The 72,089-nt window shown below is 42.3% G+C and overlaps 2 pseudogenes across 1 annotated transcript; both read left to right on the forward strand.

Moving 5' to 3' along the window:
* Positions 1–12,176: 12,176 nt before the first annotated feature.
* LOC147423953 (uncharacterized) lies at positions 12,177–55,551 on the forward strand (annotated as a pseudogene). Its single transcript, XR_015186633.1, has 14 exons — positions 12,177–12,392; positions 13,466–13,583; positions 14,469–14,516; positions 49,002–49,074; positions 49,164–49,238; positions 49,456–49,566; positions 49,654–49,693; positions 49,797–49,887; positions 52,632–52,734; positions 53,237–53,332; positions 53,467–53,532; positions 54,106–54,199; positions 54,786–54,868; positions 54,951–55,551. The product of XR_015186633.1 is annotated as an uncharacterized LOC147423953 (transcript).
* LOC147423954 (uncharacterized) lies at positions 14,523–26,370 on the forward strand (annotated as a pseudogene).
* Positions 55,552–72,089: the final 16,538 nt, after the last annotated feature.

Consider the following 72,089-nt stretch of genomic DNA (forward strand, 5'->3'; position numbering starts at 1 on the left):
ACGAGAGGTTCAAAAACCAAAAGGGTCGTGATTGCTCAAGGCGGAGCAAGTCACGCATAAAGTCAGTTCTTGAATGTTGGAACTGCAGCAAGAAGGGCCACGTCAAGATGAATTGCTGGTCTAAGAAGAAGGAGTCAGAGTCTCAAGACAACAAGCCAATATCAAAGGCCAATGTGGCAGGTAAAGTAGAGTAAGATGCTCTAATTCTCTCATTAGACAATGTGTCTAATTCCTGGATAGTAGATTTCGAGGCTTCATTCCATGCGACACCACACGAGCAACATTTCCAAGATTACACCAAAGGTAATTTTGGGTATGTATACTTGCGAGATGATGAAGCATGTGAAATTTTCGGCAAAGGTACAGTTTGTGTCAAAACTGCTAATGGAAATGAATGGAAGCTTAAAGATGTTAGGCATGTTCCTTCTCTTCGCAGAAGATTGATCTCTACAAGACAATTGGACGATGAAGGTCACAACATTGCATTCGGAAACAAATGGTGGGGGGATCTTTGGTGGCTGCCAAAGGAGAAAAGGTTGGTACACTTTACTTGTGTACTATTAGCTCTCAACCTTCAGCTTGTGCAGCAACTACAGAAGTCGACAGTGCGGTGTGGCACTACCGGCTTGGGGATATGAGTGCCAAAGGAATGCAAATCCTTCAAAGAAAGAAGCTTCTACCAGGTTTGAAAGAAGTGGACTTAGAGTTCTGCGAAGATTGTGTTTATGGTAAACAAAAGCGGGTAAAATTTCAAAAATTAGGAAATGAAAGAAAAAATAAAAAACTTGCGTTGGTTCATTCTAATGTTTGGGGTCCTGCAAGTACACCATCACTTGGTGGCTCATTGTACTATGCAACATTCATAGACGATGCGAGTAGAAAAACATGGGCTTATGTCATGAGAATAAGTCCGATGTATTTTCCATATTTCAAAGGTGGAAAGCCTTTGTGGAGAATGAAGCAGGTACCAAAGTTAAGTGCTCAGATCCGACAATGGACGCGAATATTGCGGGCAAGCTTTTGAAAGCTTTTGTGCTAGCAATGGTATTTGGAGGCAAAGGACAATCCCAAGAACACTTCAACAAAATGGGATTTCGGAAAGGATGAACAGGACAATCATGGAGCGAGCATGAAGCATGGGGCTACATGCAGGCCCACCACTTGAGCTTTGGGCAGAAGCTATAAGTACGTCTATGTACTTAATCAACCGATCACCCTCAACGGCATTGGATGGGGGAGTCCCAGAGGAGGGTGTGGACGAGTAAACCGGTGAACTATTCGTTTCTCAAAGTGTTTGGGTGTGAGGCTTTCATGCATGTAGATAGAAGTCTAAGCTCAAAGCTAGATGCAAAGTCCAAAAAGTGTTTCTTCATCAGCTATGGAGAAGGTGACTTTGAGTACTACCTATGGAATCCTAAAGATGGTAAAACCTTTAGGAGTAGAGATGTAACTTTTGATAAATAAAATATGTACAAAGATTACTTGGAAAGAAAACAAATAAAAGAAATAGGTGATGAGTACATGGAGCTTGAGGATGGTGAAGACTCAAGGAGTACAAACGGTGACAATGTACAACAAATTCAACCAAATGAAAAACCGCAACCTAGTCCCCCAAGATCCATAAGAGCAAGTAGACCTCCAGAGAGGTTTGTTCCTTCCTTCAACCATCTCTTGATCTCAGATTCTGGAGAGCCAGAATCATACGAAGAAGCTATGCATCACGAATCCAAAGAAGAATGGATGAAGAGCATGGAAGTGGAGATGGACTCACTACATCGCAACCAAACATGGGAGTTGGTTGAGTTGCGTAAAGGTAAGCGGGCACTTCAAAACAAATGGATGTACAAGCTGAAGGAAGAAGAAGGTGGTAAGAACTAGGCTTGTGGTAAAAGGGTTTTCTCAAAAGAAAGGCATTGACTTCAATGAAATATTTTCTCATGTTGTAAAAATGAACTCAATTAGGCTTGTCTTAAGCCTTGTGGCTGCTCATGATTTAAATCTCTAGCAAATGGATGTAAATACGACATTCCCTCATGGTGTCTTAGAGGAGGAAATTTACATGCTTCAACCAAAAGGGTATCAAGTAAGGGGTAAGGAGAAAATGGTTTGCAGATTAGAGAAGAGCTTGTATGGTTTAAAGAAAGAATCAAGACAATGGTACTTGAAGTTCGATCGATGAATGCTGGATCATGGATTCAGAAGATGCAACTCAGATCATTGCGTCTATACGAGGAGTTTGGGAGATGGGAAGTTCATCATCCTAATGTTGTATGTTGATGACATGCTGATTACAAGTGCTAGGACATCAAAGACCTAAAAGAGGAGATGTTTAAATCTTTTTCAATAAAAGATTTAGGTGCTGCAAAGAGGATACTTGGTATGAAGATATCAAAAGTTAGGACGAAGAAGACAATAAAGCTATCTCAAGAGGATTACATCAAGAAGGTACTAGAAAGGTTTGCAATGCAAAATGCAAAAACGGTTTCTACACCTTTGGCTGGTCACTTTAAACTAACCAAGGATATGTGTCCAACGACACAAGAGGAGATTGCCTAGATGTCTAAAGTTCCATATGCTGCAGCGGTAGGTTCTCTTATGTATGCTATGGTATGGACAAGGCTAGACATTGCACATGCAGTGGGAGTTGCAAGCAGGTTCATGGACAACCCAGGTAAAGAGCACTGGCAAGCTATGAAGTGGATACTTAGGTATCTAAAAGGGACAACAACAAATGCTTTATCTTTTGGAGGAACTGATATTTTTCTTCAAAGGGTATGTTGATGCAGATATGGCATGGGACAAAGATACTCGAAGGAGCACTATTGGCTATGTCTTCATGGTTGGAGGCACAACAATAAGCTGGGCTTCAAAGCTGTAGAAAGTGGTCTCACTTTCTACCACGGAAGCAGAGTATGTAGCAATGACAAAGGCAAACAAAGAAATTATGTGGCTTCACAGATTCTTAGAAGAGCTTGGATTCAAACAAGACAATTGTGTCTTGTACAGTGATAGCCAAAGCACTATCCACTTTGCATAGAACTTAGTTTTCATTCAAGGACAAAGCACATTGAGGTGAGATATCACTTCATACGCACTCTTTTGGAAGAGGGACAACTAAAGCTAGGAAAGGTGCATACAAGTGAAAATTCTGCAAACATGTTTATAAAGGTGGTCAACAAGGAGAAGTTGAGCTTTTGCTTATCTTCAATCAGCATTCAAGGATAAGAAGTTAAGATGGAAAGCAGTCACAGGTTTGGTTTGGAGATTAGTCTCCAAGTGGGAGATTGTTAAGTATGGAGCCTGATTTACCCCTTATAATTTTTTGTATTAAAAACGCATATTTGTAAGGCCCCCATTATGAGGAGAAGCCATCGTGCGTGAAGAAAAATCATGTGCCGGAAAACAAAATCACCCACCGGAAACCAAAATTTTCACAACCAGTCTCGAGCAAAGCTCAAGATTGGCTTCGCCAGAATATTATGACCGGACGATGGCCGAAGAGTGGTCAAAAAACAGCCAGTCGTTTGGCCGGTTGGTCAGTAGTCAATGGCCAGTAGCCGCTGGTCGGAAGTCAATGGCCAGTGGCCGAATTCAATGGCCGGTGGTCAATTTCAAAGGAGGACTTGTCTTCTCAAGGGCGGCCACGCATGGACAGATTGGAGGGTCCGATTTGGACTTATCTACACAAGGGAGGCTACACATGGCTGCCTCTCATGAGAGGGGGCATCCCTTTTGGCCTATAAAAGAAGGCCATTTCTACACACATTTCATAGTGTGAAGTTGATGCAACAAGGTGGGTGTGAAGTGGTGAGAGTGAAGCAAGGCGAGAGCTCTATTAAGGGTATAATCCCTTTGTAACCTACTTCTTGTTTGAAGTACTAAAGCCATTGAGTGGCTGCTTTCCCGTGGATGTAGCCCACATTGGGTGAACCACCTATATTGTGTGCTCTCTCTCTCTCTCTCTCTCTCTCTCTCTATAATCTCGTGTGTGAAAATCTATCTCTCTCCATTAAGTAAGCTACTCAAATATCTACTTAGCTACGTCTTATTTCCTAACAACTACACACATCCAAAGGGAGCAAGAGATCAAGAAGACCCAAGAAGAATTGGCCAAAGCTAAAGCGAATCTAACCAACCAAGGAGAGAGACATGGTCAAGAACTACAAAGTAAAGATCGGGCAATTAATGCATTGCAATCAAAGGCCATTATACATGCCCAATAAACCACACAACAAGCGGTAGAGTTTGAAAGCATAGATTTACCCCCTTGGACCTATCAAGCACATTAATAGGGGGAGGGAAACATGATTTTGATGAGGAGACAAAGCAAATTAATAGGGGGAGGGCAACATGAGTTTGAAGAGGAGACAAAGCAAATTGATGCCTGACATGAACTAAAGAAGTGGATTGAAGATATGCCAAATGGCTCCACACAAGGAGTACATGCTATATAAGTTCAAGGCGCTCAAATCAATGACTCTACTTAAGTGGTCAAAAACTTGATCCCACTCCCACTAATGAAACAGGAGGCCATGCTATGGAAAAAGAATCTTCTACCATCATTGAAGCCAAATGCCAAGGGTGACTACAAAGACGTGCTAGTTATGTGAAATCAAGTGCTTTTGATATTGAAAAGTCAACCCTTGTGGAGGAAGAAATGGTTTGAGAAGCGACCGCAAGATGAAAAATATACAAGAATGCACCGCAACATCTCAAGGTTGACCTTATATATTTCCCAATTCCTTGACGATGATCCTAGGATAGCTCCTACACATGGAAAAATTGAAGACCTTTAATGTTGAATTACCCAGTGTTGTCAAAGTTGACCAACAATTACAGGTTAAGTAAATCATACATGGTCCACACAATGAATGCAATGATTGCTTAGATGAGGGGTGTGTTGGACCTCACTTGCAAGATGTTGACCAAGATAGCAAAGATGATAATAACCTGCATACAATTTTGAGAAGATATTGATGTAGCAGAGCATCCTCGGTAAGTATTTTTGGAAGGAACTAAAGGTATTGCATGGAACTAACTAAAGTCCCCAGTTGTAACATACTCATGGGAATGTATGCCAGAATCATGTTCCTCTCCTCGCACTATATGCAAACTCTTGAGGAGGCATTCATGAATATTTTTTTGAGATGGACTCTACCCATCTTCAATTTCCTCACAAAAGATCTGCAAGTGTGCCATATGGCATAACAAAGTGCCATCCTCAACAACCCTTTCAAAGATCTCTCAATACATGCAGATATAGCAGCTCATGCTGCCAAGTTATCATCATGACAAAGATCGTGGAAAAGAGGCAGCTTGCATATTGAAGACCTGACGACAAAGCTTGCATGAGAACATTTAAAGGCTAGAAAGGGGAGAATGTTTGGCGGACAGAATTAATGAGGACCCTCCTAGCCGGCCACACCACCTCCATGCCCAAAATTATGTCTTCGAAAAGCCTTATATAAAAGAGATCATGATTTTTGAGTCATATTCAGTATAATTTGCGATGTATTCTTTTATCTTGAGCCCAAAAAAGTCTTGTAAGCTAGCCACTTGCCATAAGAAAAGCCCTAGGTATAAAGCTCAAAGTCTTCAGTCTGAAAAGAGACCATTGTAACATTATCCAAGGTTTTCGAAGAGCTTTGTACATACAATTGTGAGCGACAACTCAAAAACACATTGTAATCGATTTTTCTCTTTCTCTAGTAAACATAATTCATTCCAAGAATTGCATTGTGTTCCTTGTCTCTTGCTTTTTCTTTTAAGTATAATCATGCTCATCTTTGCTATGGTTCACAACTACCTGTTTGTGAGCTAAATCTGTAGTTTTGAGTGCAAAAATGGTTGTTTTTTACGTTTTGACCATAGAACAATGTTCCTAGACCATAGGGCGACCTATCTGGACTATTCTGTTGTAGTTTTTAGGTCCTCGACCATGATGGATTGGGATTTTGGCACCTTGTCGGATGACTTCTAGACTTTGTAAGATAGTGTCCCTAGGACTATTATAGCTCCTTTGAAAGTTTTGTTGCATTTCGAGTTCATTTGGTCAACAAATAGCGTGATGACCTAGGGTGTTGAGACATGACATACATAGATTTCCCAAATTAAAGAGTCATATTTTGCTAGTGCCGATTATAACTTAGTTCACAAGGTTTACTTTTTGAGGTTGACACCCTCAAAGAGTCTTTGTGCCCTATCCGAGTCACTTCCCTAAGAATTGACATTATGTTAGTGTTAGACAGCTATGCTGCAAATGTCCAATCACGGTGTCGAGGGAAATGGGGTTTGAAAGGCAAGCCGAGTAAGCGTCGGGCTGCTAGCGTTGGGAAAAGAAAGAGGGAGAAGCAGCACAACACCGCACACCTCACAACACTAGATTGCCAAGGCGATACTGTTAACAACACCATTGATTGAAATAACTATAGATTAAGGATTTTAAGCTCCCTTACAAAGAATTAAGTCAGATTAATTTAGCTTGCATTGTATTTGAGCGCCTGATGATGAAAAAGAGCGCTCGGTGGTGATGATTGTCAAGCTCTTAATGATCTTGACCTTGATGATGATGGCGAAGCTCTCCTCTATTTCTCTTCACCATCGCATACCCTCCTCAGTTGCCAAGAGAGCTCTCTTCTTCTCCTCTCTTGCTCGACAAATACTCAACTCCACAACAACCCTGAATGCCAAAAAGTTTTGTCCCCTTAAGGGCGTGCGAGCCTCCTTTTTCTATTTCGGTCGGCTCCTCCTATTTTTAGCTCTAGTTTTCATGTATGATCACTCCCTTCTATTCTCGACTGGCTTGGAACTCGAGACCTCATGTGAGCCCCCACTAGAGGGTTGTCATGGGGCCATGACAACCCCTCGTGGGAAGCTTCTCTTCAATAAAACCGGCTGGCTTTTTAAGACTGCGTGGGAACAGCCCCGTAGGCTTCAATTGCAACATCAGCATCGCAAACGGCATTAGTACCATGCGCAGATGTCCGTCAAAACCAACCAACATCACTGCCTAACGGCAACACACCAACACCCATAGCGCCAAGCATCGAACCCGCCATGGCCACGGGGGAGAGGACTCCCTCTCTCTCTCTCTCCCTTGCTTATGCTCATGGAGGGGCACTTCTACATTTATACCCCCTTGAATGGGCGCCCGCATGTGGGTTTTCCCATTGACACGTGGCGGCCTCACGGCGCTTGGCTTCTCATGCCTCCCCAATATTTTGTCAAAAAGCCCTAAAACCCTATTTTGCCTTCAACTTTCACAGTATCGCCATTTGATGCCCACTGACACGATTTATGAGCCGCAACTTCCCACAAAATTTTACCTCCCGAATTTGACCTGCACAATCCTTGCTACACTTCAATATTGCCGAGCCCTCCAACCAGAACGACAAAATTTGGGAAAATCCACATGGCATCATTCGATAAGCAATCGCCGTCGGCTTTGACCTTCAATATCTCGCTGACCCGAACTCCGATTGATGAGCAGTAAATTCTTATGGCCTTCACACACCGTATAGTTTCCATGCAAACCCTGGCAAGGCTGCAAAAACCTCAGATGGCACGTCGACTGAGGTGACCAACTTGGCACAGAATTCCAGTTAGACTTCAATTGGTAATATCTTGTTAAGTATGGAGCCTGATTTACCCTTGTAATTTTATGTGGTAAAAGCGCACATTTGTAAGGCCCCCATTATGAGGAGAAGCCATCGTGCGTGAAGGAAAATCACTCACCGGAAACCAAAATTTTCACGGACAAGAATCAAGGGCAACTTTAGGGGCCTCGGGGGCGGAGGCCCCTGAGACTTTTTTTCCCCATCGCCGGAATATTCATTTTCGCCGGAATATTATGGCCGGACGGCGCCGAAAGTGGTCGGAAAACAACCGGTCGGTTGGCCGGTGGCCGGTGGTCGGAAGTGAATGGCCGGTGGCCAAATTCAAAAGCGGACTTGTCTTCTCAAGGGCGGCCACACATGGGCGGATTGGAGGGTCCGATTTGGACTTATTCGCACAAGGGCGGCTACACATGGCTTCCTCTCATAAGAGAGGGCAGCCCTTTTGGCCTATAAAAGGAGGCCATTTCTACACACATTTCATAGTGTGAAGTTGATGCAACAAGGTGAGTGTGAGGTGGTGAGAGTGAAGCAAGGCGGGAGCTCTATTAAGGGTTTAATCCCTTTGTGAACTACTTCTTCTTTTGAAGTGCTAAAGCCATTGAGTGGCTGCTTTCCGTGGACGTAGCCCACATTGGGTGAACCACGTATATCGTGTGTACTCTCTCTCTCTCTCTCTCTCTCTCTCTCTCTCTCTCTCTCTACTCTATAATCTCTTGTGTGTGAAATCTATCTCTCTCCATTAAGTAATCTACTCAAAAATCTATTTAGCTACGTCTTATTTCCTAACATATCTTGGCAACCAAAACTCGAATTGCTGGTCTAAAAAGATCGATGCGCTCCAAAAGATTATCACTTCAAGCCCATGTACTCATTTCAACTCTGGTCGTTCATTTGCACTTGTTCTCACGTCAAATATACCCATTTTAGCTTTAAAAACATAGTTTTTGGTCCTTTAAAGCCGCATGTGGTATCCATTTAGTATTAGACCTTGCATGTTATCAAGACTTGATCACTGCTCAATAACCATATAGCCATCAAATAGGCTTAACTTGTAACCCTTTACTCTTTTTCCCATCATGGAAGCGAAGCGGCATGACAATGGTGACCCACTGACAGACAACACGAGTATAAAAACATAAAATCCTTCACTCCCTTTGACATGTATATGTTTCAAGTACCCCATTGCTCAAGAAACCATTGTGAGTATATGGGTAGAGGTTTTTTACCCATGTCCTTTTACCAGGTAGAGGTTAGTTGGTTTCCATTCAAAGTCACTCAACAAACCGTTAAATTCAATAAGAAAGCGTGTCTTTGCCATTAGGATATAGGAATGAGTTATGCAATTCCTAGAAAAATATAAAAAGACCTTATATCCAAGACTAAAACAAGAGTTGTCTCATGAGAGTGAGAATCATACGAGAAGAACCCCATAGCCATGGAGCACACAAAACTTCTCTTCTTGAGATCATGGTGGATGGGAAAAATTGATAGCCTAAGAAGAATTGCTTAGAATACTAAAAAAAAAGAGCAAAGGATCATATTCCTTTGCTCCGCTCCAAGTGATTGTAATAAAGCCTCTAGCTACCGAGAAGGTCTTGCCCTTGTAAAGGAATTCTCCTAACACATCTTTGGGTTGGAGGCATTACTTTTGACAAAAAAATACTTTCAACTAGAGGTCCAATGTTGAAAAGTTGCAAGTTGTAAAGGAATTCTCCCAACACATCTTTGGGTTACGAGCATTACTTTTGACAAACATAGTTGGGGGTAGAGATCAAATCCTTTCAAATAGAGGTCCAATGTTGAAAAGTTGCGAGTGTATCTACCCTTCTCAACCCTTGAAATTGCAATGGGAATTAAATCTTCAAAATACTCGAATGTGTGTCAAGTTCTTTCAAACATTTGAAATGATGACTATCGCTTCCTACTTAAAGTAGGAGAGGGATTATGCAACAGTTAGGCTTCCTACTTAAAGTAGGAGAGGGATTATGCAACAGTTAGGCTTTCTTGTTGTTTATCGACACAAAATTCATCAAAGTACTGCATGAAATAGGTGCTATGAATGATATTCATAATCAATGACATCCATTCATTATGCTCAACTTAGCCTACAAAGTCTTTGCTAAAATAGTTATCAACATGATAATTGCCCACGTTATGAAATGGATAAGCTTGGAGCAAAAAGGCTTCGTTATAATTAGAAACAATTATCCCAATGTGGGAGGGACTTGACTATACAAAAGAAACTAATCAGGACTTAAATCATCCTAAAACCAAATCGGATAGTAAAATTTATCTTTGCCTTGTTTGGAAATGCCAAGGTCGGGGTTTCCATCATGGATTCTCTCTGCTACATACCCCCTTTTAAAAGAGAATGCTCTCTCCCTCCCTCCATTCTATGCTCAACAAAAAGTGGAATAGTAACGTAGACGGAAGGGAACATATGTTCAAATCTTCCAAGGCATGGAATATGCACATGCCTCTTATCCAACTTGACGTGATTCCCACAAAGCCCAATTATACTTGAAGGCCAACATTATCTAGAGGTCTATATTGGACACTTGGGCGCTTTTACTCAATCAAGAGAAAAGGGCTACTGGAATAGTTAGGAAAACATTGCAATGACAATAATACTCGTCGTGAGTCACCACATATTGCAAATGAAAAAAATAAAATTGACATAGTTGTGGAGTGGAGATCTCAACCTTGGGACATACATTTAGTTCTAAGCAAGATAGCTTACTTTCCCGCCATAGAACTAACTCACCCCCTTCTTGTCTCACAAGGAATGTCCTAACCCTGATGCTTTCTTTTGGAAAGGTGGATTCTCTTTGCTTCACCCCCCATCTCCATCCATTCTTGGCTCAACAAAAAGTGGAGTATTCACATAGAACAAAGAGAATGGATTAAAATCTTCCAAATTTGTAGCACGCTGATTAAATCTAAAATTTGTGTGCTCATGTGATTAGTGTAACACCTCGGATCTCTCTCTCTCTCTCTCTCTCTCTCTCTCTCTCTCTCTCTCTCTCTCTCTCTCTCTCTCTCTCTCCACCCTTTTCACCTTTTTTGCAAGATTTGCTGAACTCTAACTTGTCAAGAATTGATTGAAAGAAGAAGGCTTTATGACTCTATATCACATTCCTTAGTTATCATGTCATTTTTGTTGATACAAGGGCAGAGTGGGCCATGCACCCATTTTGTATGGATATGGTAGTGAAACTGGTATATATGGGCACAACATGACTAACTACCAATGCTAAAAAAAACTTCATAACAACGCGGTAGACCTATATATGAAAAATAGTAGAGATACATTAACTAGATTTGAAGGTTTTTATACTAAATTACACCAAATTTCTCTAAATTTTGTTGGTTTTTTCACCTTCAAATAAAAAAAATAAAAGTTAATCTCAAAATTTGTTGGTGGAATTATACTAAACCTAGGTGTTTCTTGTTTCTCTGCTAGTGGGTCTCCCCAATCTAAAAAAAAAGGAAAACTGTTTCCATTACTTCACGATGAACATTCAAAGGTGAAGTGGAAAAGAAATTGGAAGGCCTTGTGTGGGATGGGAAGGTTAAAAATGAATGGAAACTAGAAGGTCAAGCCTTTCTAGTGACTAAATATAAAACAAAACATGGATCTCTCTCTCTCTCTCTCTCTCTCTCTCTCTCTCTCTCTCTCTCATATGCTTGCTCGCTCCATTCGTTTCCAAGCGTAGGTGCTGAAGGGATGGGTTGTACACAACATACCACGTAGCAAATGAGGACAAGTCGTTGAGAGAGGGTTGGGTGCCCTGCCACCAATGACTAACATGGGGTCAATGGGCAGGGCAACAACTTGCCAGTTCAGGGTGGCATAGGTGGGGCTAGTCTGTACACATAGGGCGGCACACGACGAAATTAGGACATTGAGATGCAGGTGGTGGCTACAGTGCCACTAGATGAGTTGTACGAGGTAGAGTCCCTGGGAGTTCAGGGACATAGGGTGGAAGGTTGAGCATTAGGCTGTAGAGGGATAGCATGCAAAAGAGAGATGAGGGCAACTGCCAGTGAACCCTAGAGGAGCGAAAGTTGGCCCATAATTGCAAGGAAAGCTTTACTATAAGGAAATTTATGGGTTTTAATTTTTTTTTGAAGCCATTAGGAATACCATTGGAAACTTAATGCTAGTAGTAATACTTACAACTTGAACAATATTTGCATTCACTTGTCCCCCATCTTGTGACACTTAAGGCTTTGTTCAGATTGCACAGAGGCATCGCAAGCAATCAAAGAGTTTTCCACACCAAGATGTTCACACTGTGTGTGGAGCACTTCATGTGTAATCTGAGAGCAGTCATACATCCAATCAGGTGCGTCTTCCTAGCTAGATCCTACAACTTTGCTAAGTGAGATTTAGAGATTGATGCTTCTCCACAAACTGGCGCTTTAAAAGTGCTTCACTCAAAGCCTCATTGTCTTTGTCTCGGGGCGTTGAGGCCGCCTGCTACTTCGGGGTTTCGGAAGAAGCGCACAAACTCTAATCTTTCACCATGTAGGTTGCACGTCCCTGCACTTTTGCATTTTCCGTGCAGTCTAAACGCCCTCTTGACTGTGCATATCTAGTTTGACGCGTCTTGTGTTCAAATCTCATCCTCTTCCACCACAAATTTACCGTTTGCACTAAAGCCCTGTCCCGGTGAGAAGATGCGTTTGTTCTCCTTCCGGTTCCTGCACAAGAGCAAGTGAAGCTTGGCGGCTATGGCGTCTTCTCCACTCTCAAACGGCCTGGAGACGAAGGTAAACGCTTCTACTTCCACCTCTCTCTTGTTCCGTGTCTTGTCTTTTTGGGTCTGGTTGTTGTCTGCTGCTGGTTCACTTTCGAGTCTTTGCATTATATTGCGAGTGAGTGTTCGGGTGCTTCTCTGCTTTTGTGTGTCCGCTGTGTCTCACCTTAGAAAGCTGAAGTCCACGTATTCCTGTTTTTCATCTCACTCGCTCTTGCAGTCTTTCATGGCCTTGGAGTCTTGCTTGCTTCCTTGTGCTCGCAACATGAACAAAGTAGTGCTTTTTGGTCATTTGACCCATGACCTCAAGCATATAAGGTGTCGCTGAAATGATACCAGTGGTCTCTTGAGCTGTGTAATTCTGTAGTTCCTATGAAACGTTCAATTTTTGGGTGTTCTCACTTGTTGCACAGTATCTGTCAACAATCTTTTCAAAATTACTTGGTACTCTGTCCTGCTTAAGCTCCTCTTAAGGCTTGCAATTGCTTATGGGCGTGTTTAAATGTTTTCAGCCTTGATGGCCCATGTTTCATAGGAGGATAAAATGGAGCGGCTTATTTTTCCATTTCTGACCCTTAGATTCGCTGGCATGGTTGTAAAGGAAGGCAGTTCTTGTGTCCAGTTTAAGTTTTTGTTTTCTATGTGGGAGGTAGCCAAGTATAGCGTCGATTGAAATAAAGATAGCTACTTGTCGTTGATTTATATACGGTCTTTGATTCGTACATGTTTGAGTATGCAAAGAAGTATAGCAATTTGTCTGACACTTTCTTTTTTCTGCTGCTGCATTGGTACATATATAACTATGCGGACTTGCTGGATACTGTGTGTGATGATAATACAATATGTGTTCGCCATCTTTCAATTATGATGGTCATTCTACATCGGTAATTAACATCGTGGTATTGCATATATATTCTCCTTACTGTGCTGTTTGCTCTTGTTACATGGGTTTACTATTTTTTTTTTTACCATTACTGGTTATCAAACTACTAATATTATGATTATTAAAGTCTTTTATTCTGGAGATGCTTTGTCCAAGCGAACTAGATATGAGATGCCTCAATTGTTTACTTCTTTTCCACAAAGGCCCGGTGAAAAGGATTGCGTGTTTTACATGAGAACGAGAACTTGTAGCTTTGGAGCAAATTGCAAGTTTGATCATCCTGCATGGGTTCCGGCTGGTGGCATTCCAGATAGGAAGGAGGTGCATACTTTGTTTTGTTCGATGCTGGTCTTTTTCGTAAAGCTGATTGTACACATGTTATTACTATAAAAGCTTATAGTCACACTTTTACTAAAATTTTGAACATTAAGTAGTTTCTTATTATATTACGATAAAATCAAAATATGCTAGACCTTGTCTTGCAGGTACGAACCACAGCTGGTTAAGCTTTATGTTAATACAAAAGTCTGTTTAGATGGCTTTGTTCTCGCACAAATTTTCTAGGCTCTTATTCTTATGTTTCTATCACTTACATAAAACAAACTTTGTTTCTTTCTTCAAGAAACGGCGACGTTTCATTCCTGTTTTCTTTGACATAGTGTGTGCATTGTTTGGATAGGCTTAAAGAGAGAATTGAAAGAGATAGCAGCAAAATATTCCCATGCATCTATGTGCATCCATGTTTGACATGATTGTATGTCAGTTTAGATTTAATATTGTCTGTATTCCTTGCCTTTGGAGGTGTGAGGCGAACCACATTTGCCTTTTGCTCTTATCTAATGTTTGCTTTTTTTTAATAATTGGAATGGGTCTTGTTCTCGAGCAATTGCTTATGCTCTTGACGGATAAACACAATTATAGGCGTGTTTGTATGAGGTGAAGACCTGAAATCACTAGGTTCCAATCTGTGGCCATTGTCACTTTGGCTACAATGATAATAACGCACATTAGTTTACAAGATAGAGCTTATGCTCTTTCTTTGTGCATGATTTTCTTCCACATTCGCTTGGAGGATATGGGTAAATCTTTCATAGATTAGAAGGGCACAAATCAAAAAGCTGAGATTAGATACTCAGCTTTTTGATTTGTGACCACAATGCAAGTTCCGATAAAGAACAACTCATATAAATCTTTATTTATTTCTAGGCATTGATGACGCCAAGGAATGCTGCAACTATTGTCAAGCTACGCTCAGTAAGATTAAGATTTGGCGTTTAAGTTTTGTACATTGTGTAAAAAATAGTGTAATGTTTCATTTTAGGTTTTTACATTATAGAATCTCTCTTCATTGTGCACCCCTTTTAGTATTTAAGAGGTTGTGCTTTTGTGTTGTCTCAACAACAAGGATTTAATTTTTGCATTCTTAGCATGTCCTTCATTTGAATGAGTTTGAAGTAAAAGTAGATGAACTTACTTCGTGTAAGCTGTCATTTCTTTGCTTGCCTTCTATTTCAACCTTCATCTTAAGTTGATTCTTTAGGATGCAATTAATTGAACTGCCTACTTGATTGTTTTTCCCTCTCAGTTACAATATTACACGTTTTAGCCTTCGCCTTAGTTCATAAATTTTGACTTTTCACCTCATTAAGATATATATCGTTGTGGTGAAAATAATAAAGGGGAGACTTTGATGTATCCAAGGGCAATGATGTTATTGGCCAACATATCGAGGAAGTATTTGGTTAACCTACTTGGAGTGCTTGCATGCATTTTCTTCCTTTTTGTATGTGGTTAGTCATGGTGTGAATGATTGGCATGGAAGGTCGTCATATCATCGGCTTTTTGCGGGAGGCAGTGGAGGCAAGGGTATGACAAACATTTTATAGGGTTGAGATCCTCTTTTGAGCCTATGAGAGGATATTCTGAGAGGATGTTAAATAAGGTCAAAGCGAATGAAGAGTTGCTCAATGTAAGCATATAAGCTGAAAGAAATTTTGGGAGAGTATGGAAATAGTGCCCTTTTTAAAATGGCCAAAGAAAATAATCATATTTTTTAAAGATTATTACATCTTTTCTTAGCGTTTTTGTTTCTTGTATGTTACTATTTGAGTTTGTGTCTCTTGAAAAACCGTCATTTTTAAAGGAGTCAAGAGAGCCAAGTATGTTGATTTGGTCTTTCATTGTCTTTCTTGCCTTTAGAGTCATTACAATCTGTAATTTTCAAAGGGTATGGACTGTGTAGAAACTATCCTTTGTAGGTCTTGAGAGGAGAAACTCGTGTTCTTGCTTGATCAAGAAATATTTTAGAGAAAACATAGCCTTGTTTGATGAAATTACTTTAAAGGCAACTAGAATAAGCTTGGGTAAGCTCAAGAATATGATAAGTAAGAGATGAAGCCTTTTCTAGAAAATATTCCCTTCGTTGATCTCCTTGTCTTTCCAGATGCCTGGTTGAACTCAAGAAAACAAATAAACAAGATATGAAGCCTTTTTTGGAAATCTACACTTTTCTTGCTTGCCTTCAATACGACAAGCAAACATGATTAAGATGTTGTCGTTTTGGATTATTGTTGAACCATGCCATGAGACACAATATGTTGAGGAGAAACAATTGGAATGTACACTTTCATGACTAGAAATAAGAGCCTATAAAATTGAGTCTTTGGAGCACTCACCATGATAATTTGATCAGAGTGACATTGTGCAGTGAAAGTTCAAATAGAATATATATAACCACGATTAGCACCACTTGACAAAGAATGCTTATCAATCACTCTAGTTGCTCGATCAATAAAATAGACTCCTAAATCTGTTGAGGTAGCTTAAAAGATAGAAGTTGTTTAAAGTTGTGGGCACATGAAGCACATCATGTGAGATTGTAGCCATAGTTGCCAAGAAATTCATTTCTTACACAAACAATCACGAGGAAACGTTTGTATTTCTTTGAAGACCAATAGTTTACTTGTGTGGTTCCCACCTATTAGAAGTTTTAAGCTTGAAGCCATGTTCTCTAGCGCGTTATACACCTAGGTCATGTCTTACACATGTTGTGCAATGTGCATGTTCGTTCAATGTCCATGCAGGTATGCTAAACACTTTATCTTGAATTTTTTTACGAAGCCTTTTTGATGGTGTTTCAAACATTGGCCAAATCGTTTTGAACCCTTTGAAACCCATCTAAAAACTTCGTGTTTTGAAGCTCCATGGCTAATTGATGGTATCTACAAGAGATGTTACCTACAATAATCACAATTATGCACAAAGAACTACTTTACGATTATAAAATGACACTTTAATGACGAGCTATTACTATGCATCCAAGGGTGTTCGGAAATTTCGTATGCTAGTTATGTTTATTGGATCACATTTGCACATGATTTTTGCAGGGTTCTAAAGGTTTTAACAGGGTCCTACCGCCCTAAAACAGTCCCCTTATTATAAATCGACCCCTTCACTTCGATTTTGGCGTGAGAGAAACAACCTCCTATTATGACGCCACTAAAGCTTCCTCTCTCTCAATTCGGTTGATCCTATCTGCCTCTTTTTTTGGCGATCCAAAATCAGCCTCTATTTTTGTGAGGACATGCAAAGGAAAGCCCTCTATTATCGTGGGTTGACCTCACCTACAAAAGCAATTCCTCTCTCTTCTGGCATTAGTTTTTGGAGCGCCTTTGCGGAGAAGGGGCCTTCACCGAGATTCTCTGCGTTGCAGTAGCAAGTTTATGCGAGTAAATGTTATCGAGAGGTGGTTTTTGCTTCAGACGCAACAAATAGTGTTCTCTTGTGAGTTTCATAGAGCATGCTAACATTTTTTTGGGAGGCCTTGTTGGTGATTTCTCTAATCTCATCTCATCTATTCGCCTATCTCATCTATCATTCAGGCAACTTTGGCTATGGCAAGAAGTCTTTAAGAGTTTGATGATCTATGTGCATTCAAAAGTTTGCAGTCTTGTTGAACATTGCAAGAGCAATTGTAAACCCAAATGGCATCACCAAAAATTTATACCATTGAAAGGACGGCTTGAATGTGGTCTTATGTACATCTCTAGGAGCAATTTCAATTTGATGGTAAATGTTGCAAAGTGATGTCGTGGTAGATGATATTTGATTTGCCAAAAGAAAAGTAGTGTACGAATAGTCCCTTAAAGTTTGCTTGATTTTCTACCGTGCGGTGATGTTGCAGGACAATATGGAATCCGATTGCATTTTTGCATGTCTTGGAAAGCACATGACTTGCAAAGGCTCTTAAGGTGCCATGTTTTAAAAGGAAAGCTTCTTGTTGACTCCCCATCAATTGTATTATGTGGTATAAAAAGTATCGAAAGGGGCGCTTGACCTAGGAGCCAATTCCATTCCATGTCTCCTTTCGTTCTCTTAAGTTCAAGTATTTGTTGTTTAGTTCAATTCGGTGACTATTACAGTGATTTTGCCACATTGACAGTGGGTTGCTTGTTGCTGTGGTATCCGAGCTTCGACGATTGTTCTTCACAAAACAATCCGGTCTAGAATTGTAGCAGTCGATTGTGGAAGCAACACTTTTTCATCTTTGGGATGGAGATGAAGTAGCGAAGTAGTATGACGACGACAGAGAGATTGTGGCAACCTATGCTTTTTTAAAGAAATTGCTTTTTGATTCAATTCCTTCGAAGAAGCTACTTTTTGAAAGAGGGAGGTTACTTTTTGACAAAGTTTCATAAACTGACGAAGCGGAAAGAGGATGCTGACAAGAAAGTAGTTTGAGATTTGGTAAGTTCTACTACCAGGGTTCGTGAAAGATAGAAAATTAGTGAAAGATAAGAAGCAGAGGACAAGACCAAAGAAAACAAAGGCATGAATTGATTTGGTATCTAGGAAGATGCGATATAAGGATTTGTTAGAATCTTTTCGAAGGTCTACTACCAGGGTTTATGAAAGACAGATAATTAGTGGTTATGCTTTTGATAGTTTGCAAAAATGTTTGACCAAGGGGAAAGATAAGAAGCAGAGGACAAGAGCAAAGAAAGCAAAGGCATGAATTGATTTGGTGTTTCGGAAGATGCGATATAAGGGATTGGCAGAATCTTTTCAAAGGTTAATGTGTTTCAAGAGCTTCTTGAATAGTATGAGAGAGGAATGGGTGGAATTTTTTGATTTTGTGCCAATATAGAAGTTGTAATTCGCAATGACTTTTTGAATTAGTATAGAACAGAAATTGGACATAGTAACTCCATTGATGTGTGATAGATTTGGAGAAGGGTGACGTGGTAGATAACTCTCGAAAGAGAGAGACCTTGTCTTGGAATCTTTTGATGTGAGGAGCTTTTGTGTGTAGAACCCTTAGGTGTTCAACATTTGAGTTTGGTGCAGAGCCTAGTGCATCAGGGGAGACACTCCACTCGCCATAATAGATCAACAGGATTGGAAAGGGAAATATATGGCTATGTCATTTTTGTTCAACCATAGATTATAGAAATTGAAGGATGACAATATTTTGTTTGGAAACTTATATCTATATGCGAGGAACTGATTGATTGATGTATTCTTGAAAATGTGTGTATTTGAGTGTGTAAGATGAAATGATTGTAGCATTTTGTCTCTAATCATTGATAGGGGTGATATTGATGATTGTTTGAAGAATTTTGTGCATCTAGACATCTGCTAGAAATTAATGAGATAGATGTGATGGAAACTTCTCTATATGCGAGTAATTGATTGATTGATCTACTCTTGCAAATGTGTATTTGTTTGGGTATTTGAGATGAAATGGCCGTAGCATTTTGTCTCTGATTAGCAATAGGGATGAAACTGAAGATTGTTTTGATGAATTTGACAAGATTGCACGTCCCTTTCCCGCTCCCGTGCCCCTCACCCCTCGTAGCCCCCTTTTCCACCCCCTTTCCCCCTCCACCTCCTTACCCCAGGTCTTGGACTGCTTTTTGGCCTATTGTGGAAAGTAGTTGACTTGCATAGCTTTTTGAGCGCCTGCTAAAAAGAGCTTTTTGAGTGCCATGCTATTAGCAAGAAAGCTTTCGGGGCTTAGCAAGAAAGCTTTCGAGGCTTTCTTTTGCAACAATTGCTTTTGGGTTTTAGTGCCTTTATAAAGAAGCCTTGGGGGTCTACTCTGGAGATCAGTGCATGGTGGTATAGTTGCCTCTATGATTATGAATATGAAAAGGTGCACTTGCGCCTGCTAAAAAGAGCTTTTTGAGTGCCATGCTATTAGCAAGAAAGCTTTCGGGGCTTAGCAAGAAAGCTTTCGAGGCTTTCTTTTGCAACAATTGCTTTTGGGTTTTAGTGCCTTTATAAAGAAGCCTTGGGGGTCTACTCTGGAGATCAGTGCATGGTGGTATAGTTGCCTCTATGATTATGAATATGAAAAGGTGCACTTGACTCAGAGGCTAATGCTTCTGAGAGTGGAACTCCACCACTCCGTGTCCCCTTCTATAGTGTGATGTTCTCTCATTCAAGTTCAAGTATTTGTTGTTTTGATTCAATTCGGTGATTGTTTGAGTGATTTTAATATTTATCACCTTGCCAATGGCTTGTCGATTACAAATCACACTCTTCAGATCAATTCTACCGAAACAAGTAGAGCCTTGCAACTTGTCAAGTATATCATTGAACTTGAATATTGAAAACGAGTTCGTGATAATGTTCTGATAAAGAGCTTTATATTTATAGTCTATGCACATCCTCTAAGATCTGTCTCTCTACACTAGTAGCGGTGAACAAAAGACGAAGAGCTTAGTTGGATCAAGATTTTCCAATGGGTTGTTTATTTGGCTTAGGATTTCTTCTTATTGTGCTCAGGTAACTCTCTTCCGGTTTCTTTGGAGGTGTGAATTCTTTGGAACCAAAGCGATGGCGTGATCACAAGGGTGCTTAGGAGATAACTCTATTGGAGGATCCTTTGAGATGCAATTTCCATGAGACTTGAGAAAATCTAGACTTTCTGACCATAACTCAAATAAATTAGATGAACTCTTAGATGTACTCTTGTCTTTGAGATAAAGTAAAAGTCATTTTAAAAATAGTAGAAGCCAATACAAGAAACACAAACTCTCTTTTATGAAGAGCTTTATAGTCTATGCACATCCTCTACAAGATCAGTCCTTCTTCTACACAAGTAGCACTGATGAACAAAAAGGTGAAGAGCTCGATTGGGTTAAGCTTTTCCTATGGGTCGTTTACTTCGCTCATGATTTCTTCTTATTGTGCTCGACTAGCTCTCTACTGGGATTTGTTTGGAGGTGTAAACTTTTTGGAATCAAATCGATGGTGTGATCATCAGGGTGCTTAGGAGATAACTTTATTGGAGGATCCTTTGAGATGCAACTCCCATGAGACTCGAGAAAATCTAGACCTTCCGACCCTAACTCCAAAAAAATTAGATGAACTCTTAGATGTACTCTTCTCTCTGATATAGAGTGATCAAGCAAAAAGACTTGATTTCAGTATTTTAGAAATGGGTGAAGAGCTCGATTGGATTAAGCTTTTCCTATGGGTCGTTTACTTCGCTCATGATTTCTTCTTATTGTGCTCGGCTAGCTCTCTACCGGGATTTGCTTGGAGGTGTAAACTCTTTGGAACCAAATCGATGGTGTGATCATCAGGGTGCTTAGGAGACAACCTTATTGGAGGATCCTTTGAGATGCAACTTTCATGAGACTCGAGAAAATCTAGACCTTCCGACCCTAACTTAAAAAATTAGATGAACTCTTAGATGTACTCCTCTCTGATATAGAGTGATCAAGCAAAAAGACTTGATTCCAATATTTTAGAAATGGTAGAAGCTGATACAAGAGGCCAGACTCTCTTTACTTCGATAACGTAGAAGCTGAAATCGCAATGTTGGTTGGAGGTTCGTCCACGTGGCGACACTTTTTAGCTTTTTTTTCATCAGATCGCCCCGGACCTATTGCGATCTTCATCTTCTCCATCACTATTTTAAGAATATGACAGGACAAGAGACTTGTGCTCTCCCAGGATGCAGCCATCCCCCTTTCTCCTCTCCCGGATGTGCCAAATCTCACTTGACCTGCGGCAATCTGCATCATCAGCTTCTTATGGCCCCACGCTTCCGTCCGTCTCTGCCTCACCCTCATCAGAAAATACTCAATCGCAACGTAGCTGGGCTTTGCGCCCTACCTTCTTTCTGCAATCCCCGCACCCTGGCCATTCATGGTGCTCTCGGTCTCACTACCTTGTGTGGCTCTCCGACTTTACCTCGCACCTCCACCCGGATCAAATCTGCAAGCTGCCTGGTTGCACCCACCATGTCTTTGTTGATGATAACTCCAGGCCTTCGCAATACTATGGATGGCGCCTCTGCCAGGAGCATGTCATGCTTGTTGCTCTGGAACGACAACGCCAGCAACCACCTCAGCAGGACAGTCCGCCATCCCCGCCGTCTTCTGCTGAGATATATTCTAGTGAAGCATTGCAATCTGGATGTATAGGTCATCACCAAGTACGAATCATATGGATGCGCGGTCCAAAACCGTAGTCCGTCGACACATGAAGATCACTCTAGTATTATCATGTAGTTCTCTAATGTTTCAAGGTACGACAATGCAAAGAAAATGTGGTCATGTGCCCTCCTTGGAATCACTTGTGCCTACTCTACGGGATTATGCATTCAAGACAATGTCACTGAGAAACATTCAAGTGGATGAGAACTTCTTTCTCAAGCATCCATGGGATGTATGTACAGGTAGAGAAAAGCACATTTTCTTATTTTTTAAGTGGACTTGGAAGTTTTCTAGCTTCAGGAAATGTGGGTTCGTCTTTCTCTCATCATATGATGTAGCAAATGATCACACATACTTGTTGGTAGTATGTTGCAAGTACACGAGTAAAGGGAAAAGAGTGATGCTTACCAAGGATGACTATCATTGGAAGCAACAAGGGCCACCGGTGGTGAAAAGGAACAGTGACTATACCTTAAAGTATTTCACGTACAAAGCTAAGCATCATGATGGGTGCACATATTTTATGGAAGAATGCATCGTAGACAGTGTCAAAGGTTACGCGCTCGTAAAACTTCACAAGAGAACCGTCACCCATGATAAACAAGTGAAAGGAAAACTTGCCCACTGATGGAGAACAATCTGTTGCTGAGGTCACCGATGCGTGTTCGCAAAATACTATGTTATTAAACGGCGACGAGGTGGCTATGGACAGTCTCATGTGGAATCTTTCGGCTCTTAAAGAGCTTCGTGTCCTGAGTGTGGACTCTTGGAATGCGTTGATTGCATGATTTGCTCCACAAGGGCAGGGCCAACAAGCTCAATTTTGTTTTCAGCAGTTGCGAAGTGAGGGCCTCTCTCCGGCTCCAATCACGTACGCATGCATGAAGGCATGTAGCTCTACGCAAGAAGCTGATATGGGCACAAAAAGTGCTTGAGGAGCTTCCTTTCCAGAATGTCGCCTCTTGAAATGCATTGATTACGGGATGTGCACAACAAGAACATGGCTATTGAAAGAAGATGTCATGCTTGGGATTGTCTTGGTCGATATGTATGCCAAATGTGGTGTGCTTGAGAGAGCACAGAAAGTGCTAGAGCAGTTTTCTGTCCGGAATGTCGCCCCTTGGAATGCACTGATTGAGGGATGTGCGCAAAAAGAGCAAAGAAAGCTCTAGGTTGGTTTTAGCGGATGCGAAGCAAGTATATCTCTCCAAATTCATTCAAGGCATGTGGCTCTACGCAAGTGCTCGAGGAGGTGAGTGTGGACTCTTGGAATGCATTGATTGCATGATTTGCTCCACGAGGATAGGGCTGAAAAGCTCTATTTTGTTTTTAGCAAATGCGAAGCAAGGGCTTCTCTCCAGATGCAATCATGTACGCATGCATTAAGCCATGTAGCTCTTCGCAAGAAGCTTGTGTGGGCACAAAAATTCACAATTATATTGTTAGTCAGAGGCTGCTGAATGCATATGCTTGCACCTTGAAGGCCAATGACCTTTTGCAACGTTGTTGACATGGGTGAGAGAATTAATGAGCCCATACCTGGTCCGATGCTCTTAGGGAAGCATATAATCATGCTCTAGGCTGCTTTCAACGGACGCAAAGCAAGTGTATCTCTCCAAATTCAGCATCCTATACTTGCGTCTTGAAGGCTATGCTTACATCTTGAAGGCATGTGGCTCTATGCAAGAGCTCAAGGAGCTTCCTTTTGGAGTGTGGACTCTTGGAATGCTTCACATCTGGCCTCTCTCGAGATGCAATCACCTAGGCATGCATCTTGAAGGCATGTGGCTCTACGCAAGAAAAGCCATGCTTGCGATTGTCTTGGTGAATATGTATGCCAAATGTGGTGTGCTTGAGAGAGCACAAAAAGTGCTTAAGGAGCTTTCTGTCCGGAATGTCGCCTCTTGGAATGCACTGATTGCGGGATGTGCGCAACAAGAGCAGGGGCAGAAAGCTCTATGTTGTTTTTAGCAGATGCAAAGAAAGTATCTCTCTCCTAATTCAATCAAGGATATGGCTCTACGCAAGTGCTGGAGGAGCTTCGTGTCCCGAGTGTAGACTCTTACAATGCACTGATTGCATGATTTGCTCCACAAGGGCAGGGCCAGCAAGCTCTATTATATTTTTAGCAGATGCGAAGTGAGGGCCTCTCTCCAGATGCAATCACGTACGCATGCATGAAGGCATGTACTCTACTAAAGAAGCTGTTATGGGCACAAAAAGTGCTTGAGCAGCTTCCTGTCCGAAATGTCGCCTCTTGAACTACATTGATCACGGAATGTGCACAACAAGAACATGGCTGTTGAAAGGAGATGCCATGCATGGGATTGTCTTGATCACTATGTATGCCAAATGTGGTGTGCTTGAGAGAGCACAAAAAGTGCCAGAGCAGTTTTCTGTCCAGAATGTCTGCCCCTTGGAATGCACTGATTGCGGGATGTGCGCAACAAGAGCAGGGCAAGAAAGTTGTAGGTTGTTTTTAGCGGATGCAAAGCAATTATATGTCTCCAAATTCATTAAAGGCATGTGGCTAAGCGCAAGTGCTCGAGGAGCTTCGTGTCCTGAGTGTTGACTCTTAGAATGTGCTGATTGCATGATTTGCTCCACAAGGGCAGGGCCAGCAAGCTCTATTTTGTTTTTAGCAGATGCGAAGCGAGGGCCTCTCTCCAGATGCAGTCACGTACACATGCATGAAGGCATGTAGCTCCACGCAAGAAGCTGATACGGGCAGAAAAAGTCCTTGAGGAGTTTCGTTTCCGGAATGTCGCCTCTTGAAATGGATTGATTACAGGTTGTGCAAAAGCCAAACGTGGTGTGCTTGAGAGAGCACAAAAAGTGCTAGAGAAGTTTTCTTTCCGGGTTGTCGCCCCTTGGAATGCACTGATTGCGGGATGTGTGCAACAAGAGCGGATACAAAGCAAGTATATCTCTCCAAATTTAGTCAAGGCATGTGGCTCTACGCAAGTGTTTGAGGAGATTCATGCTCTGAGTGTGGACTCTTGGAATGCGCTGATCGAATGATTTGCTCCACAAGGGCAGGGCCAATAAGCTCTATTTTGTTTTTAGTAGATGCGAAGAAAGGACCTCTCTCTAGATGCAATCATGTATGCATGCATAAAGGCATGTCCGGAATGTTGCCTCTTGAAATGCATTGATTACGGGATGTACACAACAAGAACATGGTTGTTGAAAGAAGATGCCATGCTTGGGACTGTCTTTGTCGATATGTATGCCAAATGTGGTGTGCTTGAGAGAGCACAAAAAGTGCTAGAGAAGTTTTCTGTCCAGAATGTTTCCCCTTGAAATGCACTGATTACGGGATGTGCGCAACAAGAGCAAGGCAAGAAAGATGCAAAGCAAGTATATCTCTCCAAATTTAGTCACCTACACTTTCGTCTTCAAGGCATGTGCCTTTACGCAAGTGCTCGAGGAGCTTCATGTCGTGAGTGTGGACTCTTGGAATGCGTTGATTGCATGATTTGCTCCACAAGGCCAGGGCAAGCTCTATTTTGTTTTTAGCAGATGCGAAGTAAGGGCCTCTCTCGAGATGCAATCATGTATGCATGCATGAAGCCATGTAGCTCTACACAAGCTTGTATTGGCACAAAAATTCACAATTATATTGTTTCTCACCAACCAAAGTCTCTTGGAGTGCTTTTATATCCAGTTATGTCAAGCAAGGACAGGTGAGGAAGCTCTGAAATTAATTTCAAAGATGCAATATGACATGGGCATATTCTTCATGACCATTTTACCCGAAATGTTGCTTGTTGAATGCATTAAATGATGTGAATGGCATCTCTTTCAATGCATTGGTAGCGTGATACGCACCGCAGAAGCAAGCGCAAAAAGCTCTAGGCTATTTTCATCTTTCTATCTGTAGTGTGGACTCCTTGAATGCACTCACTGTGGGATATTCACAACAAGAGCAAGGCCAATGAGCGATACAGTAAAGAAGTTGTTCTTGGCTTTACCTGGGACTATGTGTACGTCACATATGGTGCTCTTCAGAACGCACGAAAAGAGCTCGAGGAGCTGCTTGTGCGGAACGTCGCCACAAGATCGCAGGAAGGGTCTCTATCCAGATGCAATCAACTACGCCTACACAGGAATCTGAAAGGCATGCGGATCAGTAGATGCAATCATGTACACAGCCATAGATATTAGAATTCATGATATGATCTCTAGTCAACGTTTGTTGGGAGTATGATTTCGTGCTTGGTGGTGGTTTGATCGATATATATACAAAATGTGGTGTTCTCACAATAGCACAAAATCTTCTTGAAGGGTATCCTCCTTGGGATGTCGTCTCTTGCAGCGGGTTAAGTGTAGGAGATGCCCAACATCGTTGATGCAAGGAAGTCCATTGGCGATAGACATTAAATCGCGCGGTGAGTAAACATTATCATTTTCTGATTTTTGACACAGAGAATGCAGTTAATCAACACACTGAAAATTGCACGTTGCCGTGGGAATGGCAGGTTCCCTCGTATTATAAAAATTGGAGAGGGCTGTGCAAACTCCCCCATGCAAGGAGATTTGCATGTTTTCTTTTTTTTTAAACATAAAAATGAAACAACATAGAATTAATAACATTGACATCTTGTATGATCATGAACATTGAGCTTGACAAAACTCTTAACACTCCTTGTGGTTTTTGGCAAGGTACCCCTCTGAAGCACTATGATCGGTAACCAATTTCTGCGGAGGTACACCACTAAACCACGACGAACGGTATCCCAAACACTCTCAGGTAAAAAAATCTAACACTCTTTCATGAAATGTCTCTCTTCTCTCTCTCTCTCTCTCACACACACACACACACACACACACACTCTCTCAGTTTCCAATATTCTGTTCCAATATTTTTAGCTAACGAAGCACTCTAGTTCGAGCCTTACATGAATGACTAGATCCTCACCCTTATTATTCTTCAACTTGAGCATCCTAGCGCGATAATCCACTCACCTTGTGGTGCCAAGGCATCCCAAGAGAACAACACAGCCCTTTAGTGGTATCATATGGAATTTTTGGTTTCCTTGCCTTCTCAAAGGTGTTGCTTCAATTTTGTGCGTTAGTGTTGTTAGATATGTGCCATCATCTCTTGAGGCTTCATCCTGGTCGAGTTTCCATCTGTGGCGATATAAAGCTGGCCTTGGCTTTGGCTTTGTTGAAGAAAAGTAGAGCCTCTTGATCTTGTACTTTGTCCCATGGTGCGGAGCACTCCATTTGCTCCTCATGTGGGACCAGAGAATGAAACCATCCAAAGAAAAGTGTTCGAAAACTTTTGGTTGTAAGCTAGAAGTGTATCGGTTGTCCTCTCATGTGCAGGTGGTTTCAAGTTGTGAGAATCTTTATGTAGCATGTGTCAATTGTATGGCCGAAAATGACTTTTGAACTCCACCAAAGTGTGGTCACTGCCCATGAAGTAGTAAAGTTTGCCATGACTTGTGTGCTTTCCCCTAAGAAAACTGATAGCATTCTTGGCTTTGGAAAGTTTGCGAAGTTACCTCTTGAGAAAGTTGTATCAAATTGTTGAAAATAGCCAAAGCTTTCGCAGGCTCCGAAATGTTACGCTTTGGCCTCTTTCCTTTAAGTCTTTCTGTGCCTCCCAAAGGCGTGAAATAATCATACATATTTGGTTGCATGAGATGGTTGCGCTCAGTTCCAAAGCTCGTTCGAAAGGTTGGAGGCATCCCTTCATTATGTGCATCAATCATCCCTCTTGTAGGATATCCTTAAAGGTTCCCAATGATGCCCCGAATGGCTTCGTACATCCCTTCCATGGGCCTTGGCATTCTCGCTTCATAGGCGCGAAACATCCTTGGCATAGAAGCTTGAAAGCACCTGCACCCATCATGCCATATGGTCCTTACCTATTGACACCAGCGCCATATGACCCATATGCATTGGTACTCGCATTGTAAAGCCTTTTTAACTCATCATCTGTCGTTGCACCTGTTGTTGAATCTCGTTTTGTATTCGCCTATGATTAACAATTGAGTTGGATCCGTTCTTGTTACTGGAAGCCTTTAAGCTTCATCTTGGTCTTTGACTTGAGGTTTATTGATCTCTTCCATTAAGAAATTGAATTCATTGATTGAGCCTTAATGTGTTTTGCTTAACGAGAATCTCCTCAAGAAATCGGATTTTCTCTTACAACTGTTTGTATCCACCGATTGATTTGAACTATTTACAAGTGAGGCCTTTCCTCTTAATTTATAAATTCTTGGTCTTCACAAAAGCAACTTCAAGAATCACTCAAAAAATAGGTTTTTGTAATGGGAAGGGCACCACATGCCAATGTAAAAGAACAAACAAAACAAGCTTTAAGCACTTTAAAACAATGGAAAGAGATGCACGATGCAAGAGATAGGAGTGGCAGAGTTCCACTTGAAGAGAGTATTGGCTTGCGTTAACACTTGACAACTTGGGCAACACCTCTTTGCACCTTCCACGCGGTAGGATGCTAGAGAGTGAGCCCTATGATCATATTAAAGGCTCGAAAAGTAGTTTACTGTGAAAAGCATCAAACTAAAAGCATCTGATCCAAACATCTTAGCTGTTCCAAAGCTGCTAGCGCAAATTCGGTACAATTGCTATGTCAGTAGCCTGCAGTAGCCTGCAACACAAAGTGCGGGCGTCCGTATAGCTGTTGCATTATCAGCCTGTCAACGCGATTTGCGGGTCGTCCGTACAACCTTGCCATGCCATCATCTAGATACGCAAGACTTTTTGGGCCCCATCGGATAGGTGTTCCATAAGTTAGATGAGAACTCTTTAAAAAATTGGGCCTCTCGACAAGTAACTGTAAGTTGGTGAGAACTTCTTCTTTTGTTGCTTCTAGGGTTTAGGCCCCTTGGTCGGAATTTGCAAGTCTGCTAGGGTTGACTCGAGAATTCTAACCTGCCGGGTCTTTTGTGGCTTGACAGGTTGTTGCTTGTGACATCCTCCCTTCTTGAAAGAAGAGTAATTGTCCGTGATTATAGTATATCTGCAAAACAAACTCAAGCTAGCTCAAAAATTTCGAGGGTCATTTCGAGGATTATTCTCGAGGGTTGTTCAGTTTTCTCATTTCATATTAGAGCTTGTGATATTCGGTGTAGCAAAATTAACCATCACACTCAAACCGCGTTGATCTTGAACACTTGTCTTGATGGACTAAAAACCAGGCAACCTCACCTAATTAGGAATATTCGATTTTAGTGACACATCACAATGCAACACAAATGCTCATATATACATGTTACAAGACAACAAACAACGTCGTTGAATACCTTTGAGCACCATTCTGAGAGATGTGGTCTGCGGCATGAAGCTACATAACAACTACCTCCGCTAGGTCCGGGCCATGAGCTTAAAGGACTGAAACAACCAAACGCTCCCCAAACTTCAGTCTGCATCGCTTGGAGGTTTCAAGCATACAACTAAACACTCCCCAGACACCCGGTATGCGTCGTTCAGAGGTTTTCCAACATACAACGAAACGCTTCCTAGACTCAGTCTGTCGTTCTGAGGTTCAAACATTATTAAATATAAATTCTTTTCTTTAGTACTCTACCCGTGAGTAAATTACAAATCATTGAAACGAGTATTAAAACTAGAGTCAAGAAATCCTCAAATGGGAACCAAGACAGGGTTAAAGAAGATATAATACATTTCAAACAATACTTTCTCAAGCAAAGTTCAAAAAGTATCTAATTAGAAAATTCATTTGGGTTTAGTTGAACTATTAAGATAATTGGCTCATCTGTTTGCATCATGGTGATCGTAGAATTTTGGATTTAAAGTGTCGCGTCATTCTTGCCGTACCAAGGCATGTGTAACAGACTTGGACACTCCCAAGTCAAGCATCAATCGCGACAACACCAAATAACCACTTCAAACAATTCATTGACCACAATAGATTTGCATTGGTCCGGCGGAGTTCCGTGCCTAGAGATATTGGCCCCAAAGACTGGTCCCCCTTTCGGTATTTCTTTATGTATTAATCAATAATCAAAGTACAAGAGAGCGGTTAGGGTTTCACTCTCAGACTCTGCGTTCAGATGCTCTGAGAAGTGAGGCCCTCACCACTAATTTAAAGGTTACAAGGGATGCCCAAAAGCAGAGCCCCAAAAGCTTCAAATCAAAAGCAATTGCTCTCTCTCTCTCTCTCTCTCTCTCTCTCTCTCACAGAGAGTCAAAACTTGAAAGCAAAAGCATTCTCTCTCTCTCTCTCTCTCTCTCTCTCTCTCTCTCTCTCTCTCTTTCTCATTGCGTAGAGAAAAAGCAAAATTTGTGTCGCTCATCATTTCTTTTTTTTAAGCCTCCGTGATTTCCGGAAATTAGGGTTTTTGGCAAAAATTAGGGTTTTTGCTGTCCGCCATGTCATCACTTTGTGACATACCCCCCCTCTTGAAAGCATTGTAATCGATCGCGATTACGCCTGCAAAACCGACAAAAGCCATAAACCGTCTTAGCAGACACTGACTATTAGTACCTACGTACTAGGAACACACATCTAGCACATGTACAAAATCGACTCACATCACACGACATCACAGGACATCACCAGACATCACAGGACATCACATGACATTCAACATTCATTCGGATCTTAGACCATGATTTATCGGCAATGTAGCTAGCAATCACATCTAGGTCCAATCGGGACCTCATCGATGTCCGATTGACTAACCTCTATTGCAACCATGTCTATTCGAGATCATTCAGACCAAAATGCTGCAGTCATTTCGGCTATCAGTTCCTGCACTCAAAAGAAGTCAAGAACAAATCAGTATCATTATCAGGAATTCCATTTCATAAAGTCATCCAGCAGAATACTGTCAGCTCTCAGTATCCCTGAAGCTCAAAGAGACATCAGTGACTTTAGTATCAAAATCAAGGGATCTGTTGACAAAGGAGCGGAGTAACTCCCCTCTTCTGCATGATGCATCCCACTGCACCAGATCTTCGGCTAAGCTGAATTTCTGGGTTCCGTTTGGAGTAGAGTATGCTAAACCAAAACATCGAGGTAAAGTTTCACAATCCGAGGAGTATCTGCTAGGTCCTCCTCCTCCATCCACTTCGCATCAAATGCAGGAAAGTTTTTGAACTTAACCAAGAACCGTCTCGGACTTTACCTTTCTTCGTATCCGTATGTGCCAAAATCTGTTTAGAAACAAGGGTCTCCTTGTTTTCTTCCACTGCGGGTTGCTCATCAGGCTCCCCATCATCAGGCACATCACCCTTAACAAGTTTCAAGAGACTCACATGCAATGCATTGTGAATCCTCCAAGTATCTGGCAGTTTCAATCAGAAGGAGACATCATTTATCTTTTCAGTAATCTGGAAAGGTACGTAGTATCGCATACTAAGCTTTGGAAAAAGCCTCCCCTTTCCCTTTTTCTTTCTTAGGCGTGCTTTCTCAAAAGTAAGAGCACCCAATCAAGTCGCAACGATGGCGTTCCTCTGCCTTTTTTCTGTCGTTCTTGAGACTTCTGCAAAGTCTCGCGAACCTTGGCAAAAGGCGTATCCAAATCTCGCGAATATTCATCCCGCTTCAAATATCTAATCTTTCGTGCTCAGGAAAGATGGAACCTTCGCAACACTTTCAACAATCTCAAATGGCGTCTTTTCCTTCAAAGAGTGTATCTTGTTATTGTAGGCAAATTCCACCGAAGGTAAGTTCTTTTCCCATTGAGTCTTCTGATTCGAGATACAAGACTTCAATAAATCTAAAACCAGTGAATTGGCAATCTCAGATTGCTCGTCAGTCTGCAAGTGGAACAATAACGAGAACTGCAACCGCGTGCCAATGTTCTCCCAGATTGCCTTCCAAAACAGACTTATAAATTTGGGGTCTCTGTTAGAGACAATCGTCTTAGACGTGCCATGTAATCGGAAAATCATCGTGATCATTCTGTGTTTTCGGGAGATAAAAAATAAAATCCATTTCAATATTTTCCCAGGGGCAGGTGGGTATGGCTAAAAGCTGTAACAAAATGTGTCTTATGCCTGTCAAACTTGACCTTCTGGCATATTGCGCACAAACTCTTCTACGTCCTTTTTGAGTCTCGACCAAAAGAAGTATCTCTCTACCTCTTCATGGTACCCCTTCATGGTGGTAGCAACGCCGCGGTAACCGGCTAAAGGTGGACAGTGGCATTCAGTCATAACCTTTTCCCGCAACGGCTGTGTAACGCACAACATAGTCTTTCTCATCAAGTAGCCTTCTCGAAGGGAGTATCCAGCTACTGTCTCCCCATCTCGTATCCGTGTGAAAATATTTGCAAAATCTGTATCTGTGGCATACTGATCGACGATATCCTCGAAGCTCCTATGATTTATCGCGGAAATAGCCAGAACCAACGGATTTCGAGACAAAGCATCTGCCACCACATTCTTCTGTCCCTGCACATGGACAATCTGGAAGTGAAACTGTGACAAGATGTTCGCCCACCGCATCTACTTTTCCGAAAGCTGCTTTTGTGGCAAGTAGCGCAAACTCTGATGGTGTGTAAAGACAGTAAAATCCTCTCCGAGAAGGTAATGCCGCCATTGAGTAAGAGCATGGAGAACCACCAAAAGCTCTTTCTCATAAATTTGTGTTGTCATCTCCGGCCTAGAGAACAATCGGCTCTCGTAAGCAATGACATGGCCTTCTTGCATCAAGACCGCACCTTGACTACGACCATAAGCATCACAAAATACTTCAAATGACTAAGGACTCCTTTCTGTATCAAGATATGCAAAGGGGAAGCAACCTCTGCAAACTTTCGTATGAACCGCCTGTAGTACGAACACATTCTTCAAATCGGGCCAATCATAGATAGTGTCTACCTTGGTTGGATCCATTTGCACTCCTGTTACTGTGACAAAGTGTCCCAAATTTTTTTTTGTATCTCTGAAGCATATGATCTCTGTGTTCTGCTTCATTCTTGGAGAAAACAATGATATCATCAAAGAAAGTGCCAACAAATAGTCTTGAAAAATCCTGTCCATCATCCGGTTAAATGTCGCAGGAGCATTGGTTAAGCCAAAAGGCATCACCAAAAACTCAAATAACCCAAAAGTCGTTCGAAAGGATGTCTTGTAGACGTCTCCCGGCGCGATTCGGATCTGATGATATCCACTCTTCAAGTCAATCCTGCTAAAGCACGAGGATCCCTGTAACCTGTCGAGTATATCATCGATCCTAGGAATTGGAAATCTGTTCTTGATGGTGATTTCGTTGAGAGCGCTATAATTGATACACATTCTCCAAGATCCGTCTTTCTTCAAATCCAACAAGAGTGGAGAGCAATACGGTGAAGTACTATGCTGGACAAGACCCTTTCCCAAGAGGTCTTTCACTGGGTTCATAATCTTTTCATTTTGTACTCGGCTCACACGGTACAGTGGCGTGCTTCCAGGTATGAGATCAATGGTTTGATCTTCAGGCCCTCTGAAAAGCAATCGGCATGAGTGTGGAGAAAATCTTGGCGTTCTTTTGATCAGGTCAAAACATATTCAACCTTTATCCATCGTTCAGTTCTCTCCCAAAAGAATGAGTATGAAACTGAAGTTCATCAAGTACAATCTCTAAGCCCTTCATTTATCAAAGTCGCTTCTCGGCCCGGTAGTCAACCATGGCGTAGTTCTTGTGGTACCAAGGGATCCTGAGTAGAACGTCACTCGCGTGCCCTGAACACCCCTGTCATTGCAAACGAAGTTTGCCAATGCTCGGTGTAATGGCAACATCCCATCCGGGTGCCAGTCGAACTACCTCCGCCTGTGGCGTCAGTCTGTCGGACGTAATTCCAAATCGAGCCGCCAATTCCAAGTGAAAAGAAGTTGGCCTTGGCTCCTTCAAAAGAGCTTCCTGATCCTTCACTTTGCCCCAAAAGCGGCAAAGTTTGTACTTTCATTCATTAGATTCGGTGCATGTCCCACGCCATGTGGTACCAGTTCTGCTTTTCTATCTGCCTTTTCTGCCAGGTTCCTCAGTTGCCCTCAAACTCTCAGGCTTGTCGTCGTCTTTATCATTCTGTTCTTTCTGTGCCTTTTTAGGGTGCTTCGCGGAGATATGTCCATGTTCCCCGCATCCAAAGCACTCCCCCTCTCTGATGAAGCGAGCTCTCTTCTCAGGAGTAAGCTTGGGTCGTGCATCCTTTTTCTCTAGGTTGCTCTTTTTATTTCTACTTTCATTCCCAGAAGTCTGTTCGGCTCGTTGTGTCATGGCCTCATCTGTGGGGTAGGTTAGACTGCCAGAGTGAATGGCAAAGCCCCGCTTCGCATGACTCATCAACTTCTGAATAGAAGCTGATTTCTGTTCCAAGCAGTTATCTCAGACCTTTGTAGGTAGACCCAAGGTAAACCGCTCAATCTGCTCTCTGAACGAGATCTAAGAGGCGGGTAGAAAAGAGCTCCAGAATCTTTCACAGTAAGCATTGATTGTATCTTTCTTGGTCATTCGAAGATGGTTCCAAGCAGCTCGTATATCTCGTTCATATTCTTGCGTCAACCAAGAAGAAATAAAAAGCTTCTTAAATTTCAGCCATTTAACTGGCGCAGTCTTGTTTAAAAGAAGCGTGGACCACCAAGTAGGAGCATTCTCCTTAAAAGTAAGAGGCAGCTCTCCGAATCTTGGAGTGCTCTGAATAGCGTCCTCCCGCGAAAGCGATGTCAAACTGTTGTATAAAAGACAAAGCCTTCGAAGCATCTGAGTATCTTGAAAAAGTATCAAACTTGATCGAGTGGCCACCTTCCTTAAACTCTTGGACTTTCTTGCTTTTATCTTCGATAAAGTCATACTGGTTAGCTTTGTAAAAATTCTTCTTGTTCACATAAAAGTTTATGTCATCGGAATCTGAGCTGTCTGTAGCGGAGTCCTCAGTAGAACTGTCAGTCTCTGGGCGAGATGTAGCCTTCTTTGCCTTTTTTCTTGCCCTTTCCGAAGCTTTGTTTCTTGCTTGGCTTTTTACCTTTTCTGTCTTCTTCGCTCGAATCTGAAGAGCTAGAGATCTGTCAGATGAAGAAGAAGAAGAAGAACTGGGTACTCCTTCAAATCGAACACGCTTCTTCCGTTTCTTTGCCTTGTCAAAAGTCAACTGACGACCCAAATATCCCGGGAAGTCAGTGCTTTTCTTCTGCTTTTTGCTGGCTTTTTGGCTTTCTTTTACGCGTCAAAAAGCTGAGCAACCCGTGCATCAACCACCTCTTGTAATTCCTTCTCTGAATACTGTTTGTGATCAGAAAGTTTCTGGAGAGCGGGTTTCAGTGGTGGTGTAGTGGTTTTCTGCCACTATTCATGCACTTCCTGAGAAGAAGTCTCGCTCATATATTTTGCCAATTTCGGATTCTTCGCAAAACTAGCATCATCTTTGTTGCATCGCGGATCAATTGACGACGCTTCATCTCTCTTTGCTCTGCCTGAGTAGGCCGAGGCGGGCCATACTCTCTGTCAGAATCTTCGTTGTAATCCCTGCCCGCATCTCCAGATGTAGAGGGAGTCGACTGATCCTTGCGTGAAGCCATAGGTGCTGCGGAAAAAAATTGGGTATCGGATTTCCCGTAGAAGAGAAATCGGCCGTGCTCTGATACCACTGTAACAGACTTGGACACTCCAAGTCAAGAATCAATCGCGACAACACCAAATAACCACTCCAAACAGATCACAGATCACAATAGATTTGCACTGGCCCGGCGGAGTTCCGTGCCTAGAGATATTGGCTCCAAAGACTGGCGCCCCTTTCGGTATTTCTTTTATGTATTAATCAATCATCAAAGAACAAGAGAGCGGTTAGGGTTTCACTCTCAGACTCTGCGTCCAGATGCTCTTGTATGTTCGGCCCTTGCACGAGGGAGGAGTGATGAGTGAGTCGTTGAATATCTCCCGGCCCGGACCTTATTAGGTTATGCGGGAGGAGTGTTCATCGGCGACTTTATATTTCTATGTCTTGTAACATGCATATATGAGCATTTCTGTTGCATTGTGATGTGCCATCTACTGAATATTCCTAATTGGATGAGATTGCCTAGGTATGTAATTTTAGTGCATCAAGACACCCGTGGAAGATCGGTACGGTCTGGGTGTGATTGCTAATTTTACTACGCCAGAATATCAAGAGTTTCGATCTGGACGGAAGGAGAAGCTAACTCCTTGATCAAAATAGCCGAAAGGAGAAACTAACTCCTTGATCAAAAGAGCAGAAAGGAGAAGCTAACTCCTTAATAAAAAGAGTAAACTGATTGTCCCTCGGAATGTCCCTCGAAATTTTTTGAGCTAACTTAAGTTGTTTTGCAGATATGTTGTAATCGTGGACGATTACTCTCTTTCAAGAAGAGGAGATGTAACAAACTGCTGACGTGTCAAAGCCTAAAGAATGGAGTCAACTTGCAGATGTGGGTCGAGGGGCCTAAACCCTAAGAAGAACAAGTAACAGAAGAAGAAGTCCTACCAACTTATGGGGACCCCGTTCAATGGGGCCCCAAGTGACAAAGGATTAAAATAAAGCAGGACTTGCACACACACACACACACACACACACACACACACACAAACTGATGATGTGGTAGATTTCCGAAAATTGCGTTGACATGATAATGTGGCAGTCTGTACGGATTTTCGTGATTTACGCTGGCAGCTTTTTGGCGTTGCTTTTGGACCAGATGCTTTTAACTTTGAAGGCTTTTTACTGTAAACTGCTCTTGGGGCCTAGGGCCTTTAAATATGAGGTTAGGGCTCATTCTCTGGCATGCTTCCTGGAGAAGGTGCAAAGTCTGGAGTACCGGCTTGTACTGTGTTGATGCAATATAAAGAAATATTGAAAGGGGCGTCAAGGTTTGGAGCTAGTACTCTTTGGGGTGGAATTCCGACACTTCGTGTCGCGTGTCGTCTCTCTATTTCAGTTCAATTGTTATTGAAGTGTTAAAAGTCTGTTCAGTCTGCTCTTTTCTATTGGCACGTCTTGTGACAATTGCTCTCCAGTGTTGTTGGTTTTGCAGAAAGACGGATTTTGGAGAATGTGCATCGATTATAGTGCTCTCAACAAAATCACCATCAAGAACAGATTTCTGATCGATGATATACTCGACAGATTACAAGGATCCTCGTGCTTTAGCAGGATTGATTTGGAGAGTGGATATTATCAGACCCGAATCGCGCCGGGAGGTGTCTACAAGACAGTCTTTCAGACGACTTTTGGGTTATTTGAGTTTTTGGTGATGCCTTTTGGCTTAACCAATGCTCTTGCGACATTTATCCGGATGATGGACAGGATTTTTCGAGAGTATAGACTATTTGTTGGCACTTTCTTTGACAACATCATTGTTTTTCTCCAAGGATGAGGCAGAACATAGAGTACATCTGTCTTTCAGGCATTACGAGATCACAAGTTAGTGATTAATCCGAAGAAAAGTGAATTTTTCCTACGAGAGATACACTTTTTGGGACACATTGTCTCCGCAGCAGGAGTGCAAATGGATCCAGCCAAGATAGAGACTGTCCATGATTGGCCCGATTTGAAGAATGTCCATGAAGTTAGAAGCTCCTTGGGTTTGTGTTCGTACTACAGGCGGTTCATTCGAAAGTTTGCAGAGGTTGCTCTCCCTTTTGCATATCTTGACACAAAAGGAGTTCCTTTCTCGTGGGGACCCACAGAAGTGACTGCCTTTCAGGAATTGAAACAGAATTTGACTACGGGACCAGTTTTTGACTTTGCCGGATTTGCAGAAGTCGTTTGAAGTATATTGTGATACTTGTGGTCGTAGTCTGGATGTGGTCTTATTGCAAGAAGGCCAATGTCATTGCCTATGAGAGCCGATTGTTTTCAAGACTGGAATTAACAATATAGATATGTGAGAAAGAGCTTTTGGCAGCTATCCATGCTCTTATTTAGTGGCGACATTACCTACTCGAAGCCGATTTTACGGTTTTTCACAGATGATGGGAGTTTATGCTACTTCTTGTCATGGAAGCAGCTATCGGAAAACCATATGCGGTGGGCAAACATCTTGTCACAGTTTACTTCGAGATTGTCCATGTGCAAGGACAAAAGACATTGGTGGCAAATACTTTGTCCCGAAAGCCGTTGGTTCTGGCTATTTCCACGATACATCATAGGAACTTTGAGGATATGGTCGGTCAATACGCCATAGAACAGATTTTGCAGATGTATTCAGTTGAATACAGAAAGGGGAGATAGTAGCGGACTATTCCATTCAAGATGGCTACCTAATGAAGAAAACCATGTTGTGCGTTAGACAGCCGTCAAGGGAAAAGGTTCTAACCGAATGCCAGTGTCTGCCTATTACTGGTCAACGTGGCATTGCTACCACCTTGAAAGGGGTAGAGAGATACTTCTTTTGACCGAGACATCAAGAAGGATGTGGACGAGGTTGTGCGCAGTTGCTTGGTATGCCCGAAGGTCAAGTTTGACTGGCATAATGCACAGGGATTGTTACAGCCTTTTACCCATACCCACCCGCCCTAGGAAAGTATTGCAATGGATTTTATCTCCCGAGAACACAGCGTGGGCATGATTATTTATTGCCAAGGTCTTCAGATTACATGGCATGCCTGATACGATTGTCTCCCACAGGCACCCCAGGCACGAGCTGTTTCGGACGGCTATTTCGGAGAACATAGGCACGCGGTTGCAGTTCTCGTCATCGTTCCACTTGCAGACTGACGGGTAATCAGAAATTGCTAATCCAATGGTATTGGATTTGTTGAAGTCTTCTTTGTTGGATCAAAAGACTACTTGGGAAAGGTTTTTACCTTTGGTGGAATATGCCTATAGAAACACGTTTAACTCTTTGATGGGGAAGGTGCCATTTGAGATTCTTGAATTTGCTACGAAGGTTTCACCCTTCCTTAGTAGGAAAGATAAGATTTTTCTTTGAAGCTGACCAGTTCACGAGGGACTTGGTCCGGAAGGCTTTGCAGAAATTTCATGAAAGACAGAAAAAGGCAGCAGATCGCCATCGTCGCGATTTGAAATTGAAGGAGAATGATTTGGTGCCCTTACATTATGGAAGGCACGACCTAGGAAGATAAAAAAGGGAAAGGAGCGGCTTCTTTGAAAGCTTAACATGAAATAGTATGGACCTTTCCAGATTTTCCGAAAAGATACATGATGTCTCCTTAGGACCGAAGCTGCCAGAATACTTGGAGGATTTACAATGTTTTTCATGTGAGTCTCTTGAAGCCTTTCGAAGGCGATGTGCCTGTTGATGAACAACTCGAAATGGACCAAAACGAGCAGATACTCGTTCAAGAACAGACATTGGCACATAAAGAAAGAAAGAAGGTAAAGCAAATTAACGGTTCTTGGATTAATTCAAGACCTACTTCGCATTGGATGTGAAGCGAATGGAGGAGGAAGACCTAGCAGATATTCCTCGGAATGAGAATCTTTAAATTGAAGCTTTTGGTTTAGCATAGTCTATTCCAAATGGAACCTAGAATTCAGCTTGGCCGGAGATCTAGTGCAGTGGGATGCACAAGAGATGAGTTACTCCGCTCCTTTGTTAATAGATGCCTCGATTTTTAAGATTAGAGTCACTGATGTCTCTTTGAGCTTAAGGGATACTAAGAGCTGACAGTATTCTGTTGGATGACTTTATGAAATGGAATTCCTGAATATGAAACTGATTTGTTCTTGACTTGTTCTTAAGTGCAGGAAATGATAGACGAAATGACTGCAGCATTTTGGTCTAATTGATCTCGAATAGACATGGTTGCAATAGGGGTTAATAAATAGGACATCTATGAGGTCCTGACTGGATCTAGATGCGATTGCTAGCTACATTGCCGATAAATCATGCTCTAAGATTCGATTGAATGTTTAATGTCATGTGACGTCTTGTGATGTCGAGTGATGTCCTGTGATGTCGTGTGATGTGACTGCCGATTGGTACATGTGCTAGATGTGTGTTCCTAGTACGTAGGTACTAACAGTCAGTGTCTGCTAAGACGGTTTATGGCCTCTGTCTGTTTTTGCAGGCGTAATCGAGGGCGATTAAAATGCGGGGTATGTCACAAAGTGATGACGTAGCAGTGAAACCCTAACCCTAATCTGCAGAAACCCTAATCCTAATCTGCAGAAACCGTAACCCTAATCTGCAAAAACCCTAACCCTAATCTACAGCCTAATTTGTTGGCTGCTGCGTACGGAAGAGTTGACACATAACTGTGCGGAATTTTCGGGATTCGCGGGATTCTGGCTGGCAGCTATTGGGCGACGTTTTTACGCTTTTTGGCTAGCTGCTTTTTCCCTATGCTTTGGAGAGAGAAAAAGCCACTCTTTGCTTTATTTTAGAGAGAGAGAGAGAGAGAGAGAGAGAGAGAGAGAGAGACAGGAGCATAAGATTGCCACTCCCTTTGGTAATCTCATGCCATCGGGCGCTCACACTTTTTGGGAGCCTGCTCTAGGCCTTCATGGAGAGAGTTGCGGTGTATGCATCTCAGTGGGGCCACGTTACTTGGCCTCAGTTCAGCAGCATGGCACACTTGTCGCTGGCAGATCAGTCTATGTTTCTATTCGGATTTGGGACTCTATCATTGGTTTTATGTCAGTTTATGCACCCACTACTCCTCGGGAGAGGGCTACTTTTTGGTCCTCTTTGGCTGCTGTTCTACCTGTTGTAGACTCTTGGGTTGTTGGAGGCGATTTCAACAACGTCGAGAGCGAGTCTAATTGGCGATCCATCACACCTCCAGTTCTATCATCCATTTCTCCCGATGAGCAGCCAGCTTGGGATCGATTTCTTCTAGCTATTCAAGGTGTTGGCGCCTGGCACTTACCCTCTTTTGGTCATCATCCTGCTACTCTTCATTACTCGTGGGGATTTCAGAGACAACAGGGGAGATTATTAGAGCGACTTGATCGTTTTTACATTGGCCCTTGGGCAGCAGCTCTAGTTGGATTTACTACGATTTTGAGAGGGACCAGCCTGTTAGATCATTTACCCATCTCATTGTTTATCTCCTTCACTAGATCCTCTGCACAGAGACGAGGCTGTCGCGTCCCTGACAGTGTTCTCACCACTGAAGTCTTACAGCAGCAGATTCGTGACTTATGGTCCACAGGTGCTTCTTATAGTGGTCCCCTTGGAGAGTTCCTTGCTCATTGCATTACTCAGTCTAGTATTTACTACCGTGATCAGATTGCTATTATTCATCGTCAGTTGAGAGTACGCGAGTCTGATCTTCACATTCCTCTTGGTTCCACTCAGCGCTTGCTTGAGGAGTGGCCTCATGATGCTTATCTCGCTGCTAGACAGACAGAGCTCACAGAGGAGCTTCGTCGCATACAAGAGGCTAGGTCTGAGTTCACTCATCATGCTTCAGTCTCTCATTGGATAGCTAAAGCTGTTCGAATGAATAAAGACTTCTTTGCTGCGCATAAAGAGCGTCCTCCTGGCACCACCCTTCGGACTTTGTGCGATGCTCAGGGGACACTGCATCTGCATCCTGATGTTATTCTTGATATGTGTGTCGATTATTTTGAGACATTGTTCACTGCTGATGTATGCACTACTGAGGTTTTAGTTGCCCATGAACAAATCTGGCATCACACCCGATACCGTTGTAAAGACACTATGGCAGAGATCTTGTTGGCACCTTTTACACTAGCAGAGCTCCATGATGCTATCGAGAGTCTTGATCCATCCTCCTGTCCAGGAGAGGATGGCCTCACTAGAGCTTTCTTTTTGACTTATTGGGATGTATTGCATATACCACTGCTTCGCGTTTGTCAGGACATCTTTGCATCAGGGTATATGCATCCGGATCTTTGTTCAGGTCTCATATCTCTTATTCCGAAAGGGGGTGACACCACTCAGCTCCGCCAATGGAGACCTATTACCCTACTCCCTTCGGTCTATAAGATATTAGCATTACTGATCAGCCATCGCTTGCGACCGTTCTTACCAGATATTATTCATACTTCTCAGACAGGCTTTGTCATGGATCGATGCATACTGGATAATATCTTCACTTTTTATGAGGCAGTAGAGTGGGCCAGATCATCTTCTGAACCTCTCGCTTTTTTCATCCTTGACTTCGAGAAAGCATATGATCGTGTTGAGTGGGACTTTCTCGAAGGATCATTAGCCAGGATGGGTTTCCCTTCGAGATGGATCTCCGGCATTTCTGCTCTCTGTAGGACTGCAAGCAGTGCGATTACTATTGGTGGCCGTGTCAGTCGCAATTTTGAGCTTTCACGATCTGTCCGTCAGGGATGTCCTTTAGCAGCATATCTGTATCTGTTTGTAGGAGAGACTATGTCTGACTTTCTTCGTGCTCAGAGTCATGCATTTCGTGGTTTGGCCATGCCAGTACCTTCAGCTCCGGACCTTATCGATCAGGAGTTTGCTGATGACACTATGCTGATGTTGCGTTATTCGCTAGCTGCACTTGATGCCATGCGGGAGGCCCTCGAGGTTTTTTGCTTTGCAAGTGGTGCACGCATTAATTGGCATAAATCCTATGGGTTACTGGTTGGCAGTGATGACATACCTACTTGGGGGGTAGCTGATGGTTTCACTTGGCTGCAGTCGGGTCAGACATGCAGATATCTGGGCTTTCAGATTGGCTTTGACGTTTCCTCACAGCAGCAGTTTGCACCTGTACTGCAGTCTATTCGCAGGAAGCTATGTCATTGGTCTTCATGTCATCTGTCGTTGGTTGGCCGTGCATTGGTCGCTAACCAGGTCATTCTGGCTACAGTATGGTATACGGCCTGCTGTTGGATGCTACATTCTGGTGTGGTAGCTCAGCTCCGCCGACTACTGCGGAACTTTTTATGGAGTGGCACAGATGGAACTACTGATACTCGTGCTCGAGTTCGCTGGTCCACGATTATTCGTCCTAGGTCAGAAGGAGGCCCTGGTATTATTGATCCAGAGTCACAGAGCCGCGCCCTTCTTACCAAGCTTATTGTTCGGGGCCTTTTTCTCGGGCAAGAACCTTGGAAGATGCTTCTTCAGGCCGCTATTTGCACCGCGACTCGACGTCTCGGCACTAGAGATGGTCATACTTGGCATACAGGGTATCATTTTCTCTTTACAGATGCTCCCTTGTTCACTAGCACTCTCTCACCCTTCATCCGATCGCTCCTTCAGATTTGGGTTTCCATGCGACGGGCTATCATACGCTCACCTCCCTCATGTCGTGAGGAGATTGAGCGCAAGCCTCTCATTTGGAATGATGCAGTTCTTGATTCTTCGGTTAATTCCCCTCGTCAGCTTGGAGAGAGGACTCACATTGATTGGGCTGCTTGGGACTTTGGCCCTGTTGCCTCTATGCGATTGTTTCATGAGACACCTATGCTGGATGCAGATTTTGTGGCAGAACATTATGACATTGGTCGCGGGGTGACAGACAGACTGCTTGAGATTGACTCCGCCGTTCCTTCACAGTGGGATGCAGTTATGCGAGGCACGGTTCAGATGCCTCCACATTGTGGCTGGGAAGGCCTCTTTGCTCAGAGCACTCTCTTATTAGTTCGTTTAGACACTATGCTGTTCACAGTTGACACTGACTACTCACAGGGGATTCATCCTAGATTGACATATGCTACCACCTCTCCACACCTTGTCTACCCCGGCGCTCGATGGGCAGCCATACGAGTAGTTGGCTCTCGTGGGAAGCGTCGCTGTGTTGACCCCCGTTTCGCCTCCGTTGATGCCGCACTTTGGAGGCTTTGGGTGTGGGAGGGTCGTGCCCTATCTCAGCTTTATTGGGACCCAGGAGAGTGGCATTGGCCTCACTCTAACCCCACCGGTGCACCTGTATCATTCTTTGAGTACACTGTCAGAATTGGAAGCTTAGCATTTATGAGACAGTACCCAGAGCAGCCCACTCGTATGCGTTTCTGGTTACATTCAGGTCTCTCCCATGTCTATCTACAACAGTTTTGGTCAGCCATTTGGAATTTACATGCGGCTCGTCGTATTTCTTTTTTCATGTGGATGATTGCACATGCAGGACTTCCAGTTGGGACTTGGTTAGCTACTATGGGTCATGATCCGTTATTTACTCGCTGTCCTTTGCGACTACTTGAGTCACCTGCACATTGTCTTTGGTCATGCTCAACTTCTCATGCAGTGTGGCTAGCAGTTTGCTTTTTACTCAACAGAGGGGGTGTTCAGCATGGATTTCTCACTTGGGGATTTGTCTCATGGTTGATGCCGATGCTTGGACCGCATCTTTTCTACGAGGGCTCAGACACAGATCCAGCTCTTATGCTTACCTCGATTGGTTATCGGCGAGGAACTTTGGCTATGTTACCACAGATTGCTTGGCAGGGGGATCCACAGACACGTGATGAAGTATTCTCAGTCATCACTAGCATTACACTATGGAATGTTTGGCGAGCTCGTTGTCTTCACATTCACAGTACGGCTCCACAGCTCCTTCAGGATACCCTCACTACCATCTGGCTGGACATCATCCACACCCTGATTTGGCAGTGGGATTCTTCCTCACGTACCTCTCGAGCAGCCGAGGCTCGTTGCTTTGCCTTCCTTAGGCGTTGGGCCCGATCCCCACTCTTCTTCACACTTACAGGTAGCCAGATTACATGGCAGTATGCTCCCCCTCGGTGGTTTCTCCTCCACTCCTCCACTCATCACACAGACCACCATGACATTGTTCTAGTCGAGTTGTCACTATAGTGGCTCTCACCCTTACATACAGCTTGTACACCCCACATGATAGGCTATTTTGGCATCCGCTGGGGATTATATTGTACTCAGTAATATAAAGCCCTGACTTTTTCCAAAAAAGAGAGAGAGAGAGAGAGAGAGAGAGAGAGAGAGAGAGAGAGAGAGAGAGAGAGAGAGAGAGAGAGACTCTTGCTTTATTTTTACAAAGCTTTTGAGCTTTTGATTTTCAGCTTTTGGGGCTGTGCTTTTGGCATCCTTTGTAACTTTAAATATGTGAGCAGGCCTCTCACAACTGAGAGCATCTAGTCGCAAAGTCCGGGTGAGAGCGCCAGCTCGCACTTTTGTACTTTGAACTCAAATTAATATAAAAAGAAATACCGAAAGGGGCGCCAATCTTCGGGGCCCAATATCTCTAGGCTCAGAAATTCATATATAAGAAATACCGAAAGAGACGCCAGTCTTTGGGGCCAATCTCTCTGGGCACGGAACTACGTCGGGCCGCGTCAACCAAATTGAACTGTGATTTTTAACTTGTGAAGTATTTTTTAAGTGATTCTCTCTCGTGTCGCAACAGATTCTAGACTTGGGGTGTCCAAGTACAGTGGTATTAGAGCATCAGGAGTGTGCTTTTCTCAAAGCATACCGGTCCTATCAAAGAGCAGACATGGCACTTGGGCATTTTGTAAATTGATACTGAAGAAGGTTCGTGGGCCGAGCCCGGACTTACTAGCCACTCCCACCCTTACTTCATCGCACATCAAGCGCGCTCCCGTCTTTATCCCTCTATCATACAGGGCATAAAGCCATTAAGAATCCGAGATGACACATGGGTTCTCGTGGAGAATCTGACAGAGATAACACCTCCCAGTTGAAATCAGGCGTCGGAACTAAAGAAAAGAATGAAAATTTGGGAAAAAGTTTGGTGGAGAAGTTTGCTCGAGCAAAATAGAAGCGTCCACTGCACATTGACATGACCTTCCTTAAACTCTCGGACTTTCTCGCTTTTATCTTCCAGAAAGTAATATTGGTTGGCTTTATAAAATATCTTCTTCCTTGCATAAAAGTTGTTGTCGTCAGAGTTTGAACTCTCTGTAGACGAGTCCTCGGTAGAACTGTCTCTCACAGGGCGAGATTTAGACTGCTTTGCCTTTTTCTTGCCCTTTTCGAAGCGTTGTTTCTTGCTTTGCTTTTTACCTTTTCGTTCTTCTTCGCTCGAGTCAGATGAGCTAGAAGAATAGTCAGAAGAAGAAGAAGAAGTGGGTACTCCTTCGAATCGAACACGCTTCTTCTATTTCTTCGCCTTTTCAAATGTCGATTGACGACCCAAATAGCCTGAGAAGTCCGTGGCTTTCTTCTGCTTTTTGCGGTGCTTTTTAGCTTTGTTCTGTGCTTCAAAAAGCTGAGCTATTCGCACCTTTTGTGTATACTTTTTGTGAGCAGAAGGTTTCTTGAGAGCGGGTTTTGGGGGTGGTGGTGTGGTTTTCTGTCACTGCGTGTGCACTTCCTGGAAAGAAGTCTCGCTCATAAATTTTGCAAATTTTGGGTCCTTTGCAAAATTGAGCATCATGTTTGTTGCGTCGCCGATCAATTGTTGACGCTCCATCTCTCGATGCTCCGACTGAGTAGGCCGAGGCGGGCCATACTCCTTGCCGGAATCTTCGTTGTGATCCCTTCCCGCATCTCCGGATGCAGAGGGAGTCGACTGTTCCTTGCCTGAAGCCATAGGTGCCGCGGAAAAAAAAAATGTGGGATCGGATTTCCGATAGAAGAGAAATCTGCTGTGCTCTGATACCACTATAACAAACTTGGACACTCCAAGTCAAGAATCTACCACAACAACACTAAATAATCACTTCAAAACAAATCACAATTCACAATTTGATTCGACATTGGCCCGGCGGAGTTCCGTGCCTAGAGATATTGGCCCCAAAGACTGGCGCCCCTTTCGGTATTTCTTTTCGTATTAATCTGAGTTCAAAGTACAAGAGTGCGGGCAGGCGCTCACACTCAGACTTTGCATCCAGATGCTCTCAGTTGTGAGAGGCCTGCTCACATATTTAAAGTTACAATGGATACCAAAAGCAGAGCCCCAAAAGCTGAAAATCAAAAGCTCAAAAGCTTTGTAAAAATAAAGCAGGAGTTTTTTTTTTCTCTCTCTCTCTCTCTCTCTCTCTCTCTCGCTAAAAATAAAGCAAAGAGTCTCTCTCTCTCTCTCTCTCTCTCTCTCTCTCTCTCTCTGACTACATACTACGAGCAGGGGGAGAGGGGAGCGACTTGGCAGGTACTCCGGTCCACATCATGTTATATGCTGATGATATTGTGTTGATTTCAGAGTCACCCGAGGGCTTGCAACGCCATCTTGAGGCCTTGGACGAATTCAGCACACACAAGGGGTTGACTGTGAACCTTGGAAAAACCAAGGTCATGATCTTTCACACATCCAGTGCAGTGAGGAGCGCTGCCACCTTCATAGCAGCAGGAGGACAGGTTGATGTAGTCACCTCCTATGTCTATCTTGGCATCACATTCACCAGCCTACCAGGACCCTTCACTATGAGGCAGGCTGCTGCTGACAGGCTCACCCGAGGTTATGCAGCTCTGACCATGCTAGAGCGGAGATGCCACCAGGCACACTTTCAGGAGCCCCGCACGAAGGGCTGGCTTTTTGACACCTTAGTCACCCCGGCCCTGATGTACTCGGCGGCAGTATGGGCACCAGGATTGACAGATGACCAGTGGACACAGCTTGAGAGGCCACAGGTATGTATGATCTCACGCTTGCTCCGCAGCAAGAAGACAGTGCCACATGACATTATTAGAGCCGAGCTCGCCACACCACCTATGGTTGTAGAGGCATTATTCCAGACAGTCTGCTTCATCCAGAGGATGAGAGAGCTACCCCCTGACAGACTTACTCGTAGAGCATTTGAGGCAGCTATACAGCTATCAGAGAGTGGGCATGCGAGAGCTTGGTACTCACAGGTCAGAGCATGGTTTGAGGGACACGGTCTTGACATGGAGAGCCTACCACCATTCCAGTACGACCCCCACTCACCATCTGTTCACCTCTCTCGCAGTGAGAGAAACTTGGTATTGAGACAGGATCTGTGGCAGCTATACACTAGGAGAGTCTGGGAGTCACCTGGCTTGGGGACGAGGATGTCAGATTACAGAGACCAGTTTCTCACCATATTGTCTGGGGGGTTCATACAGAGACCACGCTATATGGACACATATATGCCACACAGCTCACGGGTGGCGATTGGTCAGCTGAGAGTGGCTTCACACAGGTTAGAGATTGAGATCGGGAGACATACTGGTGTTCCCAGGGAGGAGCGAGTCTGCAGAGCCTGCACAGAGGAGGTGGAGAGTGAGGAGCACTTTGTATGTAGATGCAGAGCATACACTGAGATCAGAGGCAGGTATGAGGCCTTATTCAGAGGACAGCCCACTCTCCGAGAGATCATGGACTCTCGAGACCAGAGACAGCTCGGACGTTTCTTATTAGAGATACAGAGCCATCGGGACACACTACTACAGCCACGCACAGCTACACAGACAGAGGGGAGACAGTCGCAGCTCACAGACTTCTTTCAGAGGATTGCCACCCCTACCTCACCAGATACTCAGAGAGGAGTGACACTCACACAGGCGGAGGTGAACCGAGCTAGACGACGACCACGAGTCACAGGCTACAGGGGCGTGAGCTCCCACCACCGACAGATCGAGGAGATCCGAGCCCGGGAGCGCCGTGCCACTGAGGAGCGAGTAGCTCAGATGAGGGCCGACCCGACAGATTTCATCCGGGTAGCCTTGGCACCAGCCCCGCCCATGTACCACATCTTACATCCCCCCATTTGTACAGGATGGAGCTAGAGAGCTTGATGCATTCTCATGATTGTACTACCTTGAGCATATAGACATGCATATACCCCTAGAGATAGAGCCCCATCCCTCCTCAGATACTCCATTACCTACTTTCAGTTCAGTTTTGTATCAGTTTTGTTTCATTTGTCTTTCCGATAGACGGATGACATACACACCATGTACATTTGATTTGTCTCATAGGCCGATTTCGGCCTGACATAGACGTTAAAAATCTTTCTTTCTTTCTTTCTCTCTCTCTCTCTCTCTCTCTCTCTCTCTCTCTCTCTCTCTCTCTCTCTCTCTCTCTCTCTCTCTCTCTCTCTCTCTAAAATAAAGCAAATAGGGGCTTTTTCTCTCTCCAAAGTGTAGGGAAAAAGCAGCCAGCCAAAAAGCGCAAAAACATCGCCCAAAAGCTGCCAGCCAGAATCTCGCGAATCCCGGAAATTCCATACAGCCACGCGGGCGAGCGGGGGGGGGGGGGGGAGTTGTGAGCGATGGCGAGAGAGGGCTGCAGGTGCGTGCGCAGGGGGGAGCGTGGGCAGCAACGAGCTTATCCCAACATCTTTCTTACAGAGCGCATTGTGCTATTAGTGCTTTGAAAATGCTGTTCAAAACAGCCCTGTTTTCTTTGGTTGTAAAGAGGCTTTCAGTAGCTCTGACTATGTGCCTTGTTTGGTTTCAAAGTTCTGAAATGAACAGTTTCAATGATTGATGTTGTCTCCAAATCAGTTAACTCCTGTTTTTGCGTCTCTTTTGTAATCTTAGAGCTGATTCATTCTTACAGAGACATGCTGCACAATCTGAAAGGTCGCAGTGATGAGGAGATGCTGAAAGGTCAAGCTGTGAGAAGCCAAAAGGTGTCAATTGAAGTTTGGGCAGTGGTTGAAGTTTTTTGGTGTTTTAGACATGATTGTTTTAAACAATTTGTGTAATGATTTTCTGGCAGGCCTGTTGGGACAAGGCCTTGGGAGTTAGAATTCTATTGCAGAAACCATTTTCAAATGCGAACAGGCTACCTCTGGTGCAGCTCTAATACTTGGTCCTTTGTGAATATGTCTGATTAGTGCAGCTGCCTTTAGCAAGGTTTATAGTTTGAGTTAGTTCTTCTAGAGAGCCCTTTTTTTTTGGAGTGGAGTATGTAGGCCAATCAAGATACCCATGCAAATGTATGAATTTTGGCGTACCAGGGGCTTTGGTTACATTGGCAAATCTTTTTATTGGGTTACAACTGCGTGCAGGGGGATGTAAAAATGGGCATGAGTCAGTCAAGCAGAGAAGTTGAAGGTGCCTTTGTAAAGCTTAATGCAACAACCACCAAAACATTACTCTCTCTTCATCAAACCTTGAAGGTCTGTTTTGATTGATTTCTTCACGTTGATGTACAAGTTAACTGTCCTTGCTGTGGTTGTAACACAATTCTCATGATTGCATTCCAGGTCTTGCTAAATCAAGTTGATTCTATGAGCAGAGTTTCTGGTAGAGAGCTTTAGACTTGTTTTCCAATTGAGTTTTAGCTTCCATAGTCGAACTAAGATGCTCATTGTTGTACTTCATTATATACGATGTTGTGGATTACCAGATAATAACAGTGCAAGTAAAGATGATTAAGAGCTGACAGTGTTGGACGACCTTGATACCATTTGGGAACAGATTTCTGCTTCATATACAAGGCAATTTCCATGAACTTTGAGATTGTTTGTCATGCACGGTTTCTAAAGGCCATTGCAACCTCTTTTGCAGTGAAGAACATGACTGTGGCTTGGAATGAAGTTACCACATGTAGGAGAAAACTGCATAACAGGCTAGAATTCTATGAGGTTTTTTGTAGTATTGATTGTATGAGCAAGTTTCTGACCACCTAGACTCTTGAACCCTTGATCTGGATTTTGTATATGCAACCTTGTCAAGCGCAAGGTTAACACATGTGCATATTCTCTTCACACTCCACTGGAGTGTTCATCTTGACTGGCTGTTCCCCATTGCATACCAAATAGACCATGTCAACCGACTCGCTTATGACTCGACAGTTGTAGCCTACAGCTTTAGACTCATTCATAAACATTTTTAGGTGGGAGCTTGCAGGTCATTGTTTTGCTAGATTGGTGCTCGAGTCGTCTCGACAACTAGCCATGGGGAGATTCTGGATGTTGGTATGCATAGATGTCAGCTTGGTTTCAGCTGCATGGCTTTACTATGGACAGATTGCCACCCTTTTAGCACTCCTTGGATGCACCATCATTCGCATTCCCACTTTTAGAGATCAACAAGATTATCAGACAGGATTTCACACAAATTGATGCAAAGAGGACATTGATGACGACTCCTAAATTTCGCACATGTCGCATGGGCTTCAATGTGTCATAGGATAACTCCTCCTGTCAGCTGCAGATAGAAACAGGTAGATACACTTCAAAACAATGAGAGCAGCGGATATGCTAGCTATGTGACTTAGAGCCAGAGATAAGAGGAGCATTACATATGTTGGTGCCCAGTATCTTATGAGATACGAGGGTGATTTCATTCTCTCTTTAGAGAGAGATTCATGCCATTATGAATTCAGGTGACCGGAGATGCTGTGGGCTATTCTTGCTGGAGCTATTCAGGCACAGGTATGCTTTATTAGGAGTTCTACATACCCTAGCAGAGGATCCGTTTAGAAGCAGGTGACAGATTTCTTCCAGAGCAGCAGCTCCCAGTAGGATCCCAGGACATGTTAGTTTTAAGCTCATGGGACTCTCCTAGATAGAGCTATAGATATTTGTAGATGTCAACACCCTTGCAGCTCTCGCAGATCATGTCACCGACATATTTACTATCACCACATCCAGGGCATTCTCGAGAGGCATAGAGCAGCTCCTACAAGGTTCTTTACACAGGAGGAAATAAATGCCATGATGCAGCTGCCCATCAGAGAGTTCATGTGTTAGTACTGACAGGGGTAGTCCACTTCTGCTGGTCGACTTGATTGTTCAAATTTTAGTTTTTGTTATGTTAGTCTTTTGTATTTTCTATACCTGACATTTGGATCATATGGTTATCATGTAATTATCTGGTTGCATAGGCCTTTTAGGCCTTTTGCAGACATAAATAAACATTTCATTTCATTTTATCTCATTTTTATTCTAGCTAAGGATTTGATGAGGATTAATTATTATCTGGTCTCATAGGCCTTTTGTAGACGTAAATAAACATTTCATTTCATTTTATCTTATTTCTATTCTAGCTAAGGATTTCATGAGGATTATACTCCGTTTTTTGTTACATTTTATGGTGAGAGATATCATTAGTAGTCGCACCATGTTTTGGTCTCATGGGCCATTTTGGCTGTTAAGACATGGTAATATTATCCTCAAACTACTTGTGTGGAAGGGATTGTCACAAGGTATAGACCCACCCTTCTCTGAGATTGTGGAAGGCAAATGTCTGAAAACTAGTCCCAGTTGTGCAGACCAATGTGCCATTGATTTTAACTAGCAAAATAAGAGTGCTCGCCAAGCATGTCCCATGGTCTAGTAAGGCTGTTGAAATATCCTTTCAAGCATGCTTTAGTGCAGAAGTCCCATCGTAAACATCGGCAGGTCCAATCCTTCATGGGGGCTTTTGTAATAAATAAGAGAAAGAAGGCCTTTTGTACAAGTTAGTACAACGACCAGATCTGTCATTCAATGCAATGTTGTGAGTTTGTATGCTTGTGAGCAGGAATGATTGAATGACCTTTTTCGAGTCTGATTTGTTTCTCAAAGGTCAGTGTTATGTGCCTTCTTAACAGCTCGCAAGCTCACAAGCAACCTTGTAGGCTTAGACTGAGAATGTTTCAATCACAAATGTGAAATTGAGACACAGAAAATCTATGCTAACAGGTTTTTCAGTGAATGCACCTGTAATTCTCAGACATATCTTGGGGAACCTTCTCACACTCACAGTTTGGGAGTCCCTCAAACGGCTTTGTTGCATACTCACAGGCTTACATGCAACCTTTAAGGCTTAGACTGAAATTCTTTTAGCTGCAAAATGTGAAAACGAGGCATGCAACATTATGCTACAATGTATTCCTGCATATGTATTCTTTTTGCTGCTATTTGACTGGAGTTCTAGGGTCTCCCTGGGCTGTGGATATGCAGGTAGTCTAAGCATCATTTCTCAATTGCTGGAGGAGACCCTTAAGCTAGAAAAGGAGCTGCGTTTATGAATGTGCATGAGCTGGTTTTTTTTGAGTTCCTTTTGAGTACGTCAAATGATAATGAGAAATGGACGTTCTGTTGGCATGGTGAAACAAGGTGATAGCTCTCAAAAACTGTTAATTAGTCATTCAGATTTTAGCCCTGTTAGAGTAACGGTGAGCGCAGACGTCTGGCTAAAATTATAATGTGCGGATTTAGTCTGCAAGACATTGAGGGTTTAAGCTGCGTTCCAGGTTTGCACCATTCCGAAACAACTCAGTGGACAGGTGGCAGCGGAAGACACAATTGTCAACAGGAGCCGCTGCATCAAAAAGCAAGCTTAGAGCATTCAATCAAGTTTGTGTTACTGCAGTCATTCATCTTGCATGAACGTTATATTATGGAGTGTTTTCCCACAGAGTCCTGCATTGTTTCACTTGAGCTATCACTTAGTGTCAGTCTTGTTATGAGACATAGTGGCAAGGGCTAGTTTTAGAAGTTCTGAATGCCGGCGTTCTTTTCAAGGATTTTTTTTGAAAGCGGGCAGTCAAGGGTGAAGTTAAGTGAAGGTGTAAGCATGCCCAGAGGCTGATGTTCAAGAAAAGTGGCCTAGTTGTATTGTAGTCATTCGACGTTCAAGACAACAGTCGGGTTATTTTCAGAGGTTGAGGTTTAAGAGAGGCTAGAGGGCACTATGTTGCTGTGCCTTAAAGGACCATGAATTATCTGGTAAAGCCAACTAAACTGATGAAATAGTGCCTGGTGTGATGATAAGGCGCTTTGATGATTCCCTACAGTCAGCATTTATAATGTTTGTTGCTTGTATATGTGATGCGTATGACTGCTTTAAATGTTGCAGAGTATTTCGCAACAAATCGAAATTCACATGCGGGATTTTTCACGTATGCTGCAAAGAATGCGCTTGAGGCGATCCTCTGTAAACGTCATTGGAACGGTATAGAACATCTAAATTAAATGTTTCCTTCAAGGCAGGCATTGACTTTTGTGAGTTTTTTTGTTGTTTCTTCTGTGCATCTTGCAACGGCCGGCCATTGATTGAAATGAGTTAAAATTTGTTGGCTTTTGCAGCCTGCAGCACAAGCTGAAGACAATATTTTAAACAACAATGGAGATGATTTTAGTGAAGCCACTAAGGTTTGTATTCTTCTTATTGGTTATGGAATGCTAATATGTTGTTTTGTAGGCAGTTTAGAAGTGTTTTTGATTCGTTAGGGACTTGCTTTAGGGAACTTAAGCTAGCGGTCAGTAGTCAAAAAGCCCACTTCCCTTGTGTAGAGTATACAGGAATGTATATTGTGAGAGTTTGCACATATACTAGACATCCAAGGCTTGCAGGGGGTTTTCCTGGTGGTGTCTAGAAGAGGCTGTGAATGTGTGGTGGAGAGGAGTAGGGTGAGAGAAAAGGTGAGTGGGGAATGAGAATGAAACTTGGAAGTGGCAAGGATTTAGATTCATGTGATACTTTTTAAAAGTTTCTGTAGAAAAATTAATGTGGTGGCGATGGTGGTTTTGGGTTTTGGTTTCTTTTTTTGGGGAGAAGGGGAGATTTTGTGCAGGAGGCAGCAGAGGCTTTGCTTAAATTGTTTTCTTGGTGAGATAGCTAGGTCCTCATCTAACATGAAATGGGAAAGGCGGGTTTGAATTAAGCAAACGCAACTTGAAAGCTTTTTGTTCTGTTGTGTGGCTGAAATAATTTATGTTAAGCAGGACTTCAGTGGTGATCCTGAGCTGATAGATGATACCGAGTTCTATCAGGAGTTACTCCGCGAGTTTCTCTAGTCTTCCGATCCATCTTCATTAGGTATTCGACTCCACGTTAAGGGTTCCATTCTTTTAGTTTCGTTTCTTTTGCCAGTATTTTGAGAAAAGGCAAGTTGTCTTTAGTTCTAGATTTTGCATCTTTTGTGCCACCTTGAGAACTTAATTTTTCCATAAGTTTTTCATAGGACTTGACATCAAGGACTTCACGGTCTGCTACTTTACAATTTGAGAGTAATGATCAGGGACCAAGGTTTTTTTTGGGGTAGAGGAGCCAAGTATAGTCTGGTAGGATGTTTACACAGTCTTTAGCCTATGACTCCTCAGCCACCTAGCAGTTAGCGTGCATTTTTAGCATTTTGGAAATCTAAAAGTGGGCTTCAGCCTTGGACATGTTGTCCTGCTTATGGGTTTGGACAGTCTTTAGCCTTTACACAGTCTTTAGCCTATGACTCCTCAGCCACCTAGCAGTTAGCGTGCATTTTTAGCATTTTGGAAATCTAAAAGTGGGCTTCAGCCTTGGACATGTTGTCCTGCTTATGGGTTTGGACAGGATTGTCTTAAAGTGATTGAAATTCTGGGGTAGGTTTTACCTGGTGCGAAGAATACTGATCTCATTCTTTGTGTAGGGGCATTGTACCCGGTGAGGAATCTGCGGCATAAAAAACAGGAAAGTTGTGGATCGTAGGGCTTCTAAGGGTCGGAAAATAAGGTGTGTCCTTTTTGCAATATAATTAAATGCAGAAAACATTTGTTCTTGGCTGTCTTTTATAGTCCATCCCTTCGCCCAACAGGTACAACGTACATGAGAAGATTGTGAATTTCATGGTGCCCATACCTACAAATTTTCCACCAATGGCAGAAAAGCTCTTTTTTACTGGGCTTTTTCAGGGAGGATCTGCACAGCCTCTGCATTTGTAGAACAATGCGTGCAGAGGTTTTTCTTCCAATGTGGTGTACATTATTGTTCCTGTTTTATCTCCAAGGTAGTATGAAGCAGTGATGGGTAGGGCTGTAGAGATGCGATGAATTGCAGTTAGAAGATCAAGACATGCCTTCCTCAAATTTTGATTTTAATTAGGAACGTATAGCGGCTTTTAAGCATTATTGCCAAGTTGCCTTATCAAGTATAGGGCTTTCAATGGGTGTACATTATTGTTCCTGTTTTACTCATGAGGTAGGTACGAAGCTTTGATTGGTAGGGCTGTAGAGATTCGGTGAACTGCAGTTACGAAATTCCTAATATTTTGGAGGCACTGTCAGATAATGCTAATGTGGGCTGCTTCCGTGTTTGGAGATGGAACTGCATTTTTTGAGACTTGGACAGAATTTTCATGTGGCATTTTCCCATGTCATAATCCAGGATCACATGGCCACGTGCACTCGGCCACTTCACATGTATTTGGATTGACAGTCTACATCTTTGCGGTCGTTTCATAATGTTGTGATTGGATCTGCATGTGGGAACTGTGCATGTTTGCTTTGCATTGTGAAAGTCATATCCAAGACACTATATGCGGAAAGCGTGAAGCCCTTTACAGACTACAAAATGAGAGCATCTACCAACTTAGTTTATGAACTTCATGAAGGCAACTGTTTTTACACAATCAAAATAAGCATAACTGTAATAAAAACCCAACCTTATTACAAGCTAACCTCATATTTAGTCCCATGGGGCAATGAGTAAATAATGTAAGCTAACTGTTAGGAACACAAGCTGGTTGTAGCCCAGGGTCCTCATGTGTCACACGGCTTCTCTTATAATCAATGTGGCTGGAAGCATGGTAAGGTGGTGCAATTTGTAGGACCAAAATCGAGAAGTGAACGCAATAGTCATCTTTATCAAAGTACATAGCATGGTCTGAGGTAACAGCCATTGTGACCAGCTTTTTAGGTAACACTGCTTGGGAACTTCCTTTGTGAGCAATCTTTGGCAAGTGTGACAAATTTGTGAATTGTTCCACAAAATCCAGGACTTTTGTATGTCTTTTGCTCTGGGTGGATGCATAGGTGTTGGAGCTTGTGTATGGCTGCTTGAGATGATGTAACCACCATCACTTGTGTGTGTAACCAGTATGACCTATAGACTTGTGCACTATGTAAGATAAATATCCCATGACTGTACATACCAATTTGGAGAATATTCACTCTTGTCAAGAATTTCCTCAAAGATTAGAATGGCAAGAAACACAACGAAGCTACATCATTTTGAAGAGCCACTTTAGATTAGAATGGCAAGGAACACAACGAAGAATATCATTTTGAAGAATTTCCTCGAAGATTAGAATGCCAAGGAACACAACGAAGAATATCATTTTGCAGAGCCACTTTAGTTTTGACATGCTGATACATGCTTTGGAGAAGGAGAAAGGCATACAAATTTTCATATGCCCTTCTTGTAAATTGTAAATGGGCTCTTCCATCAAAGTCTCATGTAACACTTTAAAACGCCAAACTTTCTTTACATTGCAACTTGGTCTCAATTGACTTCCTTTTCCTTTCTTTGTTTTAGAATACCGAAGGGGCATACACCTTGTCTATAGGTCATAGTGGTTACACACACAAGTAATGGTGGTTACATCGTCTCAAGCAGCCATAGACAAGCTCCAACACCTATGCATCCACCTATGCCAAACTTTCTTTCCATTTTGGCATAGGTTATAGCCAAAATGTTCTTCCAAAAATATAACGACTCTTTAGAAAATTTGCTATGCTAATTATTGACGAACTGAATCTTCTCGAAATGGTTATGTACAAACATAAAAAATTTGGTTTACTTGTCACACAAGTCACTAATCTAAGAAAACTACGAAGGTTTTATGGCCTTCCTTTATGAGCCACAATAGTAGGGATATTGGGTTGAAATGATGTGAAAAACTTATAGTTTTCAAGCTGTTGCATCAAAATGTAGCAGTTTTTTGAAAATTCAATCGATTGAAAGAAATCAACTATACACTTAGAGTAGCATCTAGATTTTTGTAAACTTGCTTGAGAAAGGACTATCGAACTTCCTATTTTTAGTTAACTATGTGGGAACATGTCACGTGTTTGTAGAGATGTCCAATGAAACACAAGAATATTTTTGCACCACTATGGTCGTTCATATAAGTAGATATCATCATAGATTTTTCTCCTCTTTTTTGATGGACATTTGTTCTTTATTAGGATCTAGGACGGCTTTGGGAATTCTTGTGTCTTGAAGATTGAAACTCATAGTACGTTTTCTTGATGAAAGCTTGCTCTTAACAAAGCACAAGAATGGTCATTTTGGGTTTCCACAAGATTAGTCATGGATATGGATTGAGATAGCCAGGAATCCAAATAGAAAGGGTTTTTCAGCTTAGATTCTTTTTGGGACTATCAAAAAGGGGATTGGCAATCCTTGGAGCATCTTAAGCTATGCTACAATCTCACTCCAAGAGGAGATCCTTATCGGTAGACTTCGTGGAAAAATCTCACCTAACCCTCCTCCCTGCTCCACATCAATGGATTGGAAAGCTTGGAAGTGGCATGGAAAAAGATTGCTTTGTTTGGCCAAAATTAAATCGATATATGAAAAGCTATGGTATGCATAGGCTTGTAGCAAGCACTCGACAAGACGTGGTCCAAAAAGTGGGTTGCAAGCAAATGGTCTCAAGTAGTTGGAAACATATGGAAAGCTAAATGTGAAGAGTGAGAGAAAGTATTCCTTGGAAGGTTCTCTTTGGATTCATGCCAACTGGAGATAAAGCCAAAGCCAGAGGACTAGCTGAAGGTTCTTGTGTCAGATGCAAGCACCCGAATGAAACCCTCGCACACCTGTTTTGGGGATGTTCTGAAATCAGAAACTTCACGGGCACTATCTGCAGGTGGGTATTCTTACATCTAAAAACTCCCTTCATTAGGCGCGACCTTGCTATGGGCTCTAGTGACAATGAGGATCCATTGGCTAACATGTACATAATAAGAGGTACATTATTGAGGAGCATATGTCATTTGAAAGAAGTGTGAGCCTCTGAACACAAATTCTGTTTTGGAGTCATGCAAGTGGAATATCATTTGTGAAAGGAATAGAAATTGTAAGCTTAACAAGTAAGAGAAGTTGTGGAGGTACATGCTTGTGATATATTTCTTTATGGAGTTCCTTGTGTGAAGGATATGCTAGGTGTGATTGTAACTTTTTGTGATTAGTACAATTCAAGCACAATTGAGCACTTAAAAAGAAAAGGATGAGTCATGGGTAAGAGAATATGAGTGTGACTGTGATTAGTAGGGCTAAGTTTTACATGCCACGGTTTAAAATAACAAATTTATATTTTGTGCACGTGCGCTTGTGGGGCCTTTCTTTTAAAAAGAAAGAGATTATATGTAAACCTAGGAAAGAGTTGACTCAATCCTCCCGCTAGAGCCACGAACCTATGGTTTTTTTTTTGAATTGTTATGGTTTGTTGTCGGTCTTGTCTGCATCTTGAGGGAACTATAGGTCGGAGTGGTAGCCCGAGTTGGGTTGGTGGCATCCTCTTCATGGTTGATGTATGTTTTTGCTCGTGGTGATGGTTCTCTGTATGGCTTGTCTTGAGCACGGATGTTATCGTAAGTTTTTTGGCTTTAATATGTTCACCCACCTATTGTGGGTTTTGCAAAAAAGAAAAGAGGTAAAACCTACATTTCCAAAAGACGGATTCAATATTGAAGGTGACTAATTTTGTTGATGTATATAAATATCTTAACATAAGAAACTTGTACATGCTATTATACTACTTTATGTTTCTAAAAGGGATGTGCGATTGTCTGCATATGTGAAGAGAAAAACTGTGTGAATACCCAAATACCTAAAGGTAACTTGCAATGCATGAATTTTTGTGTGTAAATTTCATGTGGTGGACAAAAAAAAAAGCAAGTGATGCTTACCATGGACCAAGAGAAAAAGCTAATGAAAAGGGAGGTAAGAGAAAGAAAGAGAAGGTCAAGGGTGGGGGGATGGGTCTGGGTGTTTAGAGACACATTAGATTACCACTAAATATATTTGACTTGTTTATATCATCAGTCGTGTTAATCCTTACATAAGGAGGAGGAGGATGCAAAGGAAGGAAAGGGGTACAAGGAGGATACAAGAGGTTCTTCTCATCTTGCTGGATTGTTTTAAGGTGCACTATCCTTTAAGGGAGTAAGAGAGGTACATGAAAAACTGTAGAAAGTTCCTTCATAAATAGGGATCTTTTAGAAGTTGCACTAATCTTATGTCCTTGTAAGGGATTAAGAGATGTACAAGAGTAAACCTTTAGAAACTTTCTTTAAAAAGTAGAGAAAAGTTGGAACTTTTTTTGTGAGGTAGGACATAGAGATTCTTTTAAGAGAGTTTCTTATGACCCCATGCATCAAGAGGGAAATTTTCAAGAGAGCTTCTTATGACCCCATGCATCAAGAGGAAAATTTTCAAGAGTAAACCTCAATTACGTGGAAGGACGATGGAATCAAAGGGCTAGGATAGGTCCAAGAGGAATTCAGAAGAGAAGACTACAGAAGGTTAGAACAAACCTAAATTGGGGCGGAGGAAGAAAATGCCTTTCAATTTCAATTTTTTCAGGAAGAGAGGAAGGGATTATACTCACATTTAGTATTTCAAGGAGAGGAAAGGGAAATTGGAAATATGTTTAGGGACAGACAATGAAAGAGAGAACTTTGGCAAAGTTAGGAGAGCTAAGCCAACAAACGATGGGTTCAAAAAGGTGCGGGAGCTTGGGATTGGAGGTAAGCAAGCTAGAAAGTGGTTTATTGATGGAGCATGCCATGAGAAGGTTACACGTGAAAGGTATAGAGGGCACTTTGAGAATTATTAAAGAGGTGTAGAAGTAGAAGAGATGATCTAGACAAAGCAAGTGATAATAAGGGGAATGGAGTATCCTTTAGCTCTTTGTCGAGAGAAGAAACTATTGCCAATAGCTAGAAAGCAATCAAGGAGAAGGGGAATGGACGATTCTTTAGCTCTTAGTCTAGAGAAGAAATTCTTGCAAATACTCAAGAGCCTTCACTAACAATTTCTATTTGAGTTTGAAGAGGTTGAAGGATATATTTTGGTGTGTAGGGTGCAAAGATTTCCAAGGGGGGTTGTAATTGTAAGGATTACGGCTCTTTTGAAGACAATAGGAATCCAAGGTAGTGCCATTAAAATCACAATCCCTTGTTTTTTAATTTTTTAAAAAAACTTTCAAGGATAAAGGCTTTGTGGGAGGAGATTTTAATGTGATCTTGAATGTGTGCCCATAATAAGCAAGGAAGTTTTCTAAGTTTGAGAGCGGGTTGCACAAAACTCCAAAAGTATCATCCAAAATGCACATACTTCTTCCCATTTAGAAGAGAGCGAAGATTTTTCTAAGCTAGAGAGGGTGAAGGGGCGATTTTCCTGTGCGCTTGAACTTTGTGGAGAAATACTCTCCACCATTTTTCGTTCGAAAAGTTTTTGGCTTTTTACCAGATTGTTTCTCAACCATGGCTAAGAATTTTTGGAATGTAGCAAACACTTCGTCTTTCCCCTTTAGGAGATAGATCCACATCTTCCGAGTAGAGTCATCTGTAAATGTTAGGAAATATAGTGCTCCCCCTAGAGATTTGTGTGGCATAGGCCCACATAAATCGTTATGAATAAAATCTAAAGGTTTCTCCACTCTCAATGTAATGGCGAGGAAGTTTGCTTAGTTTGCTTGCCATAGATGCAATGCTCACATAAATTGAAATCATAATAGTTTAACAAAGATACATAGCGCACAAGTTGAAGGATTTTCATTCCTTTCTAGCTCATATGGCGTAGCCGGCTATGCCACAACTCAGTAGAAGACTGCTCGGCTACATAGATAGAACTCTCTTTGATTGAAGAGACATATAAAGAGTACAATGAAACAAATTTGTGACCTTTTATGACAACCAAATTTGCTTACACACCATCCAAGAACCATTGCCAAAAATAGTAGTATAGCCTAGAGCATCAACCTGACCAACTGACACCAAACTCTTAGTCAGTTAAGGAACATGTCTGACTCCATGAAGCATAAATTCAGTGTCATTAGTCATGCATAACTTGAAATCTCCCATACCGCATCTGTCAAGCTGATAGGAATCTCGAAGCTTGATTGAACCATGCATGGTAGTATATGTGGAGAACCATTCCCTATGGGGAGTAACATGGAAACTGGCACGTGAATGAATGATCCAATTGTGCGCATAGCATGTATCAAGAGCCAATAACACATCTGAACTCAAATCAAAAGTGAAAACAAGCACATCTGCACGCCACGAACAACCTCTACAGGTAGAAATTCAACCACATTGATCTCCTCTATCTTTACACTACTCTTTGGAGCGTCAGACTTTACAATAGCTTTGCTCTTTTCACTTTGTAACCACGGAATCTTTCTTTAAATGGCGTTTCTTACCACAATGATAGCGTTTTACATTTCTCAAATCACGGCCTCGACTCTTGCTATGACATTCTTGTGAACGATCGCGACTAGGACTGCGTCCACCTCTTTGCCTATGGTGATTATGGCTACTCGCCATATATGCATTTCCATGCCCACCGCTGTCAAAAGACTGATGTCTAATCTCTTCAATGAGAAATGCACTAGTAACATCACCGAATTTTAGTTTACTGCTTAGTGCGGAGTTAATAATCGCAATGTTGAATGTATCCCAAAAAGACATTAAAGAGCATAGCATAAAATGGCCTTCATTTAATCATCAAAATTTAATGCTTTTGATGTCAGGTGAGACAAGATCTTATTGAACTCATTCAAGTGTGCGCTAACACTATTTTCTTCTTTCATATTGAAACACATAAGTTTCTTCATCAAGAAAACTTTGTTGGAAGTACTTTTTTCATCCCAAGCTGTGCATAGAGAGTCCCAAGGCTCTGGTGTTATAGTCTTGTCCATAATCGTGAAGAATATGGTTCACCAAGATGTAATCTAATCGTGGCCATAACACAAACATCCAACTCTTCCCACTGATCATCAGTGCAAGCATTCGCTCTACTAAGACATCAAGCATATGTTGCTTCCAAATCGTAAAGTTTGTGCCATCAAACTTCTTTATGCAGTAGTAGTCTTCCCTTTTTGAAGCGCGACTAGCAGCCATACCTCAAGAGAATCTGACCAAAGATTTACGGTAAAAATTTGGGAGAATTTTGACAGAATTTTCCCTAGAACAAGAGTAGAAACTCAAGACAAAATGCGATAGAATCACTAGCTGTTGTTGGAATTAGGGTTGCAGAGAAATGCACACAGCTTGGAGAAGACGAAGGAAGCTCAAGGCACACAATAGAGAGTGTGTTTCTTAGTATGCAATGGAAAGATAGATAGCCCTAGAGTGATTGGCATATATACAATGCTCGGGGGAAAAAACCTCCTAAAGAGGGAAAAAATGCCCCGACGGTCCTAGTGTGTTCACACACATCACTACCACATGTATATGGTAACAAATCCCCCCTGATACGGTGAACGAGAGCTGGCACATGAGTAAAGGGAAGTGCCATGCCCTGAGGACATGATCAGTCCACAAAGGGGAGTAAGCCCAAAGCTTTGTGGAAAGCTTCAAGCTTCTCACGAGACAGTGCCTTTTTGAAAAGATTTGCAAGGTTGTCATGTGTTGGCACATAAGACAAGCCGATCTCTCCTGCTGAGAACCTCTCCCTGACATAGTGGTAATGCACCTCAATGTGCTTTGTGCGAGCATGAAAAACTGAGTTCCTCACAACTGCCAATGCGCTCTGACCGTCAGTGTAGATAGACATTTGCAAAATTTTGTCCACACTTGTCATACAAAGTGAGCTTATACAGCCCACGACATAAAAGCCCAGATGCAACAATTTCATTACCAAAACTGAGATCATGAATTGTACGCCTGTCATCCACAAAGTTGACTACAAGTCCAAGTCTAGCAAGTGCGGATACAGACAAGAGATTCTTCTTGATCCCAGGTACATAAAGTGCATCAACAAGTGTGAAGGAACTGCCATTTGCAGCAGTAAGCACAATCTTTCCAACTCCCTAAACCGGATAAGAGACATTGTTGGCACAAGTGACTGAATTCCCATGAGGGCTAGACTCGAGAGAGGTAAACAATTCACGATGTGAGGTAATGTGCTTTGTAGCACCAGTATCGAAATACCACACATGTGAATCTGCAACAACTGACAAGCATGCATCATGGACAACAGGACTGTAAGTGCACTCTACGCTAAAAGCCCATTTTGCATCAACATCAGCATTACAGTCTCCTTTTACAGAAGACTCAACAATGGCTGCATTTGTAGTGGAACCACCCTCTTTCTTCTAGCCTCTTTTGCCTTCAACTTAGGACACTGCTTGATCAAGTGATCATTAGCTATAATGGCAACACATCTTCTTTTTGTCCTTATCACCAGAATTGCTAGACGAAGTGCTACCAGCAGAAGCATTGGGAACATAAGTTTTGCCACTCGCAACAGAACCATAAGAAGTGGTTGCATTGTTGTTACCACCCTTTCTTTGAGAAGCAATAAAAGCCTGTTCAGCTGCATGCTGTCTAGTCCTGTTTTTTTTCAGGAAAGTGACTCTTCTAACAGTAATGTGCATAATGCATCAAACTTGACAACTTCTGGATTTCCTTGGGTCATAAGTCTCCAAGTACTAGCAAAAGTCTGGTAAGGCATCAAGAACAGTCTGCACAAGGGAACTGTCTGAAATGACTTCACTTGCAGAAATAAGTTGCTCATTGATATCCTTGACACCAGCAAGGAAAGTGTCCATATCATCTTCCTCATGCATAATCTTCGACTCCAGCTCTTTACGTGGCAAAGAAATTTTAGCCTCATTGCGACTTGCATAAAGACCTGCTAGAATATCCCAAGCCTGTTTTGCAGATTTTTCTGAACAGTTGTGAGGAACAATGGTGCGCTTCGCAGACAATGCAATCAATGCATGAGCTTGCGCATCCTTTACATCCCAACGAGGTTGTTCTGCAGTAGACAAAACAACTCTAATAGCAGCAATCCTTGCAGCAAGACCTGCAACATCCTCAATATCGCCTACATCCTCAGAACCAGGATGTACATCAATGCCCTACAATGTTTCAGACGCTCTTTGACACAAGAACATGTTGCATCATATAAGCCCACATAGGGTAGTTGTCGCCATCCAACCTGTCCTCAGCAACAAACATCTTGAACACATCTGTGTTGTTGTCAGCCATGGTAAATGCTGCACCTGATGTGAAAACTGCCCGAAAATAGGAGAAACAGAGCGGGAACAACACGTGCTATATAGCACAAACCGTAGAAGACTATGAGGCACCTGTTATGCAGAAAACGGCACTGACAAAACTTCTACACAAAATGACGAAATAGCCTGTGCAGTACTGCCTGTAGTGGAAACGGAGGCCGAAATGAGCTCGAATCAAAAATCTGAGCAGACTAAGCTCTACGAGATTGCCCAAAATTTTTGTCGACCTCCGAAGGCTTGCCAAAGCTCACTGAAATTGGAGAAAGTGAGCAGGCGTGTGTTGGAGCAGCTTGCGGCTAAGCCCGGGAGGACACAACCTGCTCTGATACCAATTGTTGGAATTAGGGTTGTAGAGAAACGCACACAGCTTGGAGAAGACGAAGGAAGCTCAAGGCACACAATAGAGAGTGTGTTTCTTAGTATGCAATGGAAAGATAGATAGCCCTAGAGTGATGGGCGCATATACAATGCTTGGGGGAAAAAACCTCCTAAAGAGGGGAAAAATGCCCCGGTAGTCCTAGTGTCTTCACACACATCACTACCACATGTATATGGTAACAACTGTCAACAGTCAAGTGTACCAGGAACGCATATAGTCGACTTGCGAATCCGACAGAGTCTCCTCTGTACGGGGAGCAAAATCTCAAATCCAACAGGACAAAATCAACGCATAAACTAACAAAAGCAATCACTAGGCATAAGCCCGATGTAAAATGCTCAAAGAAAGTACCGTGTGTCGGCCAACTCGGCATCAAAAGCAAAAGTGTCCATCGAGATACACAGCCTATGGCGAGGATACCGAAAGGGGGGTATCAACAAAAGTATCCCAACATTCGAGAACAACCCATCTCAAGAAAACCTCACGCAAACGGCCCTCCAGACTCAAGACTAGCCACAGTCTCAGAAAGTGCTCTTTTGGTCCGAGTCTAAAAAATGGCCAAGAAAACTACAAAAATGCCAAAAAATGGCTCCACACAATGTACAATAGGGAGTAACCATAACTCAAGGTGTAAGAAAAAGCGCACACAAATTGGCGCTAAAAAACTATTGCATGCAATAAACAAATCCTTGCGGGGATATTTGCTCTCAAAAGAGAAAATTGGTGCCAAACATATTGCCAAGAATGCCTAAAACACTCTGCACCTGTGTGCGTATCTAAAAACCTATAAACTAGGTGTATGTAGGCTCAAAAGCCCTTCTGTAAACCTGCGTGTTGGTGTAGACTAGGAGGTCGACATCAATTTTCGTTGCCAGACAAAACTACGCTAGTCGAATAGCTGCCAAAAGGTCAAACCCAAAACTATGCCGAAAAATGTAATCGCTGTGCTCGATGCCAATGCCGTGTGTCACTCCTTATGATCGAGGTACTTCACGCGAACATATCGATGAATGCAATCATCCGCGAGAATATGCCCATCCCCGAAAACACCCATGTTGTGAAAGAATGGTCATTGCGGAGCATTGAGAAAGCCTGTTCTCTCTCTCTCTCTCTCTCTCTCTCTCTCTCTCTCTAAGTCATTAAAGGCCATGACGACACTCGCGCATAATGTGTCACCGATGTCGATAATCGATAAAACGGATCAAGATGGCCGGATGTTGCCAATGGAAGAAGTCGTTGTCGCCGCCGCCGATGTGAGCTTGCTCTTCCGTTTTTGCTCTTTTGCTCGGGTCACGTGTGAGCTGAGAATGGTGTGTTTCTGTGTGAACAAACGCTTTAAAAGAAAATTAACTGAATGTTAATTTGTTTTGTTGACTGTTCTCTTCTCACTCGATTCTGAGTGTGTGTGTATGTGTGTGTGTACACAATATCCCAAGCCAAAATGTTTTACAGTGCTGGTCAATTGCAACTCGTAAGCTCCTTGTGTGCTGCACTTGCTTGCCCTATGTGTATCAATTTGCATATGCAAAATTGGACTTGCTACATGCTTTGCTTTCAGAAAAAGCTCCAAGCTTGAACTTCAACTTTCTTGGTACTATATACAAATGCTTTGCTTGATCCAAGCTCCAAAGGGGGGCTTCACGCAGTGCAGTGGGAGCAAGAAGTCGACTAGCTCAAGCTCTGATACCAGTTGAAGGGGCGGTTGCCCGGTGTGTGTGTGTAAGGAAGAGGTAAGAAGAAGAAGAAGAAGAAGAGAGCACAAGGTTTGGGGGAAACACACATGTGTGAACACATCCAGTTTGTGTCTCTTTATTACCTTTTTGTATAAGAGATATATCAAAGGTTAATGGAGTTAGAGTGTGTAGGGAGAGTAGACGTGGGTCGACGAACATGGTAGCCTTTACACAACAGAGGGGTATACCAAACTCCACGCATATCATTCCCATATCTCTTGTCATAAAGAGGAGATCAAAACACAAGGAAGTTATTGTTCTGTTCGGGATGACAAACCAAAATACAAGCATACAAAATAACCACATTAGAAGCATGGAAGTGTCGTTTAGGTAGTGGTCACATAATACATAGTTATCATTTACTTGTTGAAATAGTTGTGCCTCATGCATTGTCAGATGTGCACCAGTTTTAATATTATGTCACCTTTTCATTGACATTATGCAAGTTTATTGTTTCTTTATAGTGTTTGGATTTACCTTTTTGTACAAACAATTATAAAATTCTCTTATTTTTGACCAAGAAGGCCATAGAAGAGTAGTAGAGAAAACGTGCAAACTTCTCACTATTAAAAATTTCACCATCACATTAAAGGTGATATAACTTTTGTTTGCACTTTAGTGTTTTTTATCACCATTGGATTAGATACAATATCACATTTTCTTCATTTTAATGTTTTTAAAAGGTCTCTCCATATTGATGCTAATGTGAGTTATTAAAATCATAAGATACAGGAAAAGATGAACCTTTGGGTAACAATCACATTGTTTTCTAATTTTGTACAATGATCTCTCTCTCTCTCTCTCTCTCTTATAAGAATGTCTTATAAATGAAGTGCACCCTTAGGTACAATTAATAATTTCTTATAAACTAAGTGCACTCTTAAGCACAAGTTATCAACTATTCCAAAATCTTAATTGAACTCTCTCTCTCTCTCTCTCTCTCTCTCTCTCTCTCTCTCGCATACACACACACACTCACACAAAATTTATTACATCTAAACAAATCACATTTATAAAATTTTCCTCCCCCCCAAACATATCACATTTATAAATCTTTCCTCCCCCCTTACCTTCAACAGGCCATGGTGAGTCCTCACCTTCTTTTAACACTTTTTGCATAGGATCTTTTGATACCTTTTTGTGCTTAAAAAAGAATCTTCATACGACTATGGAGGCATTGCATCCACCTGCGGTTTGATCTATAAAGGTAAAGGTAACGAGCATGTGTGCTTTCCTGAGCTTCAAGTATTGAGCCCCATTGCAAGTCTTTTGATCATTCTTTCAAACTAGATTATGAGTTTTAAACTTGCTATAAGCATACATCATTCCACACTCTAGCCAATCTCTTCCTCAATCTTCAAGATTTGTCGTCGGCGGATAGATATTTGAGGTCTCTTGAGATTGTTCGTGCGACATAAAAATCTCTCTTATCTTCTTCTTCCTCTTCTATCAAATACGTCCTTTAATGTAGCTCCCAATTGGTTCTTTCATTGAAATGCCTACATATCAATCATCTTTCTTATCACCAAAGCATAAATGTCGCTCTTTCAATGAAGAAAATGTTTTTTGTTTGCTTGCAATGGTAGCAAACATCAATGAGGCCAATGTTGATCCTAATTTGATCGATGAAGATTTCGGACGCTTTCACACTAATATGCATTTTGGCTACATATGAACCATCTTATGTTGTTGAATATGTTGCAGGAAATTGTACTTAAAGACGTATCGAAGCGACAAACACTACGTAAAGAGTGCTACATATTTAACGAAGTGGCAAAATAAACTAGGAGGGAATGATTAATGGAGATGCATGCCCCCAACATGGACCATAGTGACACTTTTACAAGAATTTTTGGATAAATTCTTACAATAATTCCCACATTGTGACTTACCTCAACCTCATGAGCTTCTCTGAGGGAGGCACCGCCGGCCCGGTGGGGGAACCGGTGGTCCGCTGCCCCCAATCGTACCTAGCTAGGTATGCGGTGCCTCTCGAGCCAAAGCTCATGATGTTATGCATTGTATGAAAAACACTGAAAAAGACTGTTTTGGTACATGACAAAATTTCTAAATCTTCTTGTGTTTGTGATACTAAGAGGAAAATGGAAAGGAAGATTGTGTTGAGATCCCTATCTTGGCATTATAGAGGGGGTTATAGTAAACGGCGAGGGAATGCAAACCATGCTATAGCAAGTAAGAATTGCAATCAAGCTCTTGGTGTTGACAAACAAGAGAATGATGCCCACTTGCATATGGCTTGTGCAATCCGCATTCAATCTTGTGTATGCACACCCACCACTCATGCCGATTCTTTTAAGCGTCGCCTTCATAGGGCCTCTGGAACACAAGGCCCCTTCAATCTTGTTGCCCACCTTGTTTCTACTATTACCAAGTCCACCTCAACAACCAAAATGTGGTTTTAATGGCACAAATAACTATATTCATACTAATGCAAGAAGGAGGATCCTTACCATTAAAAGGTCATTATCAATTTTAAGGTAGGAATTAGTTGTTTAAATCATTCAAGCGATGGCATAATTAACCTAGGAACCCAACAGTAGATCTAACAATAACTTGGACCATGGTTTATTTTGTGTTCCAAGGCTTAACCATATTAAAGCTCTTGCCTAGCATATGTTTTCATTCATTTGTGTACAAGGATAGACAAAGTGTTCGTTTTGCTAACTGACATCATGGTTATGGGCTCCCAATGTTTCAAATGGGAGGAGCAGATATGCTTCAAGATGGTTTTGATGAGGCCCCTATCAATACTTGAGTCTATGGCTCCATTGATCAAGGCTCGGTTGGCCATTTGCGTGATCGGGGACTTTAGATCCTCCCAAAATTCATACTCAGACTGTCCACCCCGAGGATTTTCCTAGAATCCTCCCAAAATTCAAAGAATAACTCCATAGTCAGACCATCCCACCCCAAGGATTTCTCTTTGAAAGTAGTTATCCAAAAAGGATAACCAAGACAAAAGCATGCAAGTACCCTTTATTCCATTAAGCTTTGTAAAAATAAACACCTTTAAAGAGATCTTCCTTTTTTTTGCTAGGTTGGGTATCCAAAGTGTGTTGCATAAGGGAACTCATCGCCTTGTTCCCACGCCCATCCATGATAGTGATCATAGTAAAAATAACCTTTTGCTTGTTTCCGCAATGAACAATCTCTCTCTCTCTTTCTCTCTCTCTCTCTCTCTCTCTCTCTCTCACACACACACACACACACACACACACACACACACACACACACACAAATAACATGAGGTCTTTCATCCGACTCTTCTATTACATGGGACAAAAAGAAGCAGGGCTGATAAGTATTTTGGGAGCCCCTCATCTACATATCTATTAAACCGCCCATTACATGATCACACAAACAGCTATTGCAGTAAAAGCAGGTGTTTGGACGCTCTGCTAATGGCAAGATACGAGTCGCCAAGACTAACCCATACTCCCGGGTGCGTGGAGTACTGTTAAAATATCCTCTTAATAGATGACCATAACTACGATACAAAAAGATCTTATGAGGTGGAAGGAATTGAGCTAGCAGGTATAACTGCTCAGAAAAACCTGGCTTCAATGAATGTTCTATGTAATAATACTGTGGCCCTAGGCCCAGAGCCTCAGTTACCATCGCCAATCTGATATTGTTCCTAAAATGCTCGCGACCCCAAAAGGTTACACGAGTCACTCGATTATGATATGACCACCATTTAGTATGGGAAACAGAGGTTCCTAATTGCGGGAATAGATGAAGTTCATAACGAAGTAAAGTAGCTCTCCGAGTAGAGTCACTTGATTGATAAAGATGTGCTTTTGCTATGGAAAAAACCAGTTCTCGGTTGTAGGCCATTTTTTGATTAACACACCTGAGGAGCCAATATACGGATATGTAAATTACTTGAGTACAGTTACTCCTTACTGTTACCTTGGACGTGTTTATGTATAAGTGTCATCTGGCTCTTATAGACCCACATTTTGACTTTGAGTCGGAATTGGAAGTAATAATTAATCACAAAAAAGTGTTGTTGCTATGTAGTATATCGTACACCGTTAAGATCATTGCTGGTATACTGTACCCTAGTGGATGGCTGCATGACTTAAGCTGATTATAAGGTTCAGTTGAATTGGTAATGGGATGTGTGGGATCAACCTGAGCCAGGTACAAAATCTCGTAAGTTGATTTGAACCCGGTATCGACCGCATTGGTTTTTTTAGTTGGTATGCATAATGTGACTTAGTATTATTGGACTTGACCTTGCTTTAAGGTAAATAAAATCTCTCTCTCTCTCTCTCTCTCTCTCTCTCTCTCTCTCTCTCTCTCTCTCTCTCTCTCTCTCTCTCTCTCTATACACTCAGTAGCATTTTTTTAAAAAGCTTCTTTGTTGTGTCGGGCTGCCTGCAACACGCCACTGCCTGCGCTAGGGTTGAGTTGGCAGGTGAGCGTAGCAGTGAATGCTGGGGCGAGTTGATCAAGATCAAACCGGATCTTCAGCTGGGATAATCTCGGAGTATCTGGCCCGTATGGGCGCCCTCTAATGCGGTAGCTGGTCCGAGTCAGTGGCGGATCTGCTCCCGATTTGCTTCAGCAAGTATAAATGCCCTTTAAAAAAGTGAGTACTCTTACTCACTTAGCATCGTGCTGTATTCACTTGTGTGCATTGTATACTGTGTGGGTTAGAAGATATTTTCTAATGTGTGCTCAATCATGCCGAAAAAGAATGGGAAGGAGATTGTGGAAGCTTTGTCGTCTCCTAATCTACAGGTTAAAAAAATTTTCTGTCTTGCTCTAGAGAATTTCTATAAATACTGTGTAGCTTTGCTGAGACTGTTTTGAGAAAGCTTTATTTAAAAAAAAACCCAGTTAATTCTTTTCCGGATACTGACCTTTCTTGTGTAAGGGGTGTAAGAGGAGATGTAAGATTGGCTTGCTTAGGGATTGATGCAAGTTATGGTTCTCTTTGACTTATGTGGTATGGGTCCGTGAAATCAGTGGAAGGGGAAATAAAAAATTGGTTTTGTATGCTGTATCCTTTTTGGAGGGGATTAGTCTGACCCAATCGGCTAAGGAATAATATGACTTGAGCATGTCTAATGGCATGATTGAGGATCGGACTGCATTATGTTTATTTGGAAATGGTAAAGTTAGCTGGGATTATTCAATTGTTTGTTGTATGTATAGCTGATCTTTGCATAGAGCCAGAAATTCACAAATATCTAAAAAAATAAGCTAAAAACAGTGTGCATGTAATGTCAGAGACCTTTGTCTGTTGTAATTCTAAGTAGTCGGAGTACATTTTGTACATGTGCTGACCTCAGACTGATTAAACTCATAGTACTGGTACGGAATTTTTTGGAATGGTCTAAAGAGACTTTGAATAAATGGAAGACTGTTTTCAGATTTGCTGACCATATTGGATATTGACCTTTCTTGTGTATAGTGTGTAAGATTGGTTTGCTTAGGGATTGATGCAAGTTACGGTTCTCTTTGACTTATGTTGTAAGGGTCCGTGAAATAAGTGGAATGGGAAATAAAAAACTGGTTCAGTAAGTTTTTTTTTGGAGGGGATTAGTCTGACCTTAT

This window comes from Adiantum capillus-veneris, chromosome 26, assembly GCF_014529385.1.
Source record: "Adiantum capillus-veneris isolate H3 chromosome 26, ASM1452938v2, whole genome shotgun sequence".
In the NCBI taxonomy this organism is placed as follows: Eukaryota; Viridiplantae; Streptophyta; class Polypodiopsida; order Polypodiales; family Pteridaceae; genus Adiantum; species Adiantum capillus-veneris.